Source organism: Oryctolagus cuniculus, chromosome X (genome assembly GCF_964237555.1).
Source record: "Oryctolagus cuniculus chromosome X, mOryCun1.1, whole genome shotgun sequence".
NCBI lineage: Eukaryota > Metazoa > Chordata > Mammalia > Lagomorpha > Leporidae > Oryctolagus > Oryctolagus cuniculus.
The window spans coordinates 120,571,791-120,643,879 of NC_091453.1; positions in this window are offsets into that span (position 1 = coordinate 120,571,791).

The following is a 72,089-nucleotide window of genomic DNA, read 5'->3' on the forward strand; positions in this document are numbered from 1 at the left end:
AGACAGGAGTGTCAATTGGTAAAGTCAACAACAGGAGTCACTGTGCACTTACTCCTCATGTAGGATCTCTATCCTTAATGTGCTGTACATTGAGATTTAATGCTATAACGAGTACTCAAACAATATATTTCACTTTGTGTTTCTATGGGGGTGCAAACTGTTGAAATCCTTACTTAATGCATACTAAACTGATCCTCTGTAAAAAAAAAAAAAAAAAAAAAAAAAAAAAGAAATTATCAATTCCCAACTTGACTCTCACTGGGATTAAACATGACAATAGGTCTGCTCTGATTTCATCATCATTTTAAAAAATCATCTATTATTTTTCACTTTATGTTTCTGTGTGGGAGCAAACTGTTGAAATCCATACTTAATGTATACTAAGCTGATCTTCTGTATATTAAGATAATCGAAAATGAATCTTGATGTGAATGGAAGGGGAGAGGGAGTGGGAAGGGGGAGGGTTGTGGGTGGGAGGGACGGTACGGGGGGAAAGCCATTGTAATCCATAAGTCGTACTTTGGAAATTTATATGCATTAAATAAAAGTTTAAAAAAAAAAAAAAGAAAGTAGATGTAAACAGTTCACTTACTATGCTGCAGGCCCCATGATGAAAACTTTATATCATCTACCTTTGAGCTTCATAATAATCCTGTTAGATGCTATTCTCCCATTTTACAGATTCTGAATGAACTCGAGTCACCTATAGTCAATGACTGAATTCTTTATCCCCAGCATTTTACAGCCCATAAGGTTACTGAATTTTCATTGCTCTATTTGTAAAATCCCAGCAGATGGTGTATTCTGTTGATGCTGGAATTTCAGCATTGTTATTTTGGGAGCCTTTGTATTCACTTTTTGAAAACCCCACTGTCCTGTCTTGGACTCTGCCTCAAAGCATGGCATCTGTCACTACACAGAATAGCAAAACTACTGTAGGCATTTCAACACAGTGGAAATGTGAAGCATTTCCTGAAGATTCCATTTTCGTGGAAATGTAGGTTGTTGCAATTTAGGTAAATCTTGTTCTATTTTCATTGGCAGGCATATGCAAACGTAACAAATAAATGTCATACTTGCCTTTCCTCAACAATGATTTTGGCCAAAAGCATCTGAAGTGTCATATATGTCCTGTGGGATTCCAGTCTTATTGCAGTTTCCCCTAAAAGATGGTCAGAACAGTTTGTGAAGTTATTCTGATTTTATTTTAAAGTCTAAGAAATCAACACATATAAATTACAGGAAATAATGATTTGGGGCAGGTGTTTTGGTGTGGCAGGTTAAGTTTGGTTTGAGTTTCAGCTACCCTGCACTTCCCATCCAGCTCCCTACTACTTTGTCTGGGAGGCAACAAATGATGGCCCAGTTGCTTGGGTTCTTGCCACCTACATTGGGAACCTGGATGGGATTTCAGACTTTTGCCTGGCCCAGCTCTGGCTGTTGTGGGTTTTTGGGAAATGAATCTCTTAATTAGTGGATGGAAGACCTCTCCCTCCTCCTCCCCCTCTCCCCCTCTCTCTCCCACCCCTTCCCCTCCCCCTCCCACCCCTTCCCCTTCTTCTACCCCTTTCCCCTCCCTCTCTCTCCTCCTCCCCCTCTCCCACCCTTCCCCCCTCCTTCCCTCTCTCCCCCTGCTGTTCTCCCACCCCTTCCCCCTCTCTCTCCCCCTCCCTTTCTCCCTCTCCCTCCTCTACCCCTCTCCCTTTCCCCCTTCCCCTCCCCCGCCCCAATAATCACTACCCCTCCCCCTCCTTCTCCCTCTCCTCATTTTCCCTCTCCTTCCCTCCCCCCCTTCCCCTCTCACCCAACTTTCCAATAAATATTTAAAAATGTTATATGGCAAGGTTCACTTGTTCATTCACACATCTGAGAGACTGTTCTAATAAAAGAATGGTTTTATCCGTCTAAAATTTTAACAAAGGAATACTGACCAAGAGACAGGGAGAGAGAGAATGTGTGATCTTTTAAGAAACATTAACAGTAGTTATTTTGGATTTCTGGATCCAGTTCTCAGAGTCTATACAGATGTGGTTAGACTGACCATCTGCTTCAAACTACTGCATAGCCCACCTCATACCCCACCCTCTGCCCTGGCCCTAGTAACTGAATTGTTATATGAAAGGTTGATTAAAGAAAAATTCAGCTGGAATCCAACTTACACAGACCATGTCTACCAACGATGTATTTTGTGGAAAGCAGTGAGGGTATAAATTGGACATATGAAGAAATTGGAAGGAATGCATTAAATTGAGAGATCCTGTCATCAGGCAAATTTCATCAAGTATGATTTCTTGACTGACTGCACTGTAATGGCCTGAGGAGGGATATTAAAAAGGCGTATTTGTGGATCTGCCCCTGGACTAGCCCCCAAGTCATTCTGAAGCATATTTAAGTTTGAGAACCATATCTAAATCAGAAAATAGCATTTATATTGCACTAGTTTTGCAACAGAAGTGCTTTTTTCAGGAACACGTTACATAGTCCTACTGTCTTTCCTTTTTGATTTCAGATCCTCTGTGCAACTTTGAGAGAAGCCTGGGCTTCAGTTAGAGAATAAATTATCTCAAACAGAAAGAAAGACCAAACCTTGAATCTTGCCCTTCCCATATCTCTGGACTACACCATTGGTTCTGTTTATATAATTGACATTTCTTATAACGGTAGTTTTAGAGATTTTCATGCTTTATTTTTTTGTGATAAAGTTAGAAGATTATTTTATGTAACTAACAATGTTGTAATAATCCTATGAAATTCACTAGAAAATTCTCCTGAGATCAATGCCAGATAAAGGAGTATCGGGTAAAATTCAATGTATGCACATTGCATATAAGATCAGAGAGGTCAGGTTGCAACAAAAGCATTATGAAAGAAATCCTTTGTTTTTCGTGAATCACATTCTTTCATTTAATTTTAATTATATATAATATGTATATTATATATAAATGTGCTTGCCTACATAATCAAAATAGTATCACAGGGTGATAATAGGGGTTAGATTAAAGCATGTAGAGTTAACATTTGATCTGACACACCTGTTTGTGTCTATGTGTATGTGTGACAGGATGTTGGAATGGGATTGGTTTCCTTCTGTGGATGGTGAAGTAAAGGGTTTTCAGATGGTTGGTGTGCATTATGATTGTTTCAATGAGTTGTGGCCCTTTGGGGGTGAATGCGAGTGCTCTTTGCCTTCTATATGCTTTATCAAATTGAATATTTGTATATCAGGGCTAGAATAGATGCAGATTCTATCTTCTTTCTCAGTCACCAGCAGATTCAGTAGGAAACAGGTTTACTGTGAAGCAAGGGCAAATTCAGTTTCGGTGACTCTTACTGGCACTGGTCCCTGTGAGCAGTTGTGGTATTTGTTGGGAGCTGTAGAGTATTCTGCACTGAAAGGAGAATGCAAGTTGCAATCAGGAAGCATTTCTACATAAGCATTACTGGTAAAGAGCTTAAAGGTACTTTAGAATTTTCAAGCTTCAGTAATTTTTTCATTCTAAATACCCATGTTCACACTTATTTGTGTGGGTACTTGTTTTTTTTTTTATATAGAAAACAACTAGATTACTTAAGATTAGAGGCCCATAAAACTTTTATTCTCCCTTAAACAATAATCTGTTGTTGAAAGAGTGAAAAAGATTTTAATTGCAAGTCCTACCAATTACATGCTATCTGGTTTTGAGCATACCATAGAATGTCTTTAAGCCTCAATTCTTTATCTTTAAAATGAGGATAATAATGTCCCCTAACATGTATTTTCAAAATATCTATGAGATATGTGTGTATAGTGCCTGGCATATGCATATTAGTGAGGCACTAATATGCCTCACCATGTTTCCAGTAAGAAATGTACTGAACACATGGTTGTAATTTAAAGGAAGACATGTGACTGGCACAGAGAAACCATCTACACTTGACAAGTACATGTTACGAGTGACTAGGTTCCTGGCCATGTCTGTTTTGTCCCACTATAACTAGAGCAACTAGCACATGAGTGGCATGTATAGTAGTTGTTTAGTTAAAAGTGTTGAATGGTTATCAAGAGCCATGAAGGAAACATTATCACAACAATTTTCTTAGCTCATGTTCACAGATACATGGATATATCAGAAAAACACTAAGACTTATTAGCACTAATTTATAATTATTTAGGTATATTAAAATATTTAGATTTCAGGACATACTACAGGGCAGTTGTAATCAAAACTGCATGGTACTGGTACAGAAACAGATGGATAGACCAATGGAACAGAATTGAAACACCAGAAATCAATCCAAACATCTACAGCCAACTCATATTTGATCAAGGATCCAAAACCAATCCCTGGAGTAAGGACAGTCTATTCAATAAATGGTGCTGGGAAAATTGGATTTCCACGTGCAGAATCATGAAGCAAGACCCCTACCTTTCACCTTACACAAAAATTCACTCAACATGGATTAAAGACTTAAATCTATGACCTGACACCATCAAATTATTAGAGAGCATTGGAAAAACCCTGCAAGATATAGGTACCGGCAATGACTTCTTGGAAAACACCCCAGAAGCACAGGCAGTCAGAGCCAAAATTAACATTTGGGATTGCATCAAATTGAGAAGTTTCTGTACTGAAAAGAAACAGTCAGGAAAGTGAAGAGACAACCGACACAATGGGAAAAAATATTTGCAAACTATGCAACAGACAAAGGGTTAATAACCAGAATCTACAAAGAAATTAAGAAACTCCACAAGATCAAAACAAACAACCCACTTAAGAGATGGGTCAAGGACCTCAATAGACATTTTTCAAAAGAGGAAATCCAAATGGCCAACAGACACATGAAAAAAGGTTTAGATCACTAGCAATCAGGGAAATGCAAATGAAAACCACAATGAGGTTTCACCTCACCCCAGTTAGAATGGCTCACATTCAGAAATCTACCAACAATAGATGCTGGCGAGGATGTGGGGAAAAAGGGACACTAACCCACTGTTGGTGGGAATGCAAACTGGTAAAGCCACTATGGAACTCAGTTTGGAGATTCCTCAGAAACCTGAATATAACCCTACCATTCAACCCAGCCATACCACTTCTTGGAATTTACCCAAAGGAAATGAAATTGGCAAACAGAAAAGCTGTCTGCACATTAATGTTTATTGCAGCTCAATTCACAATAGCTAAGACCTGGAACCAACCCAAATGCCCATCAACAGTAGACTGGATAAAGAAATTATGGGACATGTACTCTATAGAATACTATACAGCAGTCAAAAACAACAAAACCCAGTCATTTGCAACAAGATGGAGGAATTTGGAAAACATCATGCTGAGTGAATTAAGCCAGTCCCAAAGGGACAAATATCATAAGTTCTCCCTGATCAGCGACAACTAACTGAGCACCAAAGGGGAAACTTGTTGAAATGAAATGGACACTATGAGAAACCGTGACTTGATCAGCTCTTGTTCTGATTGTTGATGTACAATGTAATACTTTATCCATTTTAGTATTTTTTTTGTTCTAGTACCATTGGTTGAACTCTGTAATTAACACACACTTATTCTTAGGTGTTTAAATTTTAACTGAAAAGTGATCCCTGTTAGGAAGTTGGAAAACATTATGCTGAGTGAAATAACCCAATCCCAAAGGGGCAAATACCTCTTGTTCTCCTTGATAGGTGACAACTAACTGAGCACCAAAAAGGAAACCTGTTAAAGTGAAATGAACACTATGAGAAACGGTGACTTGATCAGCCCTCACCCTGACTGTTGATGAGCAACTTGATATGTTATCCCTCTTAGTATTTTTTTTTTGTTTGTTCTACTTAATACTTTTGGTTGAATACTGTAATCAATACACAATTCTTCTTAAGTGCTGAAACTTAACTGAAAAGTGATCACTGTTAAATATAAGAGTGGGAATAAGAGAGGGAAGAGATGTGTAATTCGGGACATGCTCAAGCTGACTTACCTCAAACGGTAGAGTTAGAAACATACCAGGGGATTCCAATTCAATCCCATCAAGGTGGCATGTACCAATGCCAACTCACTAGTCCCAGTGATCAATTTCAGTTCACAATTGATAATAATGATAGGACTAAGAACCAAAGGGATCACATAAACAAGAATAGTGTCTGCAAATACTAGCTGATAGAATAAAAAAGGGAGAGAATGATCCAACATAAGAAGTGAGATACACAGCAGACCCATAGAATGGCAGATGTCCTAAACAGCACTCTGGCCTCAGAATCAGCCCTTAAGGCATGTGGATCTGGCTGAAAAGCCCATGAGAGTATTTCAGTCATGGAAAGCCAAGACACTCTGGAAAAAAAAGAAAAAACTAAATGAAAGATCTCCACGAGTGAGATCCCAGTGGAAAGAATGGGTCATCAAAGAAGGAGGTACCTTTCTCTGAAGGGAGGAGAGAACTTCCACTTTGACCATGGCCTTGTCTAAAAATTATCAGAGTCAGTGAACTCAGGGGGCTTCCATAGCCTTGGCAGCTCATGACAAGAGCCTAGGTTGATTACTGATGCCATAAACAAGAGTGTCAATTCGTTAAGTCAACAACAGGAGTCACTGTGCACTTACTCCTCATAGGATCTTTGTCCTTAGTGTGCTGTACATTGTGATTTAATGCTATAACTAGTACTCAAACAGTATTTTTCACTTTATGTTTCTGTGTGGGAGCAAACTGTTGAAATCTTTACTTAATGTATGCTAAACTGATCTTCTGTATATAACGAGAAACGAAAATGAATCTTGATGTGAATGGAAGGGGAGAGGGAGTGGGAAAGGGGAGGGTTGCGGGTGGGAGGGACGTTATAGGGTGGAAGCCATTGTAATCCATAAGCTGTACTTTGGAAATTTATATTCATTAAATAAAATTTAAAAAAAATAAAGTGATTAGATAAGAACTATGTATACTATTGTTAAATTGCAGAATTAAATTCATGTGGCAAAAGTTCAAAAAAATATATTTAAAAAAATTATATATAAATTTCAAAAATAGTCAAAAGGTTTCTTTTGAATACCAAATACTTAAAACCACATATATTAGATTATATTCAGATGCTTGGTAATTGTAAATATGCTCTCTATTTATGTGTTTTCACATGTCTTCCTTGAGACATGTTAAAATATTCTTAACTGCATTTTCTTTTTTTTCACTCTCTTTGCTTTTGTAATCCATCTATTCGGTACTATGATATGTGCTCAATGAATGACCATTCTCTTAAATCCTTATTTTTTATTGACAGTTAACTTTCATTGTCTGAGGAGTTCAGATCAAAAAGGGAATCAACAGTTATAAAACATCTACTCAGATATAGGCAACTTAAAGACACACGATTAACCCTCACAGCATCCCTATGGAGTAATTTTCATAAAATAACGTATGTTTTACTGTTACAGGAAAATTAAACCATAAATAAGAATACTAAAACTTAAAAAATGTCTTACAAGGTTAAGTATAGGGAACATCTTCATTGTTATACATCTGTGCCCTACACTCCAGTGGATTTTTGCTCATGGGACTCAATATGATAGGTCTCAAGTGTTGCGGATTGTACGATACATAAAGAATGAGAAAATACTGTTCAATGTTATAAAAACTTCAGAGTTCATAACCAGATGTATCACTGCTATTATTATTTTTATCTAAATTTAGGTGTTAAAAACCTAATTTGCTTAATTATATTCGTATGGTAAAGCATGTGGAAGGCCTGCAGTTAGCATCACTCAGACTGGTTGCTTGCTCTTTTTGTTTTTGCCCAGCCACACCTAGGAGCACAGGTACCACTTACTTGTACTGTTGTATCAGTGATTTGATTAGGTGGTTTTTCAGTTGACCATAAAACAGCTGCTACACAGGTGCTCACTTTCCGCTGGACAATCGGATCACCTTTTATAGATATCTCCAGCTATCAACAACACTACGTAATACTGTCTTGAGTGTTTCATTTTGGGATTTTATCTCACACTGGATTTTCCAGAATTGTTGATGTATCTCAAGGGAAACACAGGAGAGCACCTCTCAAGTCAATTTCCTTTTACTTAAATTTTACCCATTCAGAAATATTTTATGTTGAGTGTTCAGATTTGATTATTTATAGCCCTTGTGTATACTCTTGAGGAGCAGTGGTCTATATACTTACTACTCATTGGATTCTTTATTTAGTGAAGGATTGAGCTTGTGATTATAAAGTAAATTGAAAGTGTGTATCACAAAAATTAAAAATAAGAAAGGAAGAGAGTGGGTTGGGGAGGAGGGTGAGGAGTATCATTGTGTTCTTAACTGTATAATGAAATATATGAAATCTGTCTCCTTCATGCAGATGAAAATACAAATAAAACAATTTTTGACCTTATCTCAAGCTATGTCTTCAACATTTCCTCTTCTGCTCCCAGCCAAGCAGATAGTATAGGCCACCTTATTTGAGTGAGGCTGAGTGAAAACATTATTTATGGCTTTGGGCCCCCAAAAGGAAGACCCTCAGAGAAAGAGCATTTCCTGAGATAAGAAAAGGTTAAAAGCACTGAAATCAAAGGCAGAGACAAGGACTGAAAAAGAGAAAATGTTGACACAGTTAGATGTAAGGTAAAAGGAACATTGAGTGGATCTTGAATACACACTGAGCCAGGAATGAAACCCCACTTAACCCCCATAACTCAGACCTTGTTAGACAACTCTGAATTACTCTGGCTTTTTCATTCCTGTAGTCACAGAACCTTCTCCAAGGAGTTCCTTTTCTCAACTTATTTGCAATTTGAGCATTTATCATCCTTAAGAGCCCAACTCAAATGATCCTTGTTTTCCAAATACCGTGTTCATGTTAAAGTGCACTTATTCATTTTCCAGTCTGTGATCTCACCAAGCATTTAATTTACAGCTATTTTAGCCTACATAGCAGCTGCTCATATATTGTCAAGTGTTGCAAACATGCTCTGACCACAGGTATCACTTGACAGAGCCATCCTCCTTAATCTAGACTCAGTGCAATCCTTCACAGTTCACTTTGCTGCTGCTTCCCTAAACACTTGAGTTTTAACCCCTTCTATTTCTGTCACCCCAGCCACAGCTTCTCGACGAGTTTGGATTTAAATTTGGAGTTTCCAACTCTTCTTATTTTGTCACTTAGACATTTGGTAATCCTATACAATACTGTTTACCTTTTGATTGATTGACCTTAGAAACTTTATGCAATTTTTTTCCTAAGCTCAGTGTCCCAAAACAGCAGGAAAAAAAATCATTATGCTTTTGCTTTAAAGTACTAAGATTCTGTGAGCTAAGTCTCAGGAGCCCTCCTTGAGAAAAAAGATCAGCCATGGCAGACATAATACTCAATGAAAATTCATTGACCTGTAGTGGAAAACAAATGGAATTCCAATTATTTTTTTTCTAGAAATTTTCAGTTTCAGAAATGCTACAAATGAAGAGAAGAATAAATTAATATGTTTTATATGCTAAATTAATATATGTGGCCATGAACAAATCTATTTTGAACTGTTGAAACCTAAAGAAAACACATATTTAAGTGCACTTTTTATTCTAAAACTACAGCCATATTTGAGTGACCCTTCAATTTAGCAGACACAATAGAACAGCTGGTTAGCTAGAATATTTTCCTGAAGAGCTGTGATCTGAGAAAGCAAGAATGACTAAGTGAAGCAGGTATAATCTGCTTTTTATGAATTTTTATTCTGCTCATTAAACATTCATGGACCCAAAAATCAACATGCCAGAAAACTGCCTTGTCCATTTCCTTGTGTGACCTCATCTGACTGTGGGTAAACTGCACTGTCTTGGAAATAATTCATTCCTCTTCTCTGAGAAACCCTATGGTTTTCAGCAAGTATGAAATACAACGACTTTGTGTGAAGAAGACAACATAATGTTTTCCTTGATTAACAGGATTAGGAAGGTTGAGTGTTTATAGATCTCCAACCCAGAAAAAGAAAAAAAAAAAAAAAGAAAAATACTGAATAGACTTCCTAGCACCTGGAAGCTACAAAAAAGGAACCACATGTATAACAAATAAGAAAATATGCTACCAATTCAGCTGTTAAATTAGCAGTGAGAAATAATTTTTCACAAATATAGACTGCTGAAATTACAAAGTAACTTTTTGGGTAAAGGCAAGTTATAATTTCCTGTTGCTTAGAAGGCTCATAGATATGTTTGTCCCAAGGTCATTTTGGTATTATCATTTTGTTAATGTGTTTCTCCCCCTGGGCAAAGTGAATAAATCAAATATATACTTTCAGATCCATAACTACTTTAAAACAAAACAACCTGCTATGATTTTGGTCTTTAGATTCTCTTCACTCTTTTCATTTTGCAATGCTTTGACAAATCAACAACTGTGCTGTCAGGTTTAGAATTTAAATAGAGTTTCACAAAAAGCTTCACGCACACCAGCTGTAATGTCAGCAACCAACTCCATCTTTATTTTCTCTCTTTAAACAGAAAGCATAGACTCAAGATGGCTTTTGCCAGCCACAGCTTGAGAGGTAGGCTGCAAGGGTGGTGCTGCCCATCTGTGAGAAACCAAACAGAATCACAGGACAGAATGTGTGTCGGAAGAAGCATCTACATCCCTGAGAAGTTGGATTGAATCTATTTTGGGAGAAAGGAATGTTATTGTTTTAAAATCATCCTTGCTATTTAAATGCGATTTAAGCTTCATATGACACAGAACTCAGTGAGCATGAACACATACGAATATTAAGGTCAAGCAGATACCATCACTTTGGGAAATTTGGAACATTTGTGGAAATTCCAAAGGGTTGTGCTCTTCATTGGCCTAGTGAAGACATAAGGGAAAACTGGAAAGAAGGAAGACACTCAGAGGGTGACAAACCAGCAATCTGCCACTGGTTGAAGTTTACCAGAGGAAAAGACACACAAAAAAAGAGTGAAGAAAGAGAACTGAGGGAGAAAATGTGCTACAAAAGAGAAGGGAGAGTGAGATTTGTCAGGAGAGGAAAAGATTTTGTAATTATTTAGATGTTTATAATATGCAGTCATCAGTGATGGAGAAACTCAGCTATGGATAAAATAATAAATCAACAAACTTGATCATTTTGAAGAGGAAAATTGAAACAGATTTCAAAATATACAGACTTTTGAACTAAGGTAAGGGAGAGACCAAAAAATATTAAAATGTATGAAGTATTCCTATTTGCACTTGCAGAAATATTTTTCTTGGTATATTTGTACAGAATAAGGCAGTAGTGTTTATGTGGATATAGCATCTATGCTAATTTCTTTCTTTACAAGATAATCACTCTCCAAGGCTTCTCAGCTACCTTCTCTGCATATTGGTCATAGTCATGCAAGCTCCTGTGTCTGGTAGGGGATTGTTTCCAATCAGAAGTGATGGCAGGTGTCTTCTTTATCATTATGGTATCTAAATATTTTGGTGTAGAGCATTGATACCCAGTATGGTAGCCCCTAGTAGCATGAGACTACTGAATACTTGAAATGTGGGTAGTCCAAATTGAAATGAAGTATAACATATTCACTAGATTTGGAAGACAATATAGGACTAAGAAGATAAAATTCTGTTTCATTCTTTTTACCGTCACTGCTACACAAATTTAAAATGCTATGTGGCTCACATTTGTGACTTTCATGATAAGTCTATTCAGCAGTGCTGTGTTTGGTATAAGGGAAAATTGGGAATTTTACCTTTCTGTTTACCGTGAACCCTATTCCAATTCAAGTGGTATACCCTCAGTGTAAAATATAGCAATTTTATATTGATATAAGTTTAGCTGGAGAAACACAAATTAGAAAATTCTATTTTTTGAGAATTCAAACTTAATCATTTTGGTAGAGATCTTTTGTTTATGGAAGTTTCTTGATTCCAGGGTATATTATAAGCCAATCACAGAATGAGGGACTAAAAAAGAAACCCTTTCATTTCATTCTCAAGTAGGTGGAGCCATCTTCATTGTAAATTTGGTCTTTTGGTTTCATCTATTTTTTTCCTTCTAAAATAGCAACCTGTGTTGCATAGGGTATAGCAATAACAATCAAGCTTAGGTTGAAACATGAGACTGAGATCATTAGAATTGTCACATTTCAAAGCTGTTTTGGTTTTCTCTAAATAATGTGCCCAAACGGGTCTGAAGGGTTTGTTGAAAAATCTGTTCAAGAGTTTGTTTCTGTGTGTTTTCTTACTTCAGCTGTGTGCATCTGTATTCACTGATAAGATTCCCAAGTGTTTCCAGGATAAAATTGGGAGAATAACAGTATCTTTATAGTGACACCCTAGTGTATCATGTACTTTTTATGTTGTGATGATCCAAGAAACATGCTGTCAATGATATGGAACACTTAGAGCTTTGCCAGTTTGCCCTTGCAAGAAAGTAGTTTCTTTCTAAATAGCTGACAACACTCACTAATGTGTCTTTGAATTCAAAGTGAGATTTCCACTAGAAAATGCATTTATTCACTACATAAACATTTTCATTAGAATATTTATCTTCGGCCACAAAAAGTTAAATCCAAAAAAAGTTTTTATTCAACAAATATTTAATTGACTGTACTTAAATATTTAATGTAAATATTTAATTGACTAATGGATGGTGCATTGCAAACCAAAGAAGGAAGTCTTCATGAGCTTTATTATCTAATTGGAGAAATCTACTTAATACCTCTGTGAAGTTAACTACTAGTATTAGTGTAACTGTAAATATTGGAAACAAAATGGATATTTCAGTTGAGCAGTACGGCTAGAGTTTACAGGAAGGACAAGACTAACAAGACAGTGTGTGATAGTAAAAAGAATGAGAAATTTTCAGGCTAGGGATCTGGGATCCACTTAGAGCTACATTACTTCAAAATCTGAGAAACTCTCACCACCCTGAACCTAGTTTCCAAGAGATGTTGGCCCTTTGAGTTTATCCTCTTGTGGTAGTACTCTGCTGGATGTGTTTCAGATCATTGTACTTCTTAAAGTATCACTTAATGAAGGTTAAATATGTGGCAGGCTTTATGGAATTCCTAGACAGTAGAGAGGAGGTAAATGTCAATGGAAAACAACAAAATAGTTAACATTTAGTATCAATATCAGATATCATCTTCTTCCCATTCCTCCAGTGAGTTCATAAAGATTTTTGAGAGTCAGAAATGCACAGAGCTCCAATGCACTGGTTCACTCCACAAATGCTCACAATGACTGGGGCTAACTAAAGCCAGGAGCTGAGCACTTAATCCAGGTCTCTCACACATTTGGGAGGGATACCGTTAGTGGAGCCCTCAGCTCTGCCTCTCAGGGTCTGGGTTACCAGATGATGGAGTCAGGAGCTGGACTTGGGTATCAAACCCAGGTACTTCCATGTGAGGTGAGACATGAAAATCCTAACCCTGGTCTAAACTTCTAGGCCAAATGCTTGGCCCTCAAATTCTTTGTAAATTATTTGGTTTTAAGATTAAATACTGTATGTGATTTCATTCTTCAGTCGGTAGAGTTAAATGACACTCTACATGGCATAAGCCATGGAATTAGCATAAATGGTGGCCAGTGTATGAAAGGATGCACTTTGCAGGGTTTTCCCTTTATATTATCCTTGTCATCCATTATTTGCATAGTCCTTATTATCCTTTGCAAATAACATATACACCAAGGTGCATTGGAAGGGTCTCCTGCCTGCTTATTCTAACAAAAATGGAATATTCTTTCTTAATTCTGCCCTAGAGTGTTCTAGTTTAAATTCATTCTAGAAAATTTACCAACTGTGCATAACAGTATTGCCCAGGACCCAACCTCTTTGTATGATCTTGTGAATCTCAGATTGGATCTCGGATTTTTTTTTTTAGCCACTATTGGATATGATATAAATTTAGGGCATTTTTATTATTTATATCTTTCCTAAGAAATCTCAACCCTCAAAACTATCCTATAAGGTAAGAACCTCATTTAGCCGCCTACTACCAACGAATAAATTGAAGGTCTAAGCAGTAAAGTCACTTGTCGCATTTCTCACAACTGGCAGGATGCAGAGTCCGAATTCAAACTCGCATGTGTCTGAATACAGAGCTGCACTTACTTACCTCCTTCTACCTCTCACTGGATAGGCTTGGAAAGGCTGCATGTCATTTCAGGGAGCATCTGAGCTTGTGTTTGAATAATAAATGAGTAGGATTTTGATAGATGAGAACACGTAAGTTCCCAGAGAGCATTCCACATAGTCAATACCACAAGAATACAGACACCGTCAGGATATGATGCTTTGTACAATTCACCCATTCAGACAATTAGCCACATGATATTTCCACCCATTAGCCTGATATCATTGGCAAACTATCTTTGACTAGTCTCTGTCACTCCAGCTTTATGTATGACTCTATGGCTTCACATTTTGTCATACCCAATAACTTCAAGACAGAGATGAGATTTATAGCAATCTTTCATAAATGATAACACTTTAAGTCATGAAGTGAAGTTTAAAAAAAGGATCAGGTATAAATCAGAAGTCTATAATTTTAAAGAATATTTCAATTTCACTTTATGTTAACTTTCATAATAGGCCAAATAAAAGAATTACAAGTTTCTAAAAAATATTGTCAAATAGCCATCTTTATATGATTTACTTTATATGAGAATATTCCTTTTGTTACACCATCATGAATATTGGGTTTTAATCAGATGTCAATTTTACTTAGGATCTCATTGACAGGTGGCTTGAACAAAAATGACCTCAAATGTTTTACTAATGATAGTAGGTTATCATACATTCAATCACTTTTCTTGGCTTTTATACAGTGATATTTGCTCCCACAACTGAGTAGCCTCAAATTTTTTTAAACTTCTTTTGCATGCTATTTTATTGCTTTCCTATATTATTGATTCTAGTCACATTGTAAAAATCCTCTCTCTACCATCCTTTTCTGCTTTGGATCTGCTGAAGCTTATTAAAGTTTATTATAATTCTGTCTAAAGTTAAAATGGCTCTCAGTGAGAGCATCGAATGTACCCTCATGAAGAAACTTAATGGCATCTATTGCAGCTGCTGAAAGTATGTGGTTGCTTGCTTGCTTGCCAGTTTTATCTGTTTTTCTGAACACTTCAGGAAGCTAAGGCCACAAGAGTTGATAAGGAGGAATTGCTGTCGATATTCAAAAGGAGAAATATTACAGGTGCTTTTAAGAAAACTGTAAGAGGATCCCTTTAACAAAGAGCATGAACATTATATGTTTGTTTCATATTACATTAACTCTGAAGCATTATACATCAGTGTTTCCAAACTGTAAGTTTAAAATGTTAAAAGTCACTAAATAAATCTAAAATATATACAATATGATAGTAGGGAACATTTCACCATATTGCAGAAGTAGCCCCACGTAGTGAATAGGAAAGGGAACTCAGGAGTTTGCCTCCCTTGGTTTGAAACTCAGCCTCTGTGCTTTTGGGCTATGTGACACTGAAAAGGTCATTTTGATTCTCTATGGTTTATTTTCCACATCTGTAAAATGGAAATAATATACAAGTACTTGACTTTTGTGATTAAGAAGATAAAATGAGTTAGTATATTGCTCGTAAAACAAGTAAAACATCACTTGGTACAGAATGAGTACACATTTAAATAGAATATTTTGACACTCAACAGCTTTTTTACATTTTCCTTTGTTTTTATTTTCAAATGATGTTCATTTATTGTAATTTTTTTAAAAAAGATTTATTTATTTGAAAGTCAGAGATAAGGACAGTGAGAGAGAGACAGAGAGGTCCTCCATCCACTGGTTCTCTCCACAAATGGCCACAATGGCTGGGGCTGGAGCTTCCTCCATGTCTCCCATGTGGGTGCAGGGGCCCAAGGACTTAGGCCATCCCCTACTGCCCTCCCAGGCCATAGCAGAGATCTGGATTGGAAGTGGACTAGCTGGGACTAGAACCGCTGCCCACACGTGATGCCGGCAGTGCAGACAGCAGCTTCACTCGCTACTCCACAGCTCTGGCCCCTTGATGTAATTTATATACTTATGAAACACTATAAGTATTATGAAATCGGGGGTTTTGCCTATCTTGTTCTATTCAGTTCCTAGTACAGTGCTTGGAAAAGCAGCAGCAGGTCAATATAGTTCTATGGAACAATGCTGTTGTACGTGCTAGAAATAAATTATTCCTGTTATAGTAAAAAGTGAAGTGTCCGTACTAGCAAGGCCAGATTCAACTATTATGAGGTTTGTGATAAATGCCTTGTTCTTTAGAAGATGATTCTTTGGTATTTAACTTGATCCAATGCTGTGTTGATGCTGAGAACATAATGAGCTAGTAGCTGCTATAATAAAATTTGCATTTTTTTTCTTTTTTTTTTTTTAAACTTTTATTTAATGCATATAAATTTCCAAAGTACGACTTATGGATTACAATGGCTTTCCCCCCGTACCGTCCCTCCCACCCACAACCCTCCCCCTTCCCACTCCCTCTCCCCTTCCATTCACATCAAGATTCATTTTCGATTATCTTAATATACAGAAGATCAGCTTAGTATACATTAAGTATGGATTTCAACAGTTTGCTCCCACACAGAAACATAAAGTGAAAAATAATAGATGATTTTTTAAAATGATGATGAAATCAGAGCAGACCTATTGTCATGTTTAATCCCAGTGAGAGTCAAGTTGGGAATTGATAATTTCTTTTTTTTTTTTTTTTTTTTTTTTTTTTTTTTTACAGAGGATCAGTTTAGTATACATTAAGTAAGGATTTCAACAGTTTGCACCCCCATAGAAACACAAAGTGAAATATATTGTTTGAGTACTCGTTATAGCATTAAATCTCAATGTACAGCACATTAAGGATAGAGATCCTACATGAGGAGTAAGTGCACAGTGACTCCTGTTGTTGACTTTACCAATTGACACTCCTGTCTATGGCATCAGTAATCTCCCTATGCTCCAGTCATGAGTTTCCAAGGCTATGGAAGCCCTCCGAGTTCTCTGATTCTTATCTTGTTTAGACAAGCTCATAGTCAAAGTGGAGGTTCTCTCCTCCCTTCAGAGAAAGGTACCTCCTTCTTTGATGGCCTGTTCTTTCCACTGGGATCTCACTCGCAGAGATCTTTTGCCAGAGTGTCTTGGCTTTCCATGCCTGAAATACTCTCATGAGCTTTTCAGCCAGCTCCGAATGCCTTTAGGGCTGATTCTGAGGCCAGAGTGCTATTTAGGACATCTGCCATTCTATGAGTCTGCTGAGATTCTCACTTCCCATGTTGGATCACTCTCCCCTTTTTTTACTCCATCAGTTAGCGTTAGCAGGTACTAGACTTGTCTATGTGCTCCCTTTGACTCCCAGTCCCTTCACCATGACCAACTGTGAACTGAAACTGATCACCTGGAACAGTGAGATGGCATTGGTACATGCCACCTCGATGGGATTGAATTGGAATCCCCTGGTATGCTTCCAACTCCACCACTTGGGGCAAGTCAGCCTGAGCATGTCCCAAATTATACATCTCTTCCCTCTCCCATTCCCACCACCATGTTCAACAGGGATCACATTTCAGTTAATTTTCAACACTTAAGAATAACTGTGCATCAATTACAGATCTAAACCAGTCATATTAAGTAGAACAGATAAAAAAAAACTACTAAGAGGGATAATGTATTTAGTTGTTCATTAACAGTCAGGGCTATGCTGATCAAGCCACAATTTCCCATAGTGTCCACCTCACTCCAACAGGTTTCCCTCTTGGTGTTCAGTCAGTCGTCACCGATCAGGGAGAACATATGGTATTTGTCCCTTTGGGACTGGCTTATTTCACTCAGCATGATGTGTTCCAGATTCCTCCATTTTGTTGCAAATGACTGGATTTCGTTGTTTATTACTGCGGTATAGTATTCTAAAGAGTACATATCCCATAATTTCTTTATCCAGTCTATCGTTGATGGGCATTTAGGTTGGTTCCAGGTCTTAGCTATTGTGAATTGAGCTGCAATAAACATTAGGGTGCAGACCTCTTTTTTGTTTGCCAATTTAAATTCCTTTGGGTAAATTCCAAGGAGTGGGATGGCTGGGTCGAACGGTAGGGTTATCTTCAGGTTTCTGAGGAATCTCCAGACTGACTTCCATAGTGGCTTGACCAGTTTGCATTCCCACCAACAGTGGGTTAGTGTCCCTTTTTCCCCACATCCTCGCCAGCATCTGTTGTTGGTAGATTTCTGCATGTGAGCCATTCTAACCGGGGTGAGGTGAAACCTCACTGTGGTTTTGATTTGCATTTCCCTGATTGCTAATGACCTTGAACATTTTTTCATGTGCCTGTTGGCCATTTGGATTTCCTCTTTTGAAAAATGTCTATTGAGGTCCTTGACCCATCTCTTAAGTGGGTTGTTGGTTTTGTTTTTGTGGAGTTTCTTGATCTCTTTGTAGATTCTGGTTATTAACCCTTTGTCTGTTGCATAGTTTGCAAATATTTTTTCCCATTCTGTCGGTTGTCTTTTCACTCTCCTCACTGTTTCTTTTGCAGTACAGAAACTTCTCAATTTGATGCAATCCCAATAGTTGATTTTGGCTTTGACTGCCTGTGCCTCCCGGGTCTTTTCCAGAAATTCTTTGCCTGTGCCAATATCTTGAAGGGTTTCTCCAATGTTCTCTAGTAACTTGATGGTGTCAGGTCGTAGATTTAGGTCTTTAATCCATGTGGAGTGGATTTTTGTGTAAGGTGTAAGGTAGGGGTCTTGCTTCATGATTCTGCACGTGGAAATCCAATTTTCCCAGCACCATTTATTGAATAGACTGTCCTTGCTCCAGGAATTAGTCTTAGATCCTTGATCAACTATAAGTTGGCTGTAGATGTTTGGGTTGATTTCTGGTGTTTCAATTCTGTTCCATTGGTCTATCCATCTGTTTCTGTACCAGTACCATGCTGTTTTAATTACAACTGCCCTGTAGTATGTCCTGAAATCTGGTATTGTGATGCCTCCGGCTTTGTTTTTGTTGTACAAGATTGCTTTAGCTATTCGAGGTCTCTTGTGCCTCCATATAAATTTCAGCACCATTTTTTCCAGATCTGAGAAGAAGGTCTTCGGTATCTTGATTGGTATTGCATTGAATCTGTAAATTGCTTTTGGGAGAATGGACATTTTGATGATATTGATTCTTCCAATCCATGAGCATGGAAGATTTTTCCATTTCTTGGTATCCTCTTCTATTTCTTTCTTTAAGGTTTTGTAATTTTCATCGTAGAGATCTTTAACGTCTTTGGTTAAGTTTATTCCAAGGTATTTGATTGTTTTTGTAGCTATTGTGAATGGGATTGATCTTAGAAGTTCTTCCTCAGCCATGGCATTGCCTGTGTATACAAAGGCTGTTGATTTTTGTGCATTGATTTTATACCCTGCTACTTTGCCAAACTCTTCTATGAGTTCCAATAGTCTCTTAGTAGAGTTCTTTGGGTCCTCTAAATAAAGAATCATGTCATCTGCAAAGAGGGATAGTTTGAGCTCTTCCTTCCCAATTTGTATCCCTTTAATTTCTTTTTCTTGCCTAATAGCTCTGGCTAGAACCTCCAGAACTATATTGAATAGCAGTGGTGAGAGTGGGCATCCCTGTCTGGTTCCAGATCTCAGTGGAAATGCTTCCAACTTTTCCCCATTCAATAGGATGTTGGCTGTGGGTTTTTCATAGATTGCTTTGATTGTATTGAGGAATGTTCCTTCCAAACCCAGTTTGCTTAGAGTTTTCATCATGAACGGGTGTTGTATTTTATCAAATGCTTTCTCGGCATCTATTGAGATAATCATATGGTTTTTCTTCTGCAGTCTATTAATGTGGTGTATCACATTGATTGTCTTGCGCACATTAAACCATCCCTGCATACCAGGGATGAATCCCACTTGGTCTGGGTGGATGATCTTTCTGATGTGTTGTTGCATTCTATTGGCGAGAATTTTATTGAGGATTTTTGCATCTATGTTCATCAGGGATATTGGTCTGTAATTCTCTTTCAGTGCTGCATCTTTTTCCGGCTTAGGAATTAAGGTGATGCTGGCTTCATAGAAAGAATTTGGGAGGACTCCCTCTTCTTCGATTGTTCTGAATAGTTTGAGAAGAATTGGAGTTAGTTCTTCTTTAAACGTCTGGTAGAATTCAGCAGTGAATCCATCTGGTCCTGGGCTTTTCTTTGTTGGGAGGGCCTTTATTACTGTTTCAATTTCTGTCTCAGTTATGGGTCTGTTTAGGTTTTCGATGTCTTCCTGGTTCAATTTAGGCAGGTTGCATGTGTCCAGGAATCTATCCATTTCTGATAGGTTTCCCTGTTTGCTGGCATACAAGTCCTTGTAGTAATTTCTGATGATTCTTTTTATTTCTGTGGTGTCTGTTGTTACATTTCCTTTTTCATCTCTGATTTTATTGATTTGGGTCTTTTCTCTTCTTTTTTTAGTTAGTTGGGCCAATGGGGTGTCAATTTTGTTTATTTTTTCATTAGAAAATGTAATATGTGTATTATGTATGTATAATGTAATGTATATTATGTATGTTATATGTAAATTAACTTTCACAATCTATAAGAAATTTTGTAAGCGATATTGAAAATTTGGTCAATGGAGCTCTTTTTGGCTGTTCCTGTGTAATGTCAACACAATGCCACAAATAATGAAAAATCTAACAACAAGCTCAGAAAATGTTAGCAATGTGTTTGAAGTAACCACTGAGAGCCTCAAACTATAAAAGATACATGTATGTAGGAAAAGCTAACATAAAGAAAAAGCATGGATAAAATCTATAAAACGCATAGACAAATGGTTAATATCACTAGTAATAAAAAATTTAAATTAAAACAAGACATACATGTTTTCTTCTTAGGGTTGGTAGGGTTTTTCATCAGTATTCAGTGCCGAGAAAATCATAGGGGAAATGAGCACTCTCACACCCTGCTGATTGCGTAGATTGTTAATCCTTCTGAAGGGCAATTAGAAAAAAAGAAAAGAAAAGAAACCTCTTGAAAATGTTCACACCCTTTGACTCAACACTTTTATATCTCTAAGTATATCCAGTGAAAACAACTGGGCAAGTAGGCACATGTAAGTGTGAAAGGATATTTATTATATAGTTTCTAATACTGAGAAAGATAAAAGCAACTGAGGTATTATTTTGCTTTGGTATAGTTAAGTAAATTGCAATATGTTATATGTGAAGAAATACTACTATACTACTATTGTCATCTTATTTCATTTACTCCTCATGAAAACACAGAGATTGATGAATTCCCCATACTGCAAATGAGAAATTGGATAATCAGAGAATAAGTGGCATTCTCCAAAATTCAAAACTAGGTGTGTTAAATGCCCAAGTGCAAGATCTTAACCTTATTCTATGTTGTGGATATTTTGATAACTTTGAAAGCAATGAAAGTAGATTATCAAATAGTATATGGTTATGATCCTGTTTTTATTACAGCTACAGGTATAAATATGTAATTAAATGGTGAGATTACAGATTTTTTTTTATTTTATTTTTTTTTATTTTTTTGACAGGCAGAGTGGACAGTGAGAGAGAGAGACAGAGAGAGAAAGGTCTTCCTTTTGCCGTTGGTTCACCCTCCAATGGCCGCCGCTGCAGCCGGCGCACCGCGCTGATCCGATGGCAGGAGCCAGGATCCAGGTGCTTTTCCTGGTCTCCCATAGGGTGCAGGGCCCAAGCACCTGGGCCATCCTCCACTGCACTCCCTGGCCATAGCAGAGAGCTGGCCTGGAAGAGGGGCAACCGGGACAGAATCCGGCGCCCCAACCGGAACTAGAACCCGGTGTGCCGGCGCCGCAAGGTGGAGGATTAGCCTATTGAGCCACGGCGCCGGCTCGAGATTACAGATTTTGATGTTCTACATTCACACATATATTTGATAAATATGTTCATGTAATTTTTAAAGTTATATTTCCTGATGAAATGTCTTGTCTAACTCAATTATTACATCACTAAAGTTTTACTTAGGATCTTAATTAAAACTAATGAACATTCTAGGACCAGGAAAAAGTATGTGTACACATGATGTGTGTATACTTTGAATATTGTGATAGCAACTAGTCAATTGACTTTTTCATGTAGTGATCAATCCATCCCAGTAAGTCTATTTCAATATTTGAAATAATTTACTTTTTGCACAGAATAGCTCTATTTCATGACTCATGTCAGAAGTGGATACAGTTAATTACAACTTAGTTTTAGATAGGTAGTGCCATACTCAATTTCAAATTTGCCCTGTTTCCCATAATCTACATGGCATCATTTCTTAATAATAAGTGAAACCACTGACTCTTGCTCATTCATTTTCTGAAGACATCATCATAGCATTAATTGATATATTTGTCAATTATGGAGCATCTGCACCATGCCAGATAAAGTTGGGCAGAGACATGGTCCTGGCCCTGGTGAGGCACACTGTCTGGTGATGGAAAGTTATTCCATGACACTTGATCATTTAGTAAAAGTTATCTCAGGAAAAATGATCAAATGAATGACACACAAATTGTTCTTTTATTTTTGGGTGTCTTAAAGCCTTTTTAGACACTGAGGACACAACAGCAAATAAAACATAGTTATTGGTGTCAAGTGCTCACAGTCTAGTAGGGTAATCACAAAATGATTTAAAAAGAGTTTTTGTGAAAGCTATGGTGGAGTCTGTACTAATTGAGTTGATAGAAGTACTAAAACAATACAAAACTGTTTCACACATGCAAAGGAGAAATGTACCAAAGTGAGAAAACTGCCCCTTAAAAATATTCCTGAGAACAGGAAATATTTACTGGACTCACTCCCCTTTCACTTGGGTTAGCTTCATATGAGGTACTTGGGGCCAAGGAATATTGACGTGGAGAAGTCATGTTTTACATAAAGCTGTGGAAAAACTTGGCAGATTTTAACAAAACACTTTGCTTGGTATAAAATCAATAGTGGTATAGTACATGTAACATTGAATAGTGTAATTCAGCACCATACTATTGCATTATTGCTTAATTCTGTGCCAGGCTTTCCTTTTTATAGGTCAAAGCTGCCATAGTGTTCCCTTCAATCTTGAAATCAATGATGCATTTTCCCCTTATAGTTTAAAAGTTGAAAGCAAAAGTGAAGCCACAAATCAGTCACATGAGTGGCCTTGCATTTGATTTTCTAATAACTAGACTTTTAAGCCACAGCTTAAAGATGGCCAAGACTTCTCCAAGAAATATTTTAGGAAAACGTCCAGACATAATATTAGCTGTCTGGGGGCATGAGAACCCATGGTACTGAGGGCTATATTCGTGCAATTGAAGTTCCTCTTGGTAAATCAAGACTCCCACTCTGTTACTATCTCTGGTCCTTCTTGACGATCTCAGCCATTACTTTTAAACAGCAAAATGACTGATGGTAGGTCAGAAAGTGATGAAAACAGAAAAGTAGTTTGCATTGATATCACCCATTTTTCGAACTAGTGCAAAAACAGTAATTTCACTTCCTATAATCTTGTTCTAGCTCCTTGGCATCAGAACAAGCTTTCATAGTTTTACACTTATTTGTGAGATTGGTTAAATTTTCATGCCCATTAATCCATTTCCTGGGCAGCAAAGTACAAACTGTTTCTGATTATATGCATAGTCTTTTTGCCCATGTCACCGGCTGTACTTCTCACCATTTCTTTCTTTCTTAAAGATTTTATTTGAGAGGTAGAGTTACAGACATGAGAGGGAGAGACAGAGAAAGATCTTCCATCTTCTGGTTCACTCCCCAAATGGCAGCAATGGCTGGAGCTGAGCTGATACAAAGCCAGGAGCCAAGAGCTTTTTCTGGGTCTCCTATGTGGGTGCAGGTCCCCAAGCGCTTGGGCCATCTTCTGCTTTCTCAGGCCATAGCAGAGAGCTCCATGGAAGTGGAGCAGCCAGGACTAGAACTAGTGCCCATATGGGATGCCGGCACCGGCGGTGGAGGACTAATCCACTGCACCCCAGTGCTGGTTCTTTACCATTTCTTTATTACACCATGGTCTCCACCTGCTTCTGTCTTCATGGAACCACTTATCTATTTTTGGTGTTTACTTCAATGGTTAATTGATGCTGTCTCCAAAATGAAGGTAATATTTTGCTTCTTTGTAATTCTACTCTCTGCCCACACTATTTCAACCTACTTGTTGATAAAATGCTGAACCTTATTAGAATAAATCCTCTTAATAGAAATGTTTCTTCCTTCTTTCAAAAAGTTTCCTAGCATTGTGCCTACAACATTGTTGGCACTCAGAAGTTTTCATTGAATTAATGAATATCCTGATCAGATATTGATTGATTCTAAAGATTAGTATAAAAGGATGGTCATAAAAAAAAAGAATAAAATTCTTGATCTGTGTAAGAAAAACTCTTACAGAAAAGATATAAAGGCCATATGATAGTATACTAACGCAAACTATGGATCACTGAGAAAAAAATTGAACATGTAGTATAATAATCATGTAAAATAGACCATAATAGCTTTGCTTCTCATATATGAATTCTCTAAGGTTGAAAGAACAGATAAAATTGAAAGGCTAATGTTTTGAGAAAATGGTAAAACTAATTGCTTTATATTACCAAGGTAGTAACCATAAATGATTATCTGGCAACTGGAGCTCATCTTGAGACTTATTTTATCACACAATCCTAATATTTCTGATGAAATTTTGTGAGGACACCCAGAAGCGATATTTTCTCCATTAGAGATCCCATATTGATAAGAAGGAAATCAAAATCACTCCCATAAATGACTGTTTCAGTTTCTACACCACAAACTATTTCTTGTGAAACAAGGAATTACAGGCAATTGTCCTCAAACACTGAATAAAGCCATTGATGGGTTTTATCAAAAGCCTCTAAAAGATAAGGTCTCTGCCTGAGTAACACCTGAATTTTAATACCAAAACAGATACTCAAGTTTCCAAGGTGAGCATTTGAAATCTTTATTGTACACTTCTTTTTGTTGTTGTACTATTTGTGAATCCAAAAAACTTGGTTATCAGCTGTATTTGAGTACTTCATGGAGGACTCAGGTGCAGGAGGTACTCAGCCTGTAGCGAAGAGAGTAGTGGACAATGTTCTGGACCTGGAAGTTGGATAACTAGATGGAAAAAAGAGAAACTGATCTGGGTTTCACAGAATGTGTCTGAAAAGCAAAGGTGACAGTATTGATCTTGATATTCAGTTCAGCATCAAATATCGATAATTTGTGTCATTATGTGTGTGGGGGAAATAGGAATGAGTTGGATGAATATGAACAACAGCTTCAAGTAGGGTAAATACTGGGGATCAGGTGAGTTGGTTAATCTTCATGAAATCTCCCATGTATTAGATAATCCACAACTAGCCTATGGTAAAGCAGTTTAAGGGAACAAGAGGTTACACAACATTCAACAAACAACTGTTGACCTTTACTATGAATAAGCAAAGCACTGCTGAGGAAATTGAAGAATGCATGACAAAATTAAATTCAATAACAATTCACCAAGCTGTTACTTGTGCAGGTCTAATCCAGGCTAGATGTTGCAGATGCAGGAATGTGAAGAGATACCTGAGATGATCCCTTCCTTCAGGGAGCCCATAGCCTTTTGCTTCTCTTATTATAAGGAGATAGTTATTCATTAATTTGACAAATACTCATTGAACACCTAATATATGAGGCTCAGAGGATTTAGTAGTGAACAAGATAGCCAAGTTTTTCACTCATGCCTGTGGTTGGAAATAGGCAAATACATGAGTAAAGTAGGTAATATATCACATGATGACACAGGAAAAATTAAGAAAGAGTGAAGGGAAGTGAAAGATGGAAATGGCCTCATAGCCTGCCTAGTCTGTTCTGTGTTGCTATAACAGAATACCACAGCCTGTGTAATACTTATTTTCTATATTTCTGGATGCTGGAAAGTCCAAGATAGGGAGCTTGTGCTGTCGTGTGTGTGTGTGTGTGTGTGTGTGTGTGTGTGTGTTTGCTATGTCATCTCATAGCAGGGACAAAGACAGAGTCAGAGTGAGTGACCTTGCATATAGCCTCTAGTCATTTTATTAAAAGATGTATTACCTGAAAGAGTGACAGAAAAGAAGAGAAAAAAGAGCTTCCCTCTGCTGGTTCACTCTTCAAATGGTAGCAACACTCTGTTCTGGGCCAGGCTGAATCCAGGAGCCAGGAACTCTACCCTGGTCTCCTACATGAGTAGCAAGGGCTCAGGTACATGGACCAACTTCTGCCTTCCCAGGCACACTGGAAGGAAGCTGGATCAAAAGTGGAATAGCTGGGACTCAAACTGGTACTCCAGCATCACAAGTGGTGACTTAATCCAATGTGCTACAATGCTGACCCCTCTTCCTGTCCCTTTATCTTAGATATTAATTCATTCATGGGTGTAAAACACTATTGATCAACGTCTCCCATTAGTTTTCCAACTCTCTATGCTGTTGCATTGGGAATTAAGGCTTCAAACACATGCTTTTGGGGGAAAACATTCAAACCATAGCACTATATAAATTAGGAGTCTTGGCCCTTTTGTGGTGATAGCTATAAATCAAGATAATGGGCAGGTCATTCATTTTGAAGCTCATAAGACAGAATAGAGGAGTTCTTCCTAGGAACATACAAAGTTCTAGTAAATCCTTTCACTCCTTCCAACAAGTATAGGAGACTGAGCAATCATTTTAAAACTGGAGAGATGCAGGCAGAGATAGATACATAGATGGTTGATATACTGGCTCACCCCTTGAATGCCCTCAACAGTGGGGAGTGCTGAATCCAGAATCGGAGAACATGACCCAAATCTCCCAAGTGGATGGGATGAAGCCAGTCACTTGTGTTGCTCCCCGTCTTCGTGGAGGAACGACAAAGGACCCTGCGCTGTTCTTTTGTCTGCTCAGCCTTCCCCGGGTTTGCTGCTGGTTCTTCCCGGGTTGGCTACCGTCCCTTCCACCTCCGTGGAAGGGCGGTTCCCCCTGCCACTTTCCCCACTTCCGCGGGGGAGCGGCACACCGCTGGCCAGCTCTCTCGGGGGCTGCACAGGTGTTCCTTCAGATAGATGTTCCCGGTGCATGTTGTCTCTCTCCTCCTTTATAGTCCTCTTCCACCAATCCCAACTCTGCTACCCACACGCCGAGTATGCTGCTCTCCTCCAATCAGGAGCAGGTCCTACAGTTTATTGGTTGAACTGGAGGCAGCTGTGTAGAAGCTGTTTCCTCCTCTCCCAGCACCATATTGTGGGAGAGCAGATGCATAGAATAAGTCTTAATTCCAGTAACTTAGTCTAGTCCGAGTTGCTCCCAGTTGCTCCCCACAACTTGAACCTTCCAGGGGCTGATTACCAGGAAACTAGAATCAGGAGCCAGAGCTGGGAATTGAACTCAAGTACTCCAACATGGGAAGTGGATGTCTTAACCAGTAGGCTAAATGCCTATTCCCTGGGTTCTTTTAACTAGATTATAAGGTTTCTATTGGACTTCTGCTATGGATTTATGAGAAGCCTTCGAAGGAATGTCCTGATCCAGATGCCATTCAAGTCAGGAAATCCTTCTTGTTTACAAAAGTCTGGAAGATAGAATATGGGGTGGGAGGAGTAAAAAAAAAAAACATTGCTGAAATTGTCTTGCTTGTGATATTCAATTTTAACTTTTTAGATTTTAGGAGTTCGCATTCAAAAATGATCTTTAATTGAGGCAAGAGCTAAGATTCTGAAATTTGAAGATTATCTCAGCAGAGCCAAGAACAGAAAACTGCTTTCCTCCTAAGAGTCCTTGTTGACAGTAAAAATAACTGAACAGAATTGATGGAAAATTTTCACGTATTCCTTTCCTCTAAGAGAAATCTATTACTAAAGTTGCATCAACAAAACCCATAATTTATGCTTTCTATCTAGTCTCTATATACTCTAAGCCCATAATATTTGAAATAAGTCTGAAGAATCAGGTGCAATCAGAAATTTCATTCTCTATCAGAGCTTACCCAGAGTTGACAGTTCAGGAAGAGAAAAAGATGTGTAACCAAATAACTGAAAAGCAAGATGTTGCCGATGTTAGATTATCTTTGTGAGCAGCTGCAGTTTTTTGGAACCCATGAGAAACTTCAATACCGTGAACCATCAGTGTGGATCACTTTAAATGAGGAGATTTTATTATTCTCATGAAGCTGTTTGTGGAATAAAGCTGTCATTCATGAAGTTGTCACAGGAAAGATGGAGCAGGCAACAGCCCCGGACTGCTGAACAATGGGGATTTTTTTTAAAACCAAGATTTATTAAGCTCCAAGCAATCATTTTTCCTACATTTCACAATTCTGTGCCACTTTCAGAGCCCCGTGTAACACATCACTATAATACCTCCCATTATCAGGAAAGATGGGATGAGTTTGTGAAGCATTCATCTTCAAAGCCCTTAGTTGAAAAATGTTTTCTGACTGTTCATGAGCACCTGACCTCCAGCTGTCCTCTGGTAATCAGCTCTGTAGTTTTCTGGACCTTTCTAGAAATTGTGGCACTTGTATTCCTTCCCCATGTAAAGAATAACTACAGAATTAGATTAACTATTAACTAGGAAAATGGTGAGAATCATTGTAAGCGCAAAGAGAAGATGTTATCAGAAAATGCCTGAGTTTACTGGTTAAGGAAGTGCAGGACAGAAGACTATAGGATTGCCTCATTCGAGAGCAAATGACTGCCTAGCTATGAAGTTTAGTGAGATATCAGGAATTATCTTCCAGTTTTGATGGAACATATACTAACACAAAACAGTTTGGTTAAATGCCAAAAGAAAGATGGATGTTTCCTGTCCAGAAAAGATATGACAGGGACACTTTGAGAAGTAATAGAATTTTATAAAGCAGAGCCAGATTGGAAGTGGGGAAAAGATTTGGGTGGTGCTGGTAAGTTCATGACAGAGGGGAGTGTTCAGAAAACAATATATTTGGACAGGAACAAATCATATCAGGACACAGTAATTCAAGCCACTGACCAAAGGTAAAACTTATAAACAGGAGAGCTGTTAAAGAAAATGTAAAACCAATTAGACAATGTATGAGGTTTTGAAAGCTAGAGCTGAGATTTTTGTCTATAGGTGATCAATGGCAGACCTAGTATTTGAGCCTTATTTATCATTCCCACACAAAAACTCTGTAAACCACTTTGGATATGATAATATTGTTCTCCAAAGATCCTATTCCTTTTGTGATGGGTCTCAATAATTCAAGATAAAACATACATTCTCTAGACTAATCAACTATGCTATAACTTTCCATGTGTTAATTACTGCTGGTGGTTCGATGTCCTGATATTTGAAATTCATGAACATATCCACCTAAAACACTACACAAATGTATTAGTGGAACTTCAAAACCAACTTTTATTTCAAAAGGCCAACAAAGCTGCCACATCATTAATTCTTCCCCTGAATACTTAAATGATTGAACTATCTAGAGAATGATTAATTGACAAGTATACAGTGACAGAACACGTTATCTCTTCTTTTAGTTAATTTGTATTGATCCCCCAAAAGTGTCAGTGGAAACTGTTGTAACAAAAATCATCTTCCTCAAACTAGTGATGCATTTTATGCCAAGACTTTTAAAGATGAGGCCCAGAAGTATGAAACTTGACTTTTAAATGGACAGGTTTTCTTTAGATAAGTATGTGTATCACAGTGGCCTAAAATAGTCCAAGGATGTTTTCATGCATAGTAAATTAGATCTCTAAAAAGAGGAACTGTGATTTGTCATTTTGTGTGAGGTGTGTGCGTGTGTAAGGAGAAATTTAATTATTTTATATAAAATATGATTCTAGGAGTGGGTATTTTGTGCCACAGTTAAACAGCTGTTTGGGACATTCACATCTTATATTGGAGTACCTAGATTTGAGTCCTGATTCCTCCACTTCATATTCCAGCTTCCTGCTAATAATGTGCACTCTGGGAGGCAGGGCATGAAGGTTCATGTGATATGGTTCTTACCACCCATTTGGGAGACCTGGATTGTGTCCTGGGCTCCTGGCTTTGGCTCGGCTGAGCCCTGGAAGTAGTAGGCTTTTGGAGAGTGGACCAGTCAATGGAAAGTCTCTCTTTCCAAATAAAAATAAAAATACTTTAAATCATTTTTCCTACATTTCACAATTCTGTGCCACTTTCAGAGCCCCGTGTAACACATCACTATAATACCTCCCATTATCAGATTGGCTATTAATTTCTGAGATTTGTGCAAGTGACAAATTTCATAACTGTTTCTTCATCTATAAAAATGGGCATAATGATGCTTCATCTGTGTATATTAATCACAAGATTTAAAAATATGTATACTGGTGTTTTGTAAAATTTTAGTATTATACAGATATGTGCCATTATTATGAATTGCTACATCCTTAATATTCTCCAAACTACAGTGTGAAATATTTATAACTTGTTTTTAATGATTAAGTTTTATTCTATTTTGCATAAATGTTCCTTAGGAGAGTGATATACATTTATTTTTTATCTATGGATCTTAAATACCTAAAACTATGCCTTGCACAAAGTAAGTAGTCAAAAAATTGAATATTGACCAAACAAATGAATAAAATCAAAGCACATTTTAATTTATGTGATGAAATTCTTGAATATCTAGTTGATTTCTTAAAAAATAGTGCTTTGGGTTCCAGCATTGTGGTTAGCAGCTTAAGCTGCTGTGGGGATCACCAGAATCCCATATGGGAGACGATTGGTGTCCCAACTTTTCCACTTCCAATCCAGCTTCCTACTAAAGGCCTTAGAGAGCAGCAGAAGATGATCCAAGTGCTTGGGCCCCTACTACACATGTAGGAGACCCAGAAGAAGTTCCTGGCTTTTGCCTGTCCCAGCCTCAGCTGCTGTAGTCATCTGGAGAGTGAATCAGCTGATAGAAGATATCTCTTTCCCTCACTCTCTCACGCTCTCTCTGTAATTTTTTGAAATAAATAATCATTTTTTTTTAAATAAAGCATGGTGGTTGGTGTTGTGGTGCAACAGATTAAGCCACTGCATGCAACACTGCTATCCCATATGTGAGTGCTTGGTTTGAATTCCAGCTGCTCCATTCCAATCCTGATCCCTGCTAAGGTGTCTGGGAAGGCAGATGATTGCCCAAGTACTTGGGCCCCTGCCACCCTTGTGGATGGAGTTCCTGGCTCTTGGCTTCAGCCTGGCACAGCACTGGCTTTTGTGGCCATTTGCAGTCAACTAGCAGGTTAGAAGATTCTCCCTCCCCCTCTCCCTCCCCCCACTTCTTTCTCTTTCTCCTTCTCCCCCCTCCCCCCTCACTCCCTCTCCTTCCCTCTCTCTCTGCTTGTCAATCTGCCTTTATTCAATTAATTAAGATAGGTCATGGAGTTTCAATTCCTTTTCTTTTTTTTAAATATTTTTTAATCTATGTGAAGGGATTAAAGTTCATGTCTTTCTTCTATACAGGGATTGTTTTTTACTACCACTACCCCAGTGGTTGCAGTGACCATGGCTGGGCTAGGCCTAAAGCCAAGAGACAAGATCTTCATCTGGATCTCCCATGTGAATGTAGGGACCCAAGGACTTGAGCCATATTCCGCTGCTTTCTTAGGTGCTTTAGCAGGGAACTGGATCAGAAGTGGCACAACAGGAACTCTAATCGGCACCCATATGGGAGCTGGCACTGCAGGCAGTGGTCTAATGCACTGCACACAGTATGGTCACACATGTAAAATGTTTCTATTATTTATTTGAAAGAGCTATAGAGAGGGAGGGAGAGAATCCTCCATCCACTGGTTCACTCCCTAAATGGCTGCAACTGCCAGGGCTGCGAACGCCAATGCCCGGAGTTTCAGCCTGGTCTCACGAGTGGGCACATGGGCCCAAACACTTGGGCCATCCCTTGTTGCTTTTCCAGGCACATCAGCAGGGAGTGGAATTGGAAATGGAGCAGTCGAGACTCCAACTGGTGCTCATTTAGTGTGATGGCATTGAAGACAGTGGCTTAACTCATTGTGCCACATTCCGGGACCCCATATATATAGTTTTAGGAGATGCTTCCTACCCTACACTCCCTCATCTTCCTTCTCTTATTTTTTCTTTTAGTTTTTACAATGACACAGTTCTAGTTTACTTAAAATCACAACCTTAACCGCCCACTAAGGAATTCAATAAATAGTATACTAACCTCAGTTCCTTATGTATGAATGCTTTATGTACATTTACCACATATAGTATATCAATAAAACTCAAAAGGCTATAGACACATAGTCCACATATGCTGATAAATATGCATCATATATTAAGGTTATGTCAACCCATTCAACTTTTTTTTACTTTAGGTAATTTTTTAAAGTATGAAATATTTTATTCAAAGAAAAATTTTAAAATGAATGTTTAAAGAATCATAATAATCAATACATTTAAAATAATTTTGTTTAATACTACTTCTTATGTCTTTGAAGGTATACAAAAATTCATAGATTTCCTATATACAAATTTAGGTACATGGTGATTCTTCCCACCTTACCCTCCCTCCCTCATGCACTCCCCTTCTTCTTCCTCCTGTCTTTCCTATTCCCACTGTTAATTTTTACAAAAATCTATTATCAGTTTCTTTTATACTCATAAGATTACCCTACAGTAAATAAAAAGTTCAACAAATAGTATGAGGGGAAAAAAAACTATTCTGCAACAGTAGAGGCAAGGGCTATAAACAATCATCTAATCCCAAAATGTCAATTTCACCCCTATACATTTAATTTTCAATACTTTATTTTTATTAGTTACCACAGATCAGGGAGAAGGTATTTTTTTTTTGGGGGGGGGGCTGGCTAATTTCACTGAGTATAATGATTTCTGGTTGCCTCCATTTTGTTGCAAAAGAAAGGATTTTATTTTTTTTACCACCAAGTAGTATTCCATAGTGTATAAATGCCACAGTTTCTTTATCTAGTCATCCATTGATGGACATCTGGATTGATTCCATATCTTAGCTATTGTAAATTGAGCTGTAATGAACATGGGGCTTTAGATAATTTTTTTCATATGCTGATTTTATTTCCCATGGGTAAATTCTCAGGAGTGAGATGGCTGAGTCATATGGTAGGTCTATATTCAAATTTCTGAAGTATCTTCATACTGTCTTCCACAGTAGCTGCACCAGTTTATACATTCCCACCAACAGTAGATTAATTTACCTTTTCCCCCACAGTCTTATCAGCATTTATTGTTTGTTAATTTCTTTTTCTTTTTGTTCCCCATTGAACTTGTTTTAATGGGTCTCAAAATTTTGTGACAGATTTTTAGTCAAGTTGTTTCCGTTAACAAGTACTGATTTTAAAAACTAGTAACTTAAGGCCGGCGCCGTGGCTCAACAGGCTAATCCTCCGCCTAGCAGCACCGGCACACTGGGTTTTAGTCCCGGTCAGGGCGCTGAATTCTGTCCCGGTTGCCCCTCTTCCAGGCCAGCTCTCTGCTGTGGCCCAGGAGTGCAGTGGAGGATGGCCCAAGTGCTTGGGCCCTGCACCCCATGGGAGACCAGGAGAAGCACCTGGCTCCTGCCTTTGGATCAGCGCAGTGCGCCGGCCCCAGTGCGCCAGCCGCGGCGGCCATTGGAGGGTGAACCAACAGCAAAGGAAGACCTTTCTCTCTGTCTCTCTCTCTCACTGTCCACTCTGCCTGTCAAAAAAAAAAAAAAAAAAAAAAAAAAAAAAAACAAAACTAGTAACTTAAAACTGCCATGCATAAAAAGGAAATGGGCTACAAAACATTCTCATTTCCTTCAGATGGTTTTACGATGCATTGTTATCTTTCACCAGTCTTTTATTGTTAAACTTAAATGGCCAATTGAGACAAACAATTTTGAGACTATTCTTCAACCACTGATTAAGACTGGGGTGGCAGGTATTAGAGATAATATTTATATAATCTTCATAGCTTTCTGGACAGACTTGATGACCTTGCCAGCTCCAATAGTCATCTTATCCATTGCTTTGACCACACCCACAACAACTGTCTTATATCATGGAAAGAAAAATGGGCCAGAGGATGATAGTCAGAGAGGCTCTGAACACATGGGCTTGCCAGGAACCATATCAACAATGGCAGCATCACCAGATTTCAAGAATTTGGGTCCATCTTCCACTTCTCTGCAGAACAATGATCAATCTTTTCCTTCAACTCAGCAACATTGCAAGCAATGTGATCTGTATGGCAATCCAGTACAGGGGCACACCCAGTTGACCTGGGTGATTTATGGTGATCACCTGATCAGTAAAGCAAACTACTTCCATTGGTGCATCATTTTTTCTGTCACTAGCAATGTTGCCATGATGAACCTCTTTGACAGATACATTTTTGACACTGATGCCCCCATTGTCCTCAGGGAGAGAGCTTTACTCAGAGATTCATGATGCATTTCAATAGACTTGACATCACTTGTGACCTTGACTGGAGCAAAAGTTAAGCAATGCTAACTTAGGTGTGGTGAAACCTCATTGTGGTTTTGATTTGCATTTCGCTGATGATGAGTGATCCTTAGCATTTTTTCAAGTGTCTGTCAGCCATTTGAATTTCCTCTTGAAAAATGCCTGTTTAAGTCCTTTGCTCATTTCTTGACTGGATTGATGCTTTGCTGCTGTTAAATTTCTTGAGCCCCTTATAGATTCAGTATATTAATCCTTTATCATTTGCATAATTTGAAATTTTTTTTTGCAAATATTTTCACCCATTCATTCAGTAGCTGCTACATTTTGCTGTTTTCTTTTGCAGTGCAGAGCATTTCAGCTTGATGTAATCCTATTTGTCAATTTTGGCTTTGGGGCCTTTTCCAAGAAGTCTTTACCTATGCCAATGTCTTACAGGGTTTCCCCAATAGCCTCTCATAATTTAATGGTATCAGAATGTAGATTTAGGTTTTTGATCCATTTTGAATGGATTTTTGTGTAAGGGGTAAGGTAGGGGTTGTCCTTCATACTTCTGCATGCAGAGATCCAGTTTTCCCAGCAGCATTTGTTGAAGAGACTGTCCTTTCTCCAGGGATTGATTTTAGCTCCTTTGTCAAAGATAAATTGGTTGTAGATGCTTGGATTGATTTCTGGTGTTTCTATTCTGTTGCATTGGTCTATCATCTGTTTTTGTACCAGTACCAGGCTGTTTTGATTATAACTGGCTTATAGTATGTCTTGAAATCTGGTATTATGCCTCCAGCTTTGTTTTTGTTGTATAAGATTGCTTAACTATGCAGTCTTCTGAGTTTCCAAATGAAATTCAGTATCACTTTTTCTAGATCTGAGTAGAATGTCTGGTATTTTGATTGGTATCTCATTGAGTCTGTAAATTGATATCAGAAGAATGGACATTTTGATGATATTGATTTTTCCAATTCAGGAACATAGAATTTTTTCCCATTTTTGGTGTCTTTTTCTGTTTCTTTCCTTAGTATTTTATAATTATCATCATAGAGATCTTTGACTTCCTTGATTAAATTTATTCCAAGGTATTTGATTTTTTTTGTAGCTACTATGAATGTGGTTGATTTTAAAAATTCCATCTCAGCCATGGCATTGCCTGTGTATACAAAGGCTGTGTATTGATTTTATATCCTGCTACTTTACCAAACTGATCTGTGAATCCAATAGTCTCTTGGTGGATTCTTTTGGATCCCCTATATATATATAATCATGTCATCTACAAATAGGGATAGTTTGACTTCTTCTTTCCTGATTTGAATCCCTTTGATTTCTTTTTCTTGCCTAATGGCTCTGGCTAAGACTTCCAGGACTATATTGAATAGCAGTGATGAGAGTGGACATCCTTGTCTGCTTTTAGATCTCGGTGATAACGCTTCCAACTTCTTCACTTTCAATAGAACATTAGCTGAGGGTTTTCATAACTTGCCTTGATTGTGTTGAGGAATGTTCTTTCTAAACTCAATTAGCTTTGAATTTTTATCATGAAAGGGTGCTGTATTTTATCAGATGTTTTCTCTGCATCTATTGAGGTAATCATATGTTTTTGTTCTTCAGTTTGTTAATATAATGTATCATGTTGATTTATGAATGTTATACCATACCAGGGATAAATCCTAGTTGGTCCAGATGAATGAACTGTCTGATGTGTTGTTGGAGTCAATTGACTAACATTTGTTGAGGATTTTCACATCTATGTCCATCAGAGAAATGGGTCGATATTTCTCTTTCTCTGTTTTAGCTTTTTCTGGTTTAGAAATTAAGGTGATGCTGACTCTGGGAGGATTCCCTCCCTTTCAATTGTTTTGAATAACTTTAGAAGAATTGGAGTTAGAGCTTTAAATGTCTGGCAGAGATCAGCAGTGAAGCCATCTGGTCCTTGGCTGTTCTTTGTTGGGAGGGATTCTTCTAGGTTTCCCAGTTTGTTGGCATACAGCTCTTTTAAGTAATTCCTGATAGTTCCTTTTATTTCGGTGGTAGCTGCTGTTACATTTCCTTTTTTCATTTCTAATTTTATTGATTTGGGTCTTCTTTTTTTTTTGGTTAGTTGGACAAAAGGTGTATTAATTTTGTTTTTTCAAAAACACAACTCTTCATTTCACTGATATTTTGTATTTCAATTTTGTTTATTCTCTAATTTTAATTATTTACTAATTTCAGATTTTGATTTTTTGTTTTCTCTAGGTTCTTGAGATGCATTGATAGCTCATTTATTTGGTGACTTTCGAATTTCTTGTTATAGTAACCAATTGCTATAAACTTCCCTCTTAACACTACTTTTGCTATTTCACCTAAGTTTTAATATGTTGTATTGTCATTTTTATTCATTTCTAGAAATTTTTTGATTTATTTTTTGATTCCTTTTCTTTCCCACTGTTCATTTAGGAGTATGTTATTCAGTCTCCATGTGTTTGCATATATTCTAGAGATACTTGAGTTATTTTCCAACTCCATTCCATTGTGGTTAGAGAAGATGCATGGTCTGATTTTGATTCTTTTGAATTTGCTGATGTTGGTTTATGGCCTAGCATATGGTTTATCTTAGAGAAAGTTCCATGTACTGGTCAGAATAATGTATGTTCTGCAACTGTAAGGTTCAAAAGTTCTGTAGATATCCATTAGGTCTATTTGGTTCATAGTGTCAATTAACTCTGTTGTTTCTTTGTCGATTTCTGTCTGTCTGATCTGTCTATTGCTAAAGTGGTGTGTTGAAGTCTTCCATTAATATTGTATTGGAATCTATGACTCCCTTTAGGTCTATTAACATTTGTTTTACATAGCCAGGTGCATAGCCATTGAGTGCATATACATGTATTAAAGTCACACCTTCCTGTTAATCATTGCATAGTGCCCTTTGTCTCTGTTAACAGTTTTTGTATTAAAGTCTATTTTTTCCGATATTAACATGGTTACACCAGCTCTTTTTTGGTTTCTGTTAGCATGTAATACCTTTTTCCATCCTTTCCCTTTTAGTCTGCAGGTATCAATATTGGTGAGATGTGTTTCTCATAGGCAGCAAAGAGATGGGTCTTGTTTTATAATCCATCCAGCCACTTACATTTGAGGTTAATATTGATATGTTACTACTTAGTAGTCCTGCCATCTTCCCATATATATTCCTATTGTTTACCTTGGATTTCTTTTGCCTTTTTCCAGGAGATTTTCTGCCTTCACATTCTTTCATAGTGATGACTATGTTTCTATGTTTTTGTGTATAGCATATCCTTAAGCATCTTTTGTAAGGTTGGATGGGTAGTGACAAATTCTTTCAATTTCTGTTTGTTTTGGAGGGTCTTTATTTCACCTTCATTCACAAATGAAAGCTTTACAGGGTACAGTATTCTTGGTTGAAAGATTTTTTTCTCTTATGACTTGGAATATATCTCACCACTCCCTTCTAGCCTGTTGTGTTTCTGATGAGCAGTCGGCTGTGAGTCTAATTGCAGATCATCTGAACGTAATCTGGCATTTCTCTCATGTGCATTTGAGAATCTTTATGTTTTAGTGAGGAAAGTTTGACTATCGTGTATCATGGTGAAGATCTTTTCTGGTCATGTCTATTTTGAGTTCTCTGTGATTCCTGTACTTGGATGTCCCTTTCTCCAAATTTGGGAAGTTTTCTGTAATTGTTTCACTAAATGGCCTTCTAATCTATTATCGCTTTCTCTGCATTCAGGAACTCCTAAGACATGTATGATGGGTCATTTGATAGTATTCCATAAATTTTCAACAATTTTTTTATTTGAGTTTTCTAACTTTGTCTTTTCTTTTTCGCCTGACTGTAAAATTTCCAAGGATTTCTCTTCTAGCTTGGATATTATTTCTCTTGCCTCATGAGTTCTGTTGTTAAAGCTTTCTACCACATTTTTTATTTGATTTATTGATTTCTTCACTTCAATATTTCATTTTGATTTCCCTTTAAAAATCTCAATTTCATGGGAACAGTTTTCATTCATGTCAGAAATGGATTTCTTAAGTTCCTGCATTTGCTTCTGAGTAATCCTTTGATTAATTATTTCAATTCTGTTTTGGCATTTCATCAATCTCTTCATCTTCACATTCTTATATTGAAGTGTTGTTTTGTTCCTTTGGGGGCATTGTGTTGTCTTCCTTATTCTTGGTTCTTTAATTTCTGCATTTATTTTTAGGAATTTGTGGAGATTTTTGTTGTTGTTTTTTTCCTCTAATGACTTTTATCTTTGGACTATGCCTCTGTGGCTTAGTGGAGTGTCTGCTCTTTCAGTGAATACCCAGAGGCGTGCACTGGGTGTGGCCAGGGAGGTCTCTTCAGTGCTCCAAGGTGGGGGGAGTATGCAGGGTGACATGCAAGCTGGGTAGATCTCCTCTCTCTTTTTTTTTTTTTTATCAGAGGGGAGGGTTTCATGACCTCTGTTGGCATGGTCAAGCCCTCACCTCCTCTCTGCCAAGGTGATCTATGCCTGGGTGCTAGCTCACAGTAGGTAAAATATTCATCCATGCTGCCACAGCAACCACACAAAGAATCTTTGCAATCCTCAGTGTGAGCATGCATCGCACTACAATGACCCCCCTCCACCAGGCAATCAAGGAGCCCTGAGCATGTAGAGCCACTCACAGTGACTACCCAGAGGTCCAGCCTCTCCCTTTGTCCTCCCACATAGCCACAGTGTTTCCACAGTCTCAGCACACAAGGCTCCTACAGTCACAGTGCACAAATGATCCACTCTGCATTGCTAGTCCATCCTGTCCAAGAGAGGCTGAGACATTCCCATAGCCAGCTGCATGTGGGTGCTCCACTTAGTCAGTTTGAGCCTGAGAGCCTGTGATGAGTTGGGAGGCTGGGGGCACCTCACAATCCTATGTGGGTGCCCAGCCCCGTGTCAGTCCTCCCAGCCAGACTCAGGTGACTCTTCTCAGCTGGTTGCTGGGTGTGTGGACACGAGCTGGCACAGCTGTTACATACATCCAAAGTGGCACAAGCCCTCTCAAAGCCAGTTGCAAGGCACCCCTGGCAAGGAGACAGGGGAGAGAAATGCCTCCTTTTTTTTCTTCTAGGTTGGGAGGTAGACTTTCCCCACAGAGCTCCAGGCTCTCCCTGCAGCTATGTTTCCAGTGGCTCGGGCTGCTGCAGTCTGGTCTCATCTCACTCTCCAAAGCTGGCACTGATACTTGGCTGCTGGGATCCTGTGTTGTGTACATGCTCGTGCTGCACATCCACACTCTCCACATAGATCCACAGTGTCCCTGTGCTTTCCATGCAGATTTCACTCTCTCTCTCTCTCTTTTTTAACTTCTTCCCCTAGCCAAGTGTAGTAAGCTCCCTCCCTATTTTGCCATCTTGGAATTTCTACAAATTTTATTTTTAAGGAGTTTTTTAATATGTTAGAATCTGAGAGTCACAAAAATTGTCATTATTACATTGTTCTCATGTTAATGTGATATTAATACTGTGAGTAAAGATTCAACGTAGTTCATAGATAGAATTCTATTTTTCAAAGATTTATTTATTTATTTATTTGAAAGGCAGAGCCACAGAGAGGCAGAGAGAGAGAGGTCTTCCATCCACTGGTTCACTCCCCAAATGGATGCAACAGTGAAGCTGGGCCGATCTGAAGCCAAGAGATTGGAGCTTTTTCTAGGTCTTCCAGGTGGGTACAGTGGCCCAAGGACTTCAGCCATCTTCTGCTGCTTTCCTAGGCACATAGGAAGATGGATTTTAAGTGGAGCAGCCAGGACTCTAACCAGTGGCCATATGGGATGCCAGAATTGTAGGTGGTAGCTTTAACTACTACACCATAGAACCAGCTCCACAATTCTACTTTTTTTCTTTCTTTCTTTTTTTTTTCTTTTTGACAGGCAGAGTTAGACAGAGAGAGACAGAAAGGTCTTCCTTCCGTTGGTTCACCCCACAAATGGCTGCTGCGGCTGGTATGCTATGGCCGGCGCACTGTGCCGATCCAAAGCCACGAGCCAGGTGCTTCCTCCTGTGGGTGCAGGGCCCAAGCACTTGGGCTATCCTCCACTGCCTTCCTGGGCCACAGCAGAGAGCTGGACTGGAAGAGGAGCAACTGGGACAGAATCTGGCACACCAACCAGGACTAGAACCTGGGGTGCCGGTGCTGCAGACGGAGGATTAGCCTAGTGAGCCGTGGCACCGTCCCACAAGTCTACTTTTCAATGTGTTAATGTGACATTAATACAATGAGTAAAGATTTCATGTAGTTCATAGATACAATTATATGTATATATGTATTTTAAAGACTTATGCATTTATTTGAAAGGCATAGTTACAGAGAGGCAGAGAGAGATAGAGGTCCTCCATCTGCTGGTTCATTTCCCATATGGCTGCAACAGCTAGAGTTACACTGATCCAAAGCCAAGAGCTTCCTCCGATTCTCCCACACAGGTGCAGGGACCCAAGAACTTGGGCCATGTTCTACTGTTTTCCCAGGCCATGGCAGAGAACTGGATGGGAAGTGGAATAGTTGGGACTCGAACCAATGCCCATATGGGATGCTGGCACTGCAGACCAGGGCTTTAACCTGCTGTGCCACAGCACCAGCCCTGCAATTATATTTTTTAAGATTTATTTATTTACTTGAAAGTCAGAGTTAGAAAGAGTGAGAGAGAGAGAAAAAGGGAGAGGGAGAGGGAGGAAGGGAGGAAGGGAGGAAGGGAGGAAGGGAGGGAGAGAGAGAGAGAGAGAGAGAGTGAGTTCTTCCATCCAGTGATTCACTTTCACTCCCTAGATGGCACCAAAGGCCAGGGCTGGGCCAGGCTGAATCCAAGTGCTTCATCCAGGTCTCCCATGTGGGTAGCAGGGACTCAAACACTTAAGCCATCTTCTGTTGCTCTTCCTAGACCATTAGCAGGGAGCTGGTTCAGAAGTGGAATAGCTGATCAAGTCACCGTTTCCCATAGTGTCCCTTTCACTTCAACAAGTTTCCATTTTGGTGTTCAGTCAGTTGTCACCGATCAGGGAGAACATATGGTATTTGTCCCTTTGGGACTGGCTTATTTCACTCAGCATGATGTGTTCCAGATTCCTCCATTTTGTTGCAAATGACTGGATTTCGTTGTTTCTTACTGCAGTATAGTATTCTAAAGAGTACATATCCCATAATTTCTTTATCCAGTCTACCGTTGATGGGCATTTAGGTTGGTTCCAGGACTTAGCTATTGTGAATTGTGCTGCAATAAACATTAGGCTGCAGACTGCTTTTTTGTTTGCCAATTTAAATTCCTTTGGGTAAATTCCAAGGAGTGGGATGGCTGGGTCGAACGGTAGGGTTATCTTCAGGTTTCTGAGGAATCTCCAGACTGATTTCCATAGTGGCTTGACCAGTTTGCATTCCCACCAACAGTGGGTTAGTGTCCCTTTTTCCCCACATCCTCGCCAGCATCTGTTGTTGGTAGATTTCTGTATGTGAGCCATTCTAACCGGGGTGAGGTGGAACCTCATTGTGGTTTTGATTTGCATTTCTCTGATTGCTAATGACCTTGAACATTTTTTCATGTGCCTGTTGGCCATTTGGATTTCCTCTTTTGAAAAATGTCTATTGAGGTCCTTGGCCCATCTCTTAATTGGGTTGTTGGTTTTGTTTTTGTGGAGTTTCTTGATCTCTTTGTAGATTCTGGTTATTAACCCTTTATCTGTTGCATAGTTTGCAAATATTTTTTCCCATTCTGACGGTTGTCTCTTCACTCTCCTGACTGTTTCTTTTGCAGTACAGAAACTTCTCAATTTGATGCAATCCCAATAGTTGATTTTGGCTTTGACTGCCTGTGCCTCCCGGGTCTTTTCCAGAAATTCTTTGCCTGTGCCAATATCTTGAAGGGTTTCTCCAATGTTCTCTAGTAACTTGATGGTGTCAGGTCGTAGATTTAGGTCTTTAATCCATGTTGAGTGGATTTTTGTGTAAGGTGTAAGGTAGGGGTCTTGCTTCATGATTCTGCACGTGGAAATCCAATTTTCCCAGCACCATTTATTGAATAGACTGTCCTTGCTCCAGGAATTAGTTTTAGATCCTTGATCAAATATAAGTTGGCTGTAGATGTTTGGGTTGATTTCTGGTATTTCAATTCTGTTCCATTGGTCTATCCTTCTGTTTCTGTACCAGTACCATGCTGTTTTGATTACAACTGCCCTGTAGTATGTCCTGAAATCTGGTATTGTGATGCCTCCGGCTTTGTTTTTGTTGTACAAGATTGCTTTAGCTATTCGAGGTCTCTTGTGCCTCCATATAAATTTCAGCACCAATTTTTCCAAATCTGAGAAGAAGGTCTTCGGTATCTTGATTGGTATTGCATTGAATCTATAAATTGCTTTTGGGAGAATGGACATTTTGATGATATTGATTCTTCCAATCCATGAGCATGGCAGATTTTTCCATTTCTTGGTATCCTCTTCTATTTCTTTCTTTAAGGTTTTGTAATTTTCATCGTAGAGATCTTTAACATCCTTGGTTAAGTTTATTCCAAGGTATTTGATTGTTTTTGTAGCTATTGTGAATGGGATTGATCTTAGAATTTCTTCCTCAGCCATGGCATTGTCTGTGTATACAAAGGCTGTTAATGAACAACTTAATACATTATCCCTCTTAGTAGTTTTTTTGTCTGTTCTACTTAATATGACTGATTCAATTCTGTAATTAATGCACAGTTATTCTTAAGTGTTGAAATTTAACTGAAATGTGATCCCTGTTAAACATAAGAGTAGGAATAAGAGAGGGAAGAGATATATAATTTGGGACATGCTCAAGCTGACTTGCCCCAAATGGTAGAGTTAGAAACATACCAGGGGACTCCAATTTAGTCCCATCAAGGTGGCATGTACCAATGCCATCTCACTAGTCCAAGTGATCAATTTCAGTTCGCAATTGATCATAATGAAAGGACTAAGAGTCAAAGGGAGCACATAAGCAAGTCTAGTACCTGCTAACACTAACCGATAGAATAAATAAAGGGGAGAGTGATCCAACATGGGAAGTGAGATACTCAGCAGACTCATAGAATGGCAGATGCCCTAAATAGCACTCTGGCCTCAGAATCAGCCCTAAAGGCATTCGGATCTGGCTGAAAAGCCCATGAGAGTATTTCAGGCATGGAAAGCCAAGACACTCTGGCAAAAGATCTCTGTGAGTGAGATCTCAGTGGAAAGAACAGGTCTTCAAAGAAGGAGGTACCTTTCTCTGAAGGGAGGAGAGAACCTCCACTTTGACTATGACCTTGTCTAAACAAGATAAGAGTCGGAGAACTCAAGGGGCTTCCATAGCCTTGGAAACTCATGACTGGAGCATAGGGAGATTACTGATGCCATAGACAGGAGTGTCAATTGGTAAAGTCAACAACAGGAGTCACTGTGCACTTACTCCTCATGTAGGATCTCTGTCCTTAATGTGCTGTGCATTGAGATTTAATGCTATAATGAGTACTCAAATAATATATTTCACTTTGTGTTTCTATGGGGGTGCAAACTGTTGAAATCTTTACTTAATGCATACTAAACTGACCCTCTGTAAAAAAAAAAAAAAAAAAAAAAAAAAAGAAAAGAAACTATCAACTCCCAACTTGACTCTCACTGGGATTAAACATGACAATAGGTCTGATCTGATTTCATCATCATTAAAAAAAATCATCTATTATTTTTCACTTTATGTTTCTGTGTGGGAGCAAACTGTTGAAATCCTTACTTAATGTATACTAAGCTGATCTTCTGTATATTAAGATAATCGAAAATGAATCTTGATGTGAATGGAAGGGGAGAGGGAGTGGGAAAGGGGAGGGATGTGGGTGGGACGGTATGGGGGGGAAGCCATAGTAATCCATTATTCGTACTTTGGAAACGTATATTCATTAAATAAAAGTTAAAAAAAAAAAAAAAAAAAAAAAAAAGAAGTGGAATAGCTGTGACACAAAACAGTGTCCATGTAGGATACCAGTGTTGCAGGCTGTCACTCTACACATTATACCACAATGATATCCCCTCGTAACAATTTTAAGAACATAATACTTCCCTCATCCTAGCTTACTCTTTCTTTTCTTTTTTACTCTCTCTCTCTCTCTCTCCCTCTTTCTAATTTTTGAGGTAACATTCTTAGCTTACATTATATTCAAAGGCTTAATGTTTCACTAAATAGTTGAATCCTAAGTAAAAATGCTCTAGCTCAGTGAGAATGTAGGCAAAGGCTATAAACAATCCAATTAAAACGTTTCCATTTCACTCATATACAATAAATTTTAAAATAGTCATATATGAAAGCTATAGGACATCATTCTTAACCATTGGTTTGAGAAAGATATAAAGCAAAATGATAAAAATATATTTACAGGAGTACTGATACAAACAAGCATTTATTTTTTGTTTCTCATTTTTGTGTTTGCTTTTAAATTTTAGCTTGCACATATAAGAGACAATATATGGTATTTGTCTTTCTGGTTCCCTATTCTGTTCCATTGATCTATGTGTCAATTTTTATGCCAGTTCCATGCTGTTTAATTTAATTGCTATAGCTTTATCATATTATTTAAAGTCAGGCATTGTGATGCCTCCAGCTTGATTTTTTTTCCCATCAGGGTTGCCTCTTCTATTCTGTGTCATTTGTGATAAAATTCTATACAGAATGCCATTGGTATTTTGATAGGGATCACATTGAATATATACACGGCTTTAGGTAGTACAGACATACTATTGGTATTGATTCTGAGTACCAATTCATGAGTAAGAAGTATCTTTCCATATTTCTGTGTCCTTGATGATTTTAGTCATCAATGTTTTATAATTTTCATTGTGGAGACCTTTCACTTCTCTGGTGAAATTTATTACTAAATATTTGATTTTTTGTGGTTATTGCCAGTGGGATTTCTTTCTTGATATCACTTGGTGAGTTTATCATTAGCCAATAAAAAGGTACTGTTCTTTGTATGTCTATTTTTCAACCTGTTTAGTTACTGAATTGATTTATCAGTTCTGACACCTTTTTGATGCAGTGTTTAGGTTGTCCCATTTAGAACATTTTGTCATCTACAAGCATGGATATTTTGACTTCCTCCTTTCCAACTTTGGTGCCCTTTTTAAAATTTCTTCTCCCTAATTGTTCTTGCTAATACTTACAGTACTATATTGAATAAGAATGGACCTCCTTGTCTTGTTCCAGATCTGAGGGGAAATGCTTTCAGCTTTTCCCCATTCAGTACGATATTGGCTGTTTGCCATATATAGCTTTTATAATTTTGAAGTATTTTCCTTCTATAACTAATTTGTGGAGGTTTTTTATCATGAAGGGTTGTTGAATCTTAGCTAGTGCTTTCTCCACATCTATTGAGATAATCATATGTTTTTTTGTATTAAAAAGAATTAAAAGAAATTTATTTGGGTACAAAAATTTTTGAAATCCATGCATTTTTTTGTTTTGTTCTTCATTCTGTTGATGTGATTTATGATTATTAGTGATTTGCTAATGTTGAGCCAGCCTTGAATCTCTAGGATAAATCCCATTGGATGTGATGTCTGATATTTTTGATATGGTTTTGAATTCAATTTGCTAGTGTTTTGAGAATTTCTGCATCTATTTTTATTAAGGATATAGATCTGTATTTTCTTTTTGTGTTGTTTCCTTGTTCAGTTTTGGTGTCAGGAGTTCAACATCAAGGCACCAGCAGGTTAATTCTCTAGAAGATTCTATTAGCTGACTCATAGAGACAGTGCCTTCTAGCTGTGTCCACACAAGCTGGAAGGGTGAGGGAACTCGCTGGAGTCTTTTTTATAAGGGCACTGATTCCATTACAACAGTGGTTAAGTTTTTGACATATTAATTGTGGTTTACACATACATTCAGGTATGAACAATTAATTTAATGAGTCACCTGAGCAGAAGCCAAGAATATAGATAAGGTAATAAGAGCAAAATCACTGCCAGTTTGAATTGAAAAAGAAATAGAGATGAAATGAAATGAATTAAGTTTGTTATACTTCTTGAATTTTATATGATCAAATAACAGGACTATTTTGGCATAAACATATGGTAACCTTCAAGAAAATGAAAGAATAATTCCAAAGTCTATTAGGAGATTATCAAGGTTAACACTCCCCCTATATGTCCAGGGGAAGGTTGTTAGTCCTATGATTCCAAAGGTGAGGCCTCTTTAGTTTGGAGGTTGTAGGATTTTACTACCCAGAGTGGTAGGGACTGGACTTTAGCCCAATGACGTAAATCATAGGTCACCAATAGAGTTGTACGAATGCCATTGCTATCCCAGTGGACTTGAAGCAGAGACCTTTGAACCAAAGAAGATTATTCTGGAGCCTTAAGATAAAATGGAATTTGTCTTTCTAGGTTTCAGACTTTCCTGGGCCTTATAATTCCTTTCCTTTTTCTGATTTCTCCTTTTTGGAATGGTAATGTTTCCCCGGAGCTTGTCTCACCACTGTATTTTGGAAGGTCATAATGTGTCTGATTTCACAGGTTTGCAGCTAGAAAGGAATTTTGTCTTAGCACAAATTGTACCTCATATCTCACTCAGCCTGATTTAGACAATATTTGGATGAAGCTTCAGATTTTAGACTTTTGAGTTCATAGTGGAATGAGTTAAGGCCTTGGGGGCTTTTGGGGTGGATAATGCAGATCCTAGGAAGAAGCAGTGCTGTTTTAAACAATTGGGTTCCTGCCACCCATGTGAAATTACTGAATTGAGTTCTTGGCTCCTTTCTTTGATCCATCCCAGTCATTGTGGGCATTTAGGGAATGAAGGAACAAATGGGTATTCCGTCCCCACTTCCTCCCTCTCCCCTCCCCTCCCTCCCAATTAAATAAACAAATAAAAGATAAGGAGCTAGTGCTTTAGAGTGGAAGGTTAATCATTTGCCTGCAGTGTCAGCATCCCATATGGGTGCTGGTTCAAGTCCCGGCTGCTCCACTTCCAATTCTGCTCCCGACTAATGTACCTGGGAAAGCACCAACAGATAGCCCATGTAAATTGCACCCACATGGGAGACCCAGAAGAAACTCCTGACTCCTGGCTGTTGTGGCCAGGAGTCAACTTCCCAGCTGTTGTGGCCATTTGGGGAGTGAACCAGCAGATGGAAGATATTCTCATTCATTCTCCTGTTCTCCCTCCCGCTCTCCCTCCTGCTCTCTGTATCTATGCTTTTCAAATAAATAAATATTTTTAAAAAGATAAAAAATAAGAGACAAAAGTAATGTTATCTTTCCCTCTGACAACTACAACATCTCTCTCTGAAAGATATTTATGTTTCTACATCCATATATATATATAGATAGATAGATATAGATATGTATCTTTAGATATTTATATATCTATATATATAGCTACAGATATCTATATAGGTATAAATACACATATATGTATAGGTAGGGATAGAGGTTGATGCAATATGAGTCAAAGCTTACATTTTGCATATGGATGTCCAGTTGTTATAGATCTAATTATTAATGAAACTATTCTTTTTCTCCTCTAATTTTCTTTCGCTATTTATCAACAATTAGTTGTCTGTATATGCATACAGATGTAGATCATTTCTGCACTTTATCCAATCAATTTATATAATTATGACAATACCACATTATCCTGATTGATGTTAGTGTATAAGCCTTAAAATAATGTAATATGAATATTAGGATCAGTCTTTTCTATAAAACAATCTTCTGAATTTTTATTTGGATTGAATTGAATCTACTAATGAATTTAGGAAGAATTTATTTTAAAAGATTTATTTATTTGAAAGGGAGAGTTAGAGGGAAAGACAAAGAGAAAAATTTTCCATCTGCTTGTTCACTCCCCAAATAGCCAAAATAGCTAAGGCTGGGCCAGGCTGGAGCCAGAAGCCAGGAGCTTCATCCAGGTCTCCCACATAGGTTTCAGCTTCCCAAGCACTTGGTCCATCCTCTGCTGCTTTCCCAGGAGTATTAACAGGGGGCTGGATCAGAAGTGGAACAGCTGGAAGATGAACCTGCGCCCATATGGGGTTTCAGTGTTGCCAGGTATGGCTTAACCTGTTATACTGCAATGCTGTCCCCTTACTGTCTTTTTTATAAAGGCACTTTTACTTTTGCCTTTCCAATCTGGATGCCTTTTCTTTGTTGAAATTGACAGAAAGTACAATGTTGAACAATCATTCCACTAAACCCTGTGAACTCAACAGCTTCCAACTGTGGTTCCCTGTATGCAAACATCCAGCAGAACATCTGCTGCAAAAATATCTCCCTCATCATCCTGCACCCTTTTAAAACCCTAAACTGTGTACTACACCTACGCTTTCACACCCAGAGTTTACACAAGATTACGATGTCTACTGGAGCAGGTCTATTTGCTGAAAACCGATAGCTTGAAGACAGTGATTCCATGCTTAAAAACAAAGGAGCAGACCTCTGTAATTAGTGGGAAAAGTAGGTGGGATCGAAATGTTCCTGGTAATCGGCAAGAAGTGAATGGTTTTCAAAGTGCTCAAATACATTCATAGGGTAAAAGGGAGATGAGTCTCATCTCCATCTACATAGATTTAACTATGGCCAGGTTACTTGTAAGGGTTTCATACAAAACCTAGCAAACACTGGGAGTGGTGGGAGATGGTAGAGAACAGAATGACGCACTGAATGGGTGTCAGTTGTACACTTGGAGGAAACACCCTCTCATGTGCCATGTGGTGATGAGAATTTAACATGGAGGGTTCCAAGATGGTGGAATAGCCACAGGATGGTCCAACTTATGCAGGATGAAATTAATATTTAAAAAGCCGTGGGAGAGCTCCAACAGGAGACCCAGCAAGAGCAAAAGAAATGGTCCACATCCGTGCAGAAATACACAACAACAAAAAGCTTGGATCCAGGGAGGAAGATGCCTGCTCCAGCAAGCCAGGCAAGAGGGAATTTGATGGGCCCACAGTACTGCTGATACAGCAGGAGGGAGAGCTTGGTGTAATGCTTTTAGAGTTTCATGCAAACATCCTAAGACAGCAGAGGAGGGAAGAAAAAAACAAGAAGGTGCATCTCTTTTCCCTCCCAGCCTCCCTGCTACAGCAGAGACCTGCTTATGCCATGTTTTTGGACACAGGCAGATAGCTGCTGCTCCACCTCCCATGTGCAATAACAGGTGTCTCCCCCCCCAACCAATCAGCAAGGGCCACATCTCAGAATTCCTTCCCCCTCCGTGACAGCTTTACTGTGCCAATTGCCTGGCAATGGGAGGGGGAGGGGTTTCCACTACAGAGGGGAAGTGCTGCCTGCGGGACTCTCCTACCCATCCAGCACCATCAAGAAGTAAGTGGGGCTGCAGTGGGCAGGTACTTTGCACTCATGTGAACCACAGATCTAACCAGAGGAAAAAATATCCACCCCTCACCCTGACATCAAGCTGGTTGGGAGGACCACACAGACAGCAGTTCTGGGAACAACTTAGTTTCCTTATAGACAGGACTGGCTAGCAGGGTGGAGTGGTCCCACTGACAATTCATGACTCAGAAAGCATTGGGAGCTGAATCTGAGAAAACTGACTTTGTAAGGGGAAGCAGAGCATGGCTAGGTCCTGGGCAACCACAGAGTGCATTTCCGCACTCCCCAAGTTCCTCCCTGACCTATAACCACTCATAACAGAGGTATGGGACTGTGCTCAAAGACACCACAGATTAAATATGCAGTTCATTAAGCAGTGAGGATGAGTGGTGAGCACACTGGGCACTAACACTGGGGCATCCATCAGCTGTGAGAAGGGCTGGTCACACCAACAGAGGTGATCATTCCTCTCCATCCAGTTAACCAGAGGAGAGCTACCACGCCCCCAACTGGGGTCTTACCCTGGATACTCTCCCCATCCTGGAATACTGAACAGAACACCCTGGAAACATCCAGCATACACCTCTTGCTATTCACTAAAAGTGAAGTCCCACTAAACCACAAAGACACATTTCAAAGATAAAAACCACCAGACAAAAAAGATTCTACAAATGCTAAAAAATAAATGCAAAAAATAAAGAAATAAGATTAAAGAAGACATTTTTATGAGCCCCACCAAAGAAACACTACAGCATTTCAATATTAGAAGGTAAAGATGGGCCCGCACTGTGGCTCACTAGGCTAATCCTCTGCCTGTGGCACCGGCACCCTGGGTTCTAGTCCCGATTGGGGCGCCAGTTCTGTCCTGGCTGCTCCTCTTCCAGTCCAGCTCTCTGCTGTGGCCCAGGAAGGCAGTGGAGGATGGCCCAAGTCCTTGGGCCCTGTACTCGCATGGGAGATCAGGAGGAAGCACCTGGCTCCTGGCTTCGGATCGGTGCATATTGCTGGCTGTAGTGGCCATTTAGGGGGGCGAACCAATGGAAGGAAGACCTGTCTCTCTGTCTCTCTCCCTCACTAACTTGCCTGTCAAAAAAAAAAAAAAAAGGTGAAGATGAAGAGATTGAGTTAATGCCAGAAATACAATTCAAAAAACTAATCATTGGGTTACTCAGAAGCAATCAGAAGCCAATTCACAAACTAAAGAAAACTATATATGATACAAATGAAAATTATTCCCATGAAATTGAGAACTTAGAAATAGGGTTGTGGGTGGGAGGGACGTTATAGGGGGGAAGCCATTGTAATCCATAAGCTGTACTTTGGAAATTTATATTCATTAAATAAAAGTTAAAAAAAGAAATAAAATTGAAATAATAGAAATGAACAATTTGATAGATCAAATAAAAAGTCCAGTGGAAAGTCTTAACAACAGAGTTGGTGAGGCAGAAGAAACAATATCCGAGCTAGAAGATAAATTACTGGAAATTTTATAGTCAGAACAAAAACAACAAGAAGAAATTAGAAAACTTTAAAAAAAATTGGAGATCTACAGGATACTATCAAGCGACCCAACATGCAGGTCTTAGAAGTCTCTGAAGGCATGGAAAGAAAGAAAGATTAGAAGGCATTTTCAAGGTGCCACGGCTCACTAGGCTAATCCTCCGCCTTGCGGCACAGGCACACCGGGTTCTAGTCCCGGTCGGGGCACTGGATTCTGTCCCGGTTGCCCCTCTTCCAGGCCAGCTCTCTGCTGTGGCCAGGGAGTGCAGTGAAGGATGGCCCAAGCACTTGGGCCCTGCACCCCAGGGGATACCAGGATAAATACCTGGCTCCTGCCATTGGATCAGCACAGCACGCCAGCCGCAGTGTGCCAGCCACGGCGGCCATTGGAGGGTGAACCAACGGCAAAGGAAGACCTTTCTCTCTGTCTCTCTCTCTCACTGTCCACTCTGCCTGTCAAAAAATAAAAATAAAAAATAAAATAAGGCATTTTCAGTGAAATAATAGCAGAAAACTTCCCGAATTTGGAGAAAGAAAGTGAAATTCAAGTACAGGAAGCACATAGAACTCTCAATAGACGTGAACAGAAAAGATATGCACCATGACACATTGTAGTCAAACTCTCCACAGTAAAAACATAAAGAAAAGATTCTAAAATGTACATGAGAGAAACACCAAATTTCTTTCAGAGGATCTCCAATAAGACTCAGTGAACTTCTCATAAGGAACCCTACAGGCTAGGAGAAAATGGCTAGATATAGTCCAAGCCTTAAGAGGAAAAAAAAAAAAAACTGTCAACCTAGAATACTGCAACCTGCAAAGCTCTAATTTTTGAATGAAGGTGAAATAATGACTTTATATAACAAACAGAATTTGAAAGAACCTGTCACTACCCACCTAGCCTTTCAAAAGATGCTTAAGGAAATGCCACACACAGAAACAGAGAAGCATGATCATCACTATTAAAGAAGGTGAAGGCAGAAAATCTCCCAGTAAAAGCAAAAAGGAATTCCAAAGTAAAAAATAGGAATATTAATGGAAAAATGGCAGGGCAAAATCATTGCTTATCAATAGTCACCTTGAATGTAAATGGCCTCAACTTCCCAGTTAAAAGACACAAATTGGCTGAATCGATTAAAAAAGAAAGCCCATCTATTGGCTGCCTATAAGCAATGCATCTCACCAACACTGATACTCATGGAGTGAAAGTGAAAGGATGGAAAAAGATAATCCATGCTAACAAACCAAAAAAGAGGTGGTTTGGATATCCTAATATCAGACAAAATAGATTTTAACACAAAAACTGTCAAAAGAGACAAAGAAGCATGCTGTGTAATGACTAAAGGTGAATTCAACAGGAAGATGTGACTATTTTAAAGATACATGCACCTAATTACAGGGACTTGGCTATTTAAAAGTAATGTTAATAGATTTAAAGGGAGAAATAGACTCCAATACAATAGCAATGGGGGACTTTAATACCCCACTTTCAGCAATGGACAGATCAACCAGACAGAAAATCAGCAAGGGAACAACAGGGTTAATCAACGCTATAGACCAAGTGGACCTAACAGATATCTACAGAACTTTTCATCCTGCAGCCGCAGAATATGCATTCTAGTTACCATTGCATGGAACTTCTCTAGGATTGACCACAGGCTAGGACATAAAGGAAACCTCAGCACATTAAAAAAAAAATCAAAATCATACAAAGCTTCTTCTCCAACCACATGGAATGAAATTGGTAATTAAGAATTCAGGAATCTACAGAGCATATAAAAACACATGGAGACTGAAAAACATGATACTTAATGAACAATGGGTTATAGAAGAAATCATAAGGGAAATCCAAAATTCCTGGAAATGAATGAAGATGACAATACAACGTATCAAAACTTACGGCATACAGCAAAACCAGTGTTGAGGAAAGATTATAGCAATTGGTGCCTACAAAAGAAATTGGAAATGCACCAAATACATGAGCTTTTAATGCATCGCAAGGACCTAGAAAAACAACAGAAAACAAAACACAAAACTAGTAAGAGAAACGAAATTATTGAAATTAGAAGAAATAAACAAATTCAAAACAAATAAAACAATGCGAAGATCAGCAAAAGGAACACTGTTTTTTCGAAAAAATAAAATTGACAGACCATTGGCCCAACTAACTCAAAAAAGGAAGAAGACCTAAATTAATAAAATTAGAGATGAGAAAGGAAATGTAACAATAGACAACACAGAGATAAAAATCATCAAATATTACTACAAAGAATTGTATGCCAACAAAACAGGAAACCTAGAAGAAATGGATAGATTCCTTGACACATATGACCTACCTAAATTGAGCAATGATGTCATAGAAAACCTAGACAGATCAAGAACCAAGACAGAAATCGAATCAGTAATAAAGACCCTCCCAACAAGTAAAGCACAGGACCTGATGGCTTCACTGCTGAATTCTACCAGACATTTAAAGAAGAACTAACGGGGTTGGCGCTGTAGCTCACTTGGTTAATCCACTGCCTGCAGTGCTGGCATCCCATATGGGCTCCAGGTTCTAGTCCCGGCTGCTCCTCTTCCAGTCCAGCTCTCTGCTGTGGCCCGGGAGGGCAGTGGAGGGATGGGCCCCTGCACCCGCATGAGAGACCAGAAAGAAGCACCTGGCTCCTGGTTTCAGATCAGTGCACCCCCAGCTGTGGAAGCCATTTCCGGGGTGAACCAATGGAAGGAAGACCTTTCTCTCTGTCTCTGACTGTCTGACTCTATCTGCAAAAAAAAAAAAAAAAAAAAAAAAAAAAAAAAAAAAATAAGAACTAACTCCAATTCTTCTCAAGGTATTCAAAACAATTGAAATGGAGGGAATACTCCCAAATTCTTTCTATGAAGCCAGCATCACCTGAATCCTAAAGCAAAAAAAAAAAAAATAACCTAGAGAAAGAGAACTATAGACCAATTTCCCTGATGAACAAAGATGTAAAAATCCTCAACAAATTCTAGCCAATTGAATCCAACAACACATCAATAAGATCATTCACCTTACCAAGTGGGATTTATCCCTGGTATATAGGGATGGTTCAACATTTGCAAATCAATCAATATGATACATCACATTAACAAACTGAAGAACAAAAACCATATGATTATCTCAATACATGTAGAGAAAGTATTTGGTAAAATACAACACCATTTCATGATGAAAACTAGCAAACTGAGAATAGAAGGAACATTTCTCAATACAATCAAGATGATTTATTACAAACATATGTCCAGTCTCCTATGGAATGGGGAAAAGTTGGAAGCATTCCCACAGAGATCAGGAACCAGACTTGGAAGCCCAATCTCACCATTGTTTTTCAATATAGTCCTGGAAGTTTAGCCAGAGCTATTAGGCAAGAAAAAGAAATCAAAGGGATACGAATTGGAAAGGAGAATGTCAGACTATCCCTATTTACAGATAACATGATTCTATATATAGGAGATCCAAAAGACTCCACTAAGATATTATGGGAACTCATAGAAGAGTTTGGAAAAGTAGCAGGATATAAATCAAGTCACAAAAATCAACAGCTTTTGTATATAGACAATGCCAGTGCTAAGAGTGAGCTTCTAAGATCAATCCCATTCACAATAGATACCAAAAAAAAAAAAAACACACACACACACAAATTCCTTGGAATAAATTTAATTAAGGATGTCAAAGATCTCTATGATGAGAATTATAAAACATTGAAGAAAGAAATAGAAGAAACAAAAAATGAAATAATCTTCCATGTTCATGGATTGGAAGAATCAGTATCATCAAACGCCGGCCATAGTGGCCATTTGGGGAGTGAATCAATGGAAGGAAGACCTTTCTCTTTGTATCTCTCTCTCTCACTGTCTATAACTCTACCTGTCAAAAAAAATGTCCATACTTCTGAAAGCTATTTACCGATTCAATGTGATACCAATCAAAATACCATTCTTCTCAGATATAGAGAAACTGGTGCTGAAATTAATATGGAAACACAGAAGAAACAGAATGCTAAACCTTTTGCAACAAAAACAAACCTGGAGGTACCATAATACTAGATTTTAAGATAACCAGGGCAGTTATAATCAGAACAGCCTGGTACTGGTACAAAAAAACAGATGGATAGACCAATGGCGCAGAATAGAAATTCTAGAAATCAATGCATTATCTACAACCAGCTTATCTTTGACAAAGAAGCTAAAATAAATCCCTGGAGCAAGGACAGTCTCTTCAACAAATGGTCCTGGAGAAACTGCATCACCTCATGTAGAAGTATAAAGCAACATCCCCTACCTTACACCTTTCACTAAAACCCACTCAAAATCGACTAAAGACCTGAATCTACCACCTGATACCATCAAATTATTAGAGAACATTGGGAAACCCTACAAGACACTGATATAGACAAAGAATTCATGGAAAAGATGCCAGAGGCACAGCCAATCAAGGCAAAATTGACATATGGGATTACATCAAATTGAGAACCTTCTGTACTGCAAAAGAAACAGTCAGCAAAGTGAAGAGGCAAGTGACAGAATAGGAGAAAATATTTGCAAACTATACAACTGATAAAGGATTAATAACCAGAATATATAAAATAGTTAAGAAACTCAACAACAATGATACAACCCAGTTAAGAAATGTGCAAAGGACTTAAACAGACATTTTTCAAAAGTGGAAATCCAAATAGCTAACAGATACATGAAAAAATGCTCAGGATCACTAGCCATCAGAGAAATACAAATCAAAATCGCAATGTGGTTTCACATCACCCCTGTTAGAATGGCTTTCATACAGAAATCAACAAACAACAAATCCTGGTGTTGATGTGGGGAACAAGGTACCCTAACCTACTGTTGGTGGAAATGTAAGCTGGTAAAGCCACTGTGGAAGACAGTATGGAGATACCTCAAAAATCTGAATATAGTCCTACCATATGATCCAGCAATCCCACTCCTGGGAATTTACCCATGGAAAATGAAATCAGCATATGAAAGAGCTATCTGTATCTTCATGTTTATCACAGCTGAATTCACAATAGCAAAAACATGGAATCAACCTCAATGCCTGTGAACTGAAAATTGGATAAAGAAATTATGGAATATGTACATGATGGAATATTACACAGCAGTGGAAAAAAATGAAATCCAATCATTTGCAACAAAATGGATGAAACTGGAAAACATCATACTTAGTGAAATAAGCTAGTCACAAATCTACAAATACCATATGTTCTTCCTGACTTGTGATGACTAATCAAGCACCTAAAGGAGTACCTATAGACGTGAAATTGATGCTTTTAGAATCAATGGCTTTGAAGAGCCTTTGTCTTGACTTTTGAGGAAGAGTTTTTTTTTCTTTTACTTATTTTACTGCTTATTTTTCTTTCATACTAATCATTGAACTCTTTAGATAGAGTTAACCATATAGGTATAACATTAATTGAAATAGATCTTAGTAAAGGATGAGTGAGAATAAGAGATGGAAGAGGAAGTGGGAGTGTGGATGAGAAGAATCACCATGATCCTAAATTTATAATTGTGAAATGTATGAAGCTGGTAACCGTAAAGCAGTATAGTTCTGCATACAGTCCTATGGACTTATTTCTAAGGGTACAAGTGAAAAACTTGCTATGGGACACCAAGTCCCCTCAAACTGGGTGGTAAAAAAGAGTATTTTAAGTGTTATAGAGATCATATGGGTAGGATTAAGTGGTAAAGTGATCATATTGATAGGATCATGTGTTAATATGATCATATAAATAAGGCTAAGTGCTTGGTAATAATAGAATTAAAAGGAGTGAATACTCCAACATGGGAAACAGTCCATGAAACAGACTCATAGAATGACAGTCACATTAATTAGCACTCTGACCTCAGAATCAGAACTTAAGGCAGTCTACCATGGCTGAAAAGCCAATGGGAGCACCTCAGGCTTGGAAAGCCAACACACTGTGGCACAAAATGTTCTACATAAAGGACCTCAATGGGCAAGACCCCAGTGGAAAGAAGCGGCCATCAAAGAAGGATGTACTTTTCTCTCAAGAGAAGAGAATTTCCACTTTGCTTATGACCTTGTTAAAATGCTGAAGGAGTTTGTGGATCCAAAGGGTTTCCATAGCCAAGTCAGCTCATGTCAAGAGCCTCAGTAATCACTGACATCACACATGAGTGTTAATTGTTAAATTTATAACAGGAGTCACTGTTCACTAACTTCCCCTGCAGGACCTCTGTCTTCAAGAGTTGTATTATGAAAGTTAACAGTGAAACCTGTTCTCAAAGAATTACTTTGTTTTAGTGTATTAAGTAGAGGATATTCTTATATCTCATAAGTTATAGTTATGCCTAAGTGCTTGCAAGAGATGTGTCATTCTTAGGTTCTTTAAAGGTAATTAAATTTCTTTAAAAAAAAAAAAAAGCAAAATTACCTCTGAGATGCAATGACTTTGAACAGCTCTTGTCTGGACTGTTGAGGAACAGGTTTTTATCTTTTTCTTTCTCATACAAAATGTTGAACCCTTTACCTAGGATAGAGTGTATCTTCTGTGTATAAAGTTAATTGAAAATAGATCTTAGTAAGAAATAAGAGTGGGAACTGAAGAGGGAAGATGAAGAGCGGTGAGAGTTTGGGTGGGAGGGTGACTGAGTGGGAAGAATTACTACGTTCCTAAAGTTGTAATTTATGAAATGCATGCAAATGATTAATACTGCAACAACAACAACAAAATTTAACATGGATTGCTGAGGAGGAGGCACGTGTCAGCATGGGCAAGCGATCAGTAGTGCCATTCTGTCTCTACCCACACTACCGTGACTCCCTCATGTGAACTCCCAGCCCCAAGGTCACGTGCAGGTGGTGCATTGTGATGGCTAAGCCCCTCCCTGGTCAGGGTCAGATGACCTGGAGGGTGGCGCGCTGACCGAACAATGCCCAAGTTTGTGACGCAACCCCACCCAGAAGACTATAAATAGGGCGGCGCAGTGGGCCAGGGCCAGACCGCTGGACAGAGCCACGATGGAAGAGGCAAGCTCCCAACAACAAGCTGCAAGCACCAACGAGGACAGGGAGAGGGAGGCCCCCTCAGCCCACGTCCAGGTGCCTAGACAAGGTGAGTGGACCCCCCCCAAGCTCCTCCTCCTCTTCCCCCGGCCCCTCGCTCCCAAGACTCCTACCTTGTCCTCGCCGGACACAAACCTCCACTCAGTCCACACCCTTTCCATGAAGCCCCTACTCCCACGCCGCCTCCACCCTATTTCCCACCCCAAAGCCCCTCTCTGATCTCCCTGCTGTCTTTCCAGGGCCCAAAGGCAGGCAGCAGCGTAAAGGACCTGTGCGAGGGAGAAAAATAGTCCGTCCCAAACTGCGCCGTCCTACCGTGAAACCGAAGAAAGGGAGGGGGTCAAAGCCCGTCCAAATTTATTACTATCTGAACACTAAAATCAGTCCAAATGTGCCAGCCAAGGGCATGAAGGACCGGGAGGCCCCCAGCACCTCGTGCGGGACCCCGGCTGCCTTGAACTCGGCCGTGGAGCCCGAGACTTCTGAATCACCGAAGAACTCAACCGAGGCTCAGCCGCTGAGCAATGCTCAGTAAGCAGATGTTGGGTTAACCCTAACATCCTGCATGGGGATGATTGAAATAAATCAGTCTCGTCTGAGATGTGTGTGTGCGTGTGTTTGTGCGCGCATTGGGACTGGCAGAGGGAGGGAGGACGGGACAGGGGTGTGTTCGGAGGGAGGCATTGGGACTGGCAGAGGGAGGGAGGACGGGACAGGGGTGTGTTCCAGGCATTGGGACTGGCGGAGGGAGGGAGGACGGGACAGGGGTGTGTTCGGAGGGAGGCATTGGGACTGGCAGAGGGAGGGAGGACGGGACAGGGGTGTGTTCCAGGCATTGGGACTGGCGGAGGGAGGGAGGACGGGACAGGGATGTGTTCCAGGCATTGGGACTGGCGGAGGGAGGGAGGACGGGACAGGGGTGTGTTCGGAGGGAGGCATTGGGACTGGCAGAGGGAGGGAGGACGGGACAGGGGTGTGTTCCAGGCATTGGGACTGGCGGAGGGAGGGAGGACGGGACAGGGGTGTGTTCGGAGGGAGGCATTGGGACTGGCAGAGGGAGGGAGGACGGGACAGGGGTGTGTTCCAGGCATTGGGACTGGCAGAGGGAGGGAGGACGGGACAGGGGTGTGTTCGGAGGGAGGCATTGGGACTGGCGGAGGGAGGGAGGACGGGACAGGGGCGTGTTCGGAGGGAGCACTGGGACTGGCGGAGGGAAGGAGGACGGGACAGGGATGTGTTTCAGGCATTGGGACTGGCAGAGGGAGGGAGGACGGGACAGGGGCGTGTTCGAGTCATTGGGACTGGCAGAGGGAGGGAGGACGGGACAGGGGCGTGTTCAGAGGGAGGCATTGGGACTGGCAGAGGGAAGGAGGACGGGACAAGGGTGTGTTCGGAGGGAGCACTGGGACTGGCGGAGGGAAGGAGGACTGGACAGGGGTGTGTTCAGAGGGAGGCATTGGGACTGGCAGAGGGAAGGAGGATGGGACGGGGCGTGTTCGGAGGGAGGGGGGCAGCTCCAGCGGGGCTGAGGGCCAGAACCACAGGTGCACGGCCAGGCAGACGGGGGAAAAGGCCTGGTTGGCACTGAGCACTGAACACAACTGTTCCTTAACGCTGTCTCCACAGTACGATGAAAAAGGCCTGGTGATTTGGCATGCGTTTGCAGGGATGGGGATGGAGCAACCCGGATGGGCTAAGGTATGTGGGATGACAGTGCCATCCCTCTGTACACTCAGAGAAATGCATCATCTTTAGGCCACTGACCTCATAGTGGTGTGTGTGACGTTCATTTACGTCGGCGGGTTATGTGACGTCCCGCTTCACGTTGTGAGCCATTAAAAGGCCTCAAAAGGACCGAATCCCTCCCCCTTACTCAGAGTGAGTGAGGACACCAAGGAGCAAAGGAATGGTATTTGTAGGCTACAGACTCAAAGGTTTAGGGCGCTTTCTTTGTCAAGCTAACTTGAGCTGGAACAGTTGGCTATGAAGGCCATGGCAGTGGGAGTGGTTTGTCCCTTGTGCATTGAGGGGAATGTTACAATGTAATTCTTGTACACCATCAAAGGAAGGGTCTGGCAGTTGGCTTGGAAATTAAGAAGTCCCTGAGTCTTGGAGTGTCTGAGTTCAGCACCCAGCTCTTGATCCCGATTGCAGCTTCCTGCCAATGCAGACCCTGGGAGTCAGGGCTGATGACTTAGGAACTGGGCCCTTTCCTCCCACATGGGACGTCTGAACTGAGTCCCCCAGCACAGGCTTTGGCTGCAGCTGGGACATTGTGACCATTTGGGGAGTGAATCAGCAGATGGAAATGCTGTCTTCTGTTCTCTGCCCCCCCCAAATAAATAAACATTTTAAAAGAATAACAGTAACATTTTTATATAAATCTATGTACAAATCCACACACTGAAAACCACAAAATATTGAGGAAAGAAATAAAGCTGAAATAAATGGAAAGGCATAGTATGATCATTAATTGGAAAATACATTATCTTTAAATTTCATCTTTCTACAAATTGATCTATGGATGCAGTTGCATCAAAACCACATCTGGGTTTTTATAGATATCAACAAATGGATTTTAAAAAGTAAATCAAAAGCCGACGCCACGGCTCAGTAGGCTAATCCTCCACCTTGCGGTGCCGGCACACCGGGTTCTAGTCCCGTTTGGGGCACCGGATTCTGTCCCGGTTGCCCCTCTTCCAGGCCAGCTCTCTGCTGTAGCCAGGGAGCGCAGTGGAGGATGGCCCAAGTACTTGGGCCCTGCACCCCATGGGAGACCAGGAGAAGCACCTGGCTCCTGCCTTCAGATAGGCGCGGTGCGCTGGCCGCAGCGGCCATTGGAGGGTGAACCAACGGCAAAGGAGGACATTTCTCTCTGTCTGTCTCTCTCTCACTGTCCACTCTGCCTGTCAAAAAAAAAAAAGTAAATAAAGTCATATGATATAAAATCAAAATTTTGGTTCAGAAGATCATAATTAGAGGGCTGATACTATCATCTTTATGACTCAAAATAAAACTGTAGCAGAAAAACCAGTGTGATGTTGGTGGAGGGACAGACAGCTAGAAGAAGAGAAAAAGGAGGAAAAAATGTAGGATTAGACACACACACAAGACTAATGTTTTTGACAAAACATCAATGCCGGTTCAGTGGAGAAAAAGTAGCTGTTTCAATGAATGATACTTAAGCAATTGGATATATGTATGTAAAACATGAACCTTGGTGTATACCTTAAATCTTATATAAATGAACTCAAATGGAAAATTTAAAGCTATAAAACTGTAAAATTTAAATGAAATGATAGGAAAAAAAGTGTTTGTGACCATAGTTTAATCGGAAAGTTTTAGATGCAATACCAAAATCCATAAAAGAAAAGAGAGTAAGTTGGACTTTACATAAGCGCGTTTCCTGGGTTGGCATTGTGGTAGAGCAGGTTAAGCCACTCTTTGTGACACTGGTGTCCAATCAGAGTGCTGGTTTGATTCCCGGCTACTGTGCTTCCACTTGGGTTTGCTGCTAAGGTAGCTAGAAATGCTGCGGAAGATATCCTAGTGGCTTGGGTTTCTGCTATCCACATGGAAAAACTGGATAGAATTCTGGCTTCTTTCTTTGGCTTGACACATCTCTGGCCATTGTGGCAGTTTGGAGAGGGAGGGAAACAGTGGATGGAAGATCTCTTTCTCTCTCTCAGCTGCCTTTGAAGTAAACACCAGTCTTACAAAGAAAATGTGATGTTAGCTGTGGTGTTTTTATACATGGCATTTATCACGTAATTACTCTTCTATTCTGAATTTGTTGAGTGTACCGTGAAGCAATTTGGATTTTGTCATCTGTGTCTGTTGAATTGATTATGTGTTTTCCCTTTAGTAAATATGAAATATTATCGCAGCAAATTATTTTGGGATATTAAACAAATCTTGCCTTTCTGAAATTAGTTGCACTTGGTCATGTGGTATAATACTTTTTATATGTCACTGTTTCATGTTTTTAAATTTTATTTTATTTGAAAGAGTTGCAGAGGGAGGTAGAGTCAGAGAGAGAGAGAGAGAGAGAGAGAGAGAGACTGGTCTTCCATATGCTGGTTCACTCCCCAAATGACCTCAGTAGCCAGAGCTGTGCTGATCCAAAGTCAGGAGCCAGGAGCCTCTTTCGGGTCTCCCACGTGGTTACAGGGTCCCAAGGACTTGGGCCATCTTCTACTGCTTTCCCATGCCACAACAGAGAGCTGGATCAGAAGTGGAGCAGCCAGGACTCGAACCAGTGCCCATATGGGATGCTAGTGCTACAGGCCGGGGCTTTAACCTGCTATGCCACAGTTCCGGCCCCACTGCTTCATTTTGATAGTGTTTTGTTGAAGATTTCTGTGCCTTTATGCATAAGGGCTAATGTTATGCAGTTTTCTTTTCCTGTGATGTCTTTGGTTTAGGTTTCAGGATGATATTCACTTCAAAGAATAAAATTGGAAGAGTCCCCTCCTCTTCTATTTTTTACAGGAGTTTGATTTCAATTGTTTCTTAAAACATTTGATGTAATTCACTAATGAAGCCTTGTGGACTTGAAGTTTTCTTTTTGGGGACATTTTTAGCTGCAAGTTTAATTTCATTAATGGTTATAGGGTTATTTGGATTATGTATTTCTTTTTGACCTTTGGTAGTTTATATCTTTTACAGATTTGTTCATTTTATGTAAGTTCAAATTTTTAAAAAAAAATTTTATTTGAAATTCAGAGTTGGGGGGGAGGGGAGGGAGAGAGATCGATCGATCTTCTATCTGCTGGTTCTCTCTCCAAATGGCCACAAGTGCCCGAGTTGGGCTGGTCCAAAGCCAGGAGCCAGGAGCTTCTTCTGGGTTTCCCATGTGGGTGCAGGGGCCCAAGTACTTCACCTGCTACACCACAAAGCCAGGCCCAAGCTGTTCAGAATTAACAGCATATGCTGTCAGGCTATCCTCTTATCCATAGAATCTGTAGTAATGTCAGCTTTATCATTTATGACATTATTTGTGGATTTTATCCCCTTTTCCTCATCAGTTTGCCTAAAGGTTTATCAATTTTACTGTTGCTTCTAAAGAACCCCCTTTTCTTTAATTTTTTCTATCTCATTGATGCTGAGATTTGTTTCCTTTTTCTATTTTCCTTGCATTTAATTGTTCTTATTTTTCTATATTTTTAAGGGAGCAGCTAAAGTTATTGGTTTGAGACATTTCTTTTCAATTTTAGAATGTGATTGAACAACCATTTGGTAGGAAGTTTAGAATGGATGTCTGTCCAGATGGCTCCAAAAATATACTTTGGACTGAGTGACTTAAAAACAATAGGAATTTATTTTTTTTACAGTTCTAGATTAATGATGTCCTCATAAAAAATGTTTGGCAGAGTTCTGTCCTGTTAAATATTTGTACTATTTGAGTTGGTTAGTTGTTCTTTAAATGTCTTGGAGTTAGTTGTTCTTTAAATGTCTTGTGGAATTCAGAAGTAAAGCCATCAGTTTCTGGACTTTCCCTTCATGGAAGACTTCATTACTGCTTCAATCTCATTGCCTCTTATGATTAGATTTTCTATGCCTTCTTGATTTAATCCTGAAAATTTATATATCCAGGAGTTAATAAGTTTCTTAGAGGTTTTTCAGTTTATTAGCATATAGTTTTTCATGGTAGTTTCTCATGATCCTGTATATTTCCGTGGTATCCGTTATAATGTCTTTTAAATCTCTGATTTTGCTTATAATGTAATATAACGCTTGTTTCTTCTCTTTTTGTTCTTTATTATTCTAGCTAAAGGTTTGTCTTTTGTTTATCTTCTCACAAAATGTCTTTTTGTTTTGCTCATCTTTTGTAATGTTTTACATTTTGATTTCATCTGTTCTTATTCTGAACCTTATTGCTTGTCACTTGCTTCCTATTTGTTTTTTTTTTTAAAGCTTTGGAGATGTATATATTTTTAGATTGTATATTTGAGACATTTCTTTTTTCAATGTAAGCATTTAATACTATAAACTTCCACCTTAATACTGCTTTTGCTGTATCCCATAGGTTTTGATATCTCATGCTTTTATTTTTATTTAATTCAAGACAGCTTTGATTTCCTATTTAATTTCTTCAGTGATGCATTGGTCATTCAGTAGCATTTTGTTTAATTTTCATGTATTTCTGAATGTTCTGTTCTTCTTGTTGTTGATTTCTGGTTTTATTCCTTTGTGGTGTGGGAACATACATGGTATGATATTAGTCTTTTGAAAGTTTACTGACACATTGTGGCCTAATATACGGTCTATCCTAGAAAATTTCCCATGTACTGATGAGGAGATTGTGTATTCTATAGCCTTTAGGTGGTATGTCCTGTCAATGTCTGTTATATCCATTTGCTCAATAGTATGTTTCAACTCCAATATGTCTTCGTTGATTTTTTTTTTTTTTGTCTGGATGTCCTGTCCATTGATGAGAGAGTGTTGATGTCATGTACTCTTGTTATGTTGAAGTCTACCTCTTCCTTTAGATCTAGTATTCTTTCTTTATGTGTCCTGATAGTCTTGTATTGAGTGTGTTTATATTTATGATCCGTTTCTTGCTGAATCCATTATTTTATCAATATATAATGTCTTTATCTCATCTTACATTTTTTAATTTAAGGTCTGCTTTATCTGATATGAGTATAGCTACTCCTGCTTGTTTTTTATTTCCATTTGCATGGTATATGTTTTACCAGCCCTTTATTTTCAGTCTATGTATATCTTTATTTTGAAGGTCATTCCTTGTAGACAACATATAATAGGGTCTTGATTATTTATCTATTTATCTTAGGCTAGGTAATTTAATCTATTTACATTCAAGGTTATTATTTATAGACAAGGACTAACACTTGCCATTTTGTTGATTGGTTACTGATTATGCCTATTCTATTTGTGAATCTGATAGTATCCTGTGTTTTCTTGCCTTTTACTTGTAATTTAGGACTTCCTTCATAATTTCTCATAAGGCTGGCCTGGTGGTGGTGAATTCTCTGTTTTTTTCCTTATCTGGGGAATACCTTATTTCTCCTTCACTTTTCTAGCTTCACTGGATATAATATTCTTTGTTGGAGCTTCCTTTTTTTTCGTTTAAGACCTTGCATATATCATTCCATTCTCCTCTGGCCTGTGGGGTTTCCTCTGAGAAGTCTGATGTTAATTTAATTAGTTTCCCTTAATAAGTAACTTGATGCTTTTCTCTTACTGTCTCTAGGATTCTCTCCTTGTCCTTAACTTTTGATGATTTCAGTGCAATATGCATTGGAGATCCTTTTTGGTTGAGTCTGCTTGGGGTCCTTTGCACTTCCTGTATCTGAATGTCCGTGTCTCTTTCAAGACCTGGAAGTTTCCAACTGTCATTTCATTTACCAGGTTCTCATGCCCTTTCCTTCTCTTCTTCAGGAATCCCTATATTAATTATATTTTTCCTTTAATGATATCCAGTACTTCACATAGGCTTTTTCATTCTTTTATCCTTATTTTTGTCTGATTGTGTTATTTCAAAAGTCTTGTCTCCAGGTCACAAATTCTTTCCTCTTCCTGGTCTGTTCTGCTGTTGAAGCTCTCAATCATATCATTTATTTCACTAATTGAATTTTTCATCTTCAAAACTCCTATTTGATTTCTCTTAATATTTTCTATTACCTTAGTGAATTTTTCATTCATTTGTCCCATTGACTTAACCATTTTTAAAGCTGTCTATATGGATGCTACCTTGCTTCTTGTTGTTTCCTGTGTCTCTACATTGATGTCTGCACATCTGGTGAAATGAGCCCTTCTTCTTTGGAGTAGGTTTGGCTTAGATGGAATGCAGGGTATCCTTTGGCTTTTCACTTTGGGTTTGGTTATGGGTGAGCCCAGAAGTTATACCTCTGAGTGCTTTATTTCACTTTAATCCATGTTGGTTGTGTCTATAAGTTACACGGTGGTCTATTCTGCTCCATTTGTCGGGACTGAATTTGTGGCTTTGAGGTGCATGTGGACTTCCTACTGTGTACCTTCAGTTTCCAGAGAGTTCAGTGCCAGCTACACTGGGGATTCTGATAGCCAGGGCCCTGTTCTTGATGCTAAAGGGATACAAAAGAAGCTGTTCTCTTGTCCCACTGGCAGGACAGAGTTATGCTGGGTCCTGTGGCCCCAGTTTCTGGGGTTCCAAGACTGTGATGTGGGTGAGTCCTTCTTCAGGTCCTGCTGAGAGAGTGCAACTGGTTCTTGGGCTTATAACACTACCAGCCCTAGAGGGACTGGAGGATGTGAACTAAACTCTTTTCCACTCCTACAGGGTGACTACAAGGTATATGAGAGGTTTTGCACTGGGTCTAGAGAGGTGGAATGCAGGCAGAGTCTTCCTTATGGTAGATTCTTCCCTGGGTTCTTCCCTGGATAGATTCTAGTACATTTGAGGAAAGTAATTCTGATTCTTACAGTCTTAGTGTTGCAGGGTACAGTGGAGTAATTTTTCCGAGCACCCAGGGAAGTAGACAGGTGTTGGGAATAGTGATAGTAGATAGGGCACTCCAGGTACTGCAAATGAGTACAAATTAACCCAAAGATTATGATTGAAATATCAACAGGCATGGTTCCACAAGGCATAGAAGAACCTGCCCCCAGTTCTCACAAGGCATGCAAGGGTATTGCTGAATTTTGGTCGTGGGCATCCCAGAACTATGTGCTAGCAGGTATAGAGGGCACTTGCTCAGAATGGGTTCATATGTTTTATGGGCTGCTGCTTATGTTAGTCTCACGAAGCTGAAGGGAATCCTCCTCAATCACATAGCCTAACCAGCTTGTGTCCCAAACTCCCACAGTTGCAGGATTCAAGGGTTCTGCTCTCTGCCCCGCTAGTTTACCCTGACCCTGTGGTTGCTTGTAGTAGCAATAAACTGGAGATCATCTGTGTGACTCTATTGTCTGGTACTCTGTGGAGTAAGGGAGGGTAGAGAGGCAATATGACTGCCTTCTCAGAGTCAAGTAGTTGCTCAGACCCCAGTCAACTACTCAGGCTGGTGTTAAAGTCAGTAGGGTGCTGTGAAATTCTCCTTCAGCTCCGTGGTGGCAGTGATGCCTGGCAATATCTTCCGACCTTGACTTGGGAAGATGGTGACTCCCAGCAGCTGCCCGTTCCCAATGGCCAACCACAACAGTGTATCTGTTCTCTTTCCTCACTGTCCCATGGAGTCTCTGTTCTGTTGTGTCACTTGTCCACTGAAAATTTCTGTCAGTCCCCTGGAAACACCATCCTTCTTTCGTTTTTCTAGTATCCTTCTGCAGCTGAGTACAGTGTAGCTTCTCACTATTTAGCCATCTTGTATCTCTTTTCTATGGAAGCTTTACATGTATTTCTTCTCAGTTCTTACAAATGTTATTCTGTACATGTTTTTATGTAGAACTGTTCATTAGTAATACATGTTACTTCTCATTTTTTCCTTGCTCTATCTTACCAGTGTTTTTTTTCCTTTAATTACCCATTATAATTATTTACTTTATTACTCATCCTCTTGACCTGTTTCCTATTCATTGATTTCTGCTGTCATCCTTATTACTTCTTATTTTATTCAAATTCATTGTTTTCATAATGCTTTCATAAATACATTTAGGTCACTGATTTTTGTCTTTCATATTCTAATATATAGATAATTATTTCTTTTTAAAAAAAGAATTTATTTATTTGAAAGGCAGAGTTACAGAGTAAGGGAGACAGAGTGAGAGAGATCTTCCATCTGCTGGTTCACTCCCCAAATTGCCACAATAGTCAGAACTGGGCCAGGCCAAATCTAGGGTCCAGGAAATCCATCTGGATTTCCCACATGGGTGGCAGGGATCCAAGTACTTGGGCTGTCCTCTATTGCTTTCCCAGGCACATAGCAGGGAGTAGATTGGGAAGTAGAGCCACCGGGACTCAAACCAATGCTCAGCATGCAAGCAGAACAAGTGGTGGCTTAACTCAACTGTCCCACACCACCAGCCCAGTTATTGACTTCATTTTGCATTGTGTTTTACATCAAATTGTATTTGAAAACTGTTAATATTCATTATCTTTCAACTTTACTCAATAAATGTTTGAGTTATTTTATTTACAAATTTTAAAAATTGTTTCCTTGTATCTGAGATTATAGGTGTTTTTCGGGCAAATTCTTGTTTTTTTATAATTGTTGAATTTTGAGCACATAATTTTAGTTCTTTGATAAGGATTCAAAAAATTCATTAGGTTGACTATACAGCTTATTGAATAGTCAATTTTTATAAAATTCTATGTGATTTTGGAAGAATATGTTTCCTTTAATTACCTGATATAGAATTCTCTATACATTCAGAATTTCCTGATTGGGTGTTTAAACTGTTCACAAAAATACAAGTATCTTAGCAGGTTTTTTTTTTCTGCCTGATCTTTTATACATTGAGAGATCTATGCTAGAAAACTGAAAATTATTTTGTCAATTGCTCCTTGGAGTTTCATCAATTCCTTATGTGCTTGAAATGTACCCTTTAAATGCATTTACTTTGAATCTTCCTTCTGAATTAAATATTTTATGACTGTGTACTTACTCCTTTTAGGTGATACTTAGAAATTTTCCATTTGGCACACACACATATTTTTTATTATATTTTCTGTATCATTAGACTTTCGATGAATCTTTTATAAACAATAGGTACTTTTCCTACTGTGAAATCTGATGATTTTTAAACTGACAAGTCTGAAGGACATGTTTTGTTCAAGTTTTTGTGTATGTTGTGTATATATGCAGAGTGGAGGTGAAGAAGGAGCATCAAAGAATTACTGTCATTTTCTTTATGTGATAGCAAACAAGGTTATGATAATGACCTTTTACAATGTGGACTTACATAACTTATCAAAATATTTCTTATAAGTTTATCAATTTCCAAATGCTGAGCTAAGTACCAGTGTTATAAAATTGAATGATGTGTCAGAACTCTAGGAGATCCATGGCAGCAATGGCTGGGGCTGGGCCAGGCTGGAGCCAGGAGCCAGGAACTTCTTCCTGGTCTCTCACATTGGTGCAGGAATCCAAGCACTTAGGTCATCATCCACTGCTTCCTCAGGAGCATCAGCTGGGGGCTTGATTGGAAGTAGAACAACGGGTCTCAAACTGGAGCTCATATGAGATACCAGCATTTCAGGCGGTGGCTTTACCCATTATGCCACAATGCCAGCCTCCCAAGTTATTTCCTAAATTAATAGAAGTACTAACTTATTGAACCATAAGAGTACTAACTCATTGAACCATCATATAAGGACCCTGAAAATAGGAAGGCTAAGTTCATCAAGATCATAATGCTATTATAATAATCTACAAAAGTAGGTTCTGAATATAAGTATGTTGCCTGTAAAATTTGAATTCTTAATTACTGTTCCCCATCACCAACTGCTATTGGGAGACATCAAGTTATTAAAGCATAATAGTCAGATAGTTCCAGCACTTAAATTATAGTTTGAATGCTTGTATTTATTGTATGTATTTTAAAAATTATTTAAAAGGCAGAATGGGAGAAATGAAGGGAGGGAGGAAGGAAAGGAAAGAGAGAGAGGAAGTAAGAAAGAGAGAGGAAGGAAGAAAGGAAAGAAAAGAAAGAGAAAGGGAGGGAGGGAGGGAGAAAGGAAGAAAGAGAGAGAGGAAGGAAGGAAGAAAAGGAAAGAAGGAAAGAAAGAGGGAGAAGGGAGAGGGAGAAGGGAGAGGGGAGAAGGAAGAGGGGAGAGGGATAGGGAGAGGGAGAGGGAGAGGGAGAGAGAGAGAGAGAGAGAGAGAGAGAGAGAAATAGAGGCATCTTCCATCCACTGGTAATCTCCCCAAATGCTTGCAAAAGTGCAATCGCCAGGGCTATGCCAGGCTGAAAACGGGATCCCAAAACTCCATCTGGTTCTTCAGTATGGGTGGTATATACGCAAGTAGCTGACACATCACCTGCTGCAGCTCAGAGTTTACATTAGTTGTACGCTTGGATTGGAAACAGAGGTCAAATATGAACCCTGGCACTCTGAAATGGCATTCTGGTGGTCCCAAGGGACAGCTTAATCACTCCACCACAATGCTTGCCTCAAGTACTTGTATTTTTAGTTCTACTGTAAGGTTGATGTCCTGGAATGGCGATAAGTGGATAATTTTGTAGCTATTAGGACTCTTCTGTCTCATCTGCTGGAGAGTGAGGCCTAGAACTCAGTGGTTGTGTAATCTAGGAGTGTCACTTAATATGCTTTCTCTCCAGACATCAAACTTTGTAAGTGATCTATTATGGTTTCATATTTGCAATATTCTGGAGCAGCAAGAATACAAAACAAAAAATAAAATGGATACATAGATTATCACTATTATGGTATGCATGCAAATCAATTAGATATTTCTTATTTTACTTTAGGATTTCTGTTGTCTCTAAGGTGAATCCTGGTTCCCCAATGTGGTGTCTGAGATTCTCAGTTTACCATCACACACTTAGAAGTACCCAGTTCCTCAAAATGGCTTTCCTAAATTGATATTACATAGACATTTTATCATTTTCACACATCTAGGATATCATACATGCTTATTCCCTACCTGTATCCGTCCCTCTACCCTCTGCCAACTCTGAGTGGTGAAGTACAGTTTTTTTTTCAGTTTAGACTAAACACCATGGCAATGCTTTCCCCATATCCTGAGGCAGATACAGTGTCTCTGTTACTGTGCTCCCACAACTCATGGTCCCTATCTTTAAAAAATAAAATTCACAATAATTATACATCTTTATGGGCAACAATATGATATTTCAATGCCTGTATAAAATGTGCTCTTACAAAAAAAGAGTGGTCAGTAGCTCCCCTTTTTTGAAATCATTATATGATGACAGATTTGGAGCTTTCTTCTTCTATTTGTTCATATAATACATACTAGGTTGTTCTGTACTATAGGTTCCCTACTGAATTGTGTAGAACTAGGAACGTATTCCTTGAATCAACCTCTCATTTGGTACTCAGTATCCAAACTCACTCTATCCCCTCCACCTCTCCTAGCCTCTAGTAATCACCATTCTGTGTTTCATATATTAAAGCACATTTTAGCATAATTAATAGAAGCTATGGAATTTTTATAACAAAAATTAAAATGTGAGACATTTTAAAATGTTAAGAATTTAAAGACAGCTGCAGTAGGGCATTAAACTAAGCACATTCTATGCCTGTACTCTGTGTCCATGAAGTTGATACTGATTATAAATCACTTTTTAAAAGGTTTCTTCCTTTTCTCTTGGATATTTAGGGGATGCTATTTTATTTCTTTCTCCATCCAATCTGGAACACATAGTAGTTTCCTAATAAATGGTTGTTAACAAAATGAATGGGTTGAGTTTCCTCTCATGTAGTGAATATGCATGATGTTCTATTTTCAGTACAATTTCCTGATCCCAGCACACTTTTTGTTGGTATACAAGTGTGTATCATTATCAGAAGTTAGCAAGGCTGCAGAGAAAGGATATTGGTTTTTTTCTTTCACTCAAGTGAAGTATGATGCTGCTGGAGGCTCTGTGGCTTCAAGGATAATAAGCAAGTTTTTAAAATTTATTATGTTTTTGTTCTTGCTGATAACTGGAATCTATAAGGAGTGACACTCTGGTGTACTGTGATACCCAAGATACTTCTTTAATAACTTGGAATCTGCAAAATTATGCTCATCATCTTTGAGCCTATGACTTTAGCCATAGTTATAAAAGTAAATGCCCCGTCAAAGGGTAAATCATGAGGAAGGACACTAGGATGATGTGAGGATTTTAGAAACATCAAAAATTTCAAAGTACTAGACCAAAATTATGACAAATACAATGTGGTAAACAGGTCACATAGACTTCCAGTATCTCAGGTTTGGAGAATAACTATAATGAGTTGAAAATACAC